Source organism: Lampetra planeri, chromosome 24 (assembly GCF_965212315.1).
Source record: "Lampetra planeri chromosome 24, kcLamPlan1.2.h2, whole genome shotgun sequence".
In the NCBI taxonomy this organism is placed as follows: domain Eukaryota; kingdom Metazoa; phylum Chordata; class Hyperoartia; order Petromyzontiformes; family Petromyzontidae; genus Lampetra; species Lampetra planeri.
Genome location: NC_136130.1, coordinates 72,359 through 144,447, shown reverse-complemented (window position 1 = coordinate 144,447; position 72,089 = coordinate 72,359). Strand labels below are relative to the sequence as shown.

Here is a 72,089-nt window from a genome sequence, read left to right as displayed (position 1 = left end):
CCGAATCCGGACGCATTGTGGCCGGCGGACCTCCACAACCTCCACGGGGCCCTGCCAACGGGGACCTGGGGACAATGCAGCCACGCTTTTTGGCCCGCTACCCACGGGAGGCCAGCTGCCTGGTGTTTGGGCAGCTGCTCATTAGCCGCCTGCCGGCTAGCGGAATTCTCAGCAGCGGCCTGTCATGCCTCGTGCAGCCGGTCAAGCGCGACCTTTAAAGGGGTCGGCCCCGCCGACCCCTTTGAAGGAGGAGCCAACGTCCATCTGGACGTGCACCGGGGGCTCCGGTTCCCTACCGTACATCAAATAAAAGGGCGAAAATCCAGTGGAGGCATGAGGGGCCAACCGATATGCCACCAAGACCCCCAGGACGAACAGGTCCCAGTTACACAATATCGCTGTTCCGTCGGGGACAGAACGCGACTGCCATAGGCTACCATCCTCTCAACCCCGTCGACCATCTGGGCCAGGACAGCCCCAATGCCCGTGTCACTGGCATCGGTGTCGAGCAGGAAGGGTTTTGAAAAATCCGGGTACCCCAAGGGCGGCGCATCCGCGAAGCACCGCAAAAGCTGCCTCCTCCTCCGCGCCCCAGTGAAACCTTTGGCCTTTGGCGGAAAGGGCATGCAGTGGCTTCGCAATTGTCGCAAAATCGCGGACAAACCGGCGATAGTACGATTCGAAGCCGACGAAGCTACGCACCTCCGCGACAGATGTAGGAGTCGGCCACGTCCGGACACAAGCCGTTTTATCCAGGTCCGTGGCGACACCTGACGTGTGTCCCACATACTTCACCGATGGTTGTAGCAAGTGGCATTTCTGGGGTTTAAATTTCAAGCCAGCAGCACGCACTTTGACGAACACCGTCTCAAGGCATTGCAAGTGCTCGCCAAACGTACGGCCAAAAACAAAAACGTCATCCAAGTAGATTGGACAAGACTCCCACTGCAGCCCCGCCAAGACCATCTCCATGAGATGCTGGAAGGTGGCCGGGGCCGAATGGAGACCCATAGGAAGCCGATTGAACTCGAACAACCCCTGGGGCGTGCGGAACGCTGTCTTGGGTGTAGAGGCCTCATCCAGTGGCAATTGCCAGAAGCCGGAGAGAAAATCTAGAGTCGAAAAGAACCACGCACCCGAGAGGGCGTCCAGGGAATCAATCATGCGAGGCAATGGATATGCATCAGCCACCGAGATCTTGTTCAATCTACGGAAATCGATGCAGAACCGGTGACTCCCGTCCCGTTTCTTGACTAGCACAATGGGGGCACCCCAAGGGTGAGTAGATGGGGAGATGATGTCCGCCGCCAACATTTCGTCGACAGCCAAGCAGACATGACCTTTTTCCGCTGGGCTAAAGCGGTGGGAATTAAGTCGAATAGGGGCCGCGTCGCCCATGTAGGGTGACCCAGATCAAACTAACTTTGGCTGAACACTTCGGTGAACCGCTCGATTAGGTCGCGGAGTTACCGATGTTCCCCGGAGGACAATGAGGCATTCTCGTCGCATAACGTGGCGATCCACGATGCGTCGAGGTCCCCCGTGCGCATTACGCCCGCCACGACCCCTCCATCCGAGGCAGCGCTCTCGGGTGGAGGAGCCGGGGTCACGTGCGCCAGGACAGCGCCGGCCGGGACTACGACCGGCGCGGGCCCCGAATTGAGGACCTGCAAAAAAAGGTCCTGGCCCCCCGACATGGCTGTCAAGGCGCCCACCAACCCCTTCGTCCTTGGAAAGTAGCTCGACGGAAACAGGAGGATACCCATCTCCGTGGAGCCCATTTCGAGCGGTCTGCGCAACCTAAGGGGTAGCAGGATTTGTGATGCCGGCGGTACGGTCACCGGCGCTTTATTCAAGGCCCGTACACTGACGACCAAGTGAGACAGGACGGTAGGCGATTGTAGGAATTGCAGCCGCCTCCCTGGCGGCATTTCCACACAGCCCTGGTCAACGAGAATTCGGATGGGCATCCTAGACAAAAAGTCGGTCCCCAAGAGGCATGGCACTGCCAAGGTCCTGGAGACCAAAATAGGCCAGGCCAACTCAATCTCGTCAACCCGAAACGACGCTACAACGTAGCCCAAGATGCCCAAACTGCCGCCGTTCGCGGCGACACAAGCCCCGCGAACCGGCCTTAACGGACCAACGCTGCGGGGTAGCAGCCCGAAAATGGCCTCAGAAATAATGGTGGCTGACGCCCCCGTATCCACCAGGAGGTGAACGTGCACCCCTTGCATGTATCCCGCCACCGCTGATGAGCCGGCAGCTGCCACCACCATCCGATGCACAAGCGCATCTCAGTGGCGGATCTATCTGGGCCATTGAGCGGGTGATGACGATGGTGCACCCGACCCTTCGAAGACAACCCCATGACAATGGGCCCTAGCCCCGCTAGATGCATGAGGTGAAGGGAGCGGCCGTGCAGGTGATGCGTCGCGACTCGCCTGGGGCCCTGGACCCGATGCCGACGAGGGTCCGGGAGAAGGTAGAGCCCCTTTTCCGAAGGCCCCCGGGGCATTCCGGCAGCCCCACTCAATGTGGCCCCGATGACCACAACGGAAACAGGCCAACATGGCCGCCTCCTGCAGACAGGAAGGTCCTGGCCTGCCCCGCTGCTCCAGACGGTGACCACCCGGCCCCCTTCCTCGACGATCGGGCATCGCCACGGCCGCGAGGGTGTCCACCCCCTGGGCGCCGGGACCCCTACGCACGCCGCGATCCGAGGCTGTTGGCGGAGGGAGAGGTGCACCTGAATGTTTTCGGCGACCGCCAAGGATGTGATCTGCCGATCATTGTTGATCGACAGAGCAATTCCTAGCTCCCTTTCCAGGTCAAGCAGCTTCCCCAAGGCCATAGAATCAAGCGCCCTGCCGTACAGGTCAGGGAATGCAGCCTGCGCCAGGGCCAGGAGCGAGCAGCGGAAGGCCAGCGGCAGTTCCCCCTCCTCCTGCCGCCGCAGCGAGAACTTCAGCTGCGCGCAGGACGGTGGCTCAAAACGTTGGCCATTTGGATATAGGCCGCGGGGAGCATAGCCCGATAGGCCGAAGGGATGGACTTGAAGGCCTGCAGAGCCCTCTCGTCCAAGCATGTCGGAAGCACCGGCAAGGCCTCCTTCATGGACCAGCCGACCGACATGTATGCCGCGTCGAACCGGTCCTGGAAGGCCGACCAGTCGCCCCCGTTCGCGACAAATGGCGCGACGTGAGGTAACCGACGCAGCCATTGGCTACGCTGCGCCGCGAGGTGTGGAAGCCCAGCGGCACCCGCAGGCCACCCGGCGGATGCGACGTGGTGCGGCGGTGGCGGCGTTGCGGCACCCGTGGGCCACGCCGGAGATGTAGCAAGTGGCGGCTGTGTTGCGGCCCCCGCGGGCCACGCCGCAGATGCGGCGAGGTGCGGGGACGCAACACCACCCCACCTTGTAGATGCGTCGGCGTGCGTGGCCACGGCGGCTCCCGTGGGCCACGCCCCGGGCGCGGCAAAATGCGGCAGAGTTGCGGCCCCCATGGGCCACGCCGTAGACGCAGCGAGGTGTGGAGGCGCCACCGCTTTCGCGGCCCACCCTGCCAGTGCGGCGAGGTGCGGAGCAACGGCTGCAGCCGCGCCGACCTCCCGCGACGCGGCAAGGGACCCCGGCGTTGCAGCCTCCACAGGCCACGCCGAAGACGCGGCGGTATAATACGGGCCTGCAGCGGCCCCCACGGCCCACCCCACCGGCGTGGTGAGGTGCGGAGCAGTGGCCATAGCTGCGGCAACTTCCCGCGACACGGCGAGGAGCAGAGCAGCCGCGGCAACCTCCCGCGACGCGGCGAGGGGCGGCGGCGTTGTGGCCTCCCCGGGCCACACCGTAGTCACGGCGGTGTAACACGGAGCCGCGGCGGCATCCGCGACAAGGGACGCAAGCACGGCGAGGTGCGGAGCCATGGCATCGCCGGTGGCCGGCCCCGTGAGCGCGACGACGGGCGGAGCTGCGGCAGCACGCGCGGCCCATTCCGGCGGTGCGGCGATGTACGGGGCAGCGGCGGCGGCCGCTGCCCACCCCGGCAGCCCGGCGAGGACGGCACGCGCGTACTTACCTGGGGCCCCCCCAGCAGGCGCAGCTCGATGAGGAGCCGCGTCGTCGCCGGCGGCTGGCCCTGCAGGCGCAGCGTGCCGAGAAACCCCGGCCGCGCCGGTGGAGAGACGCGGCGTCGCGGTAGCCATGGCAGCCATGGCGCCGACTTGCGGCGTCGCAGCAACAATGGCCGCCGCCCGCTGCGTCCTAGCTGTAGTGTCGGCCAACATGGCCGCCGCGGGCGGCCATGTTGGCTTTTTCGGCGGGGCAGTTGCTCCCGTCCCGAGTGCGGACCGGTTGGCTGCATCCGCGCCTCCATCTTGGCCAACCTGACGGTGAGCTGCCCCACCGCCTGCAGGAGCTCCTGCAGCAGGGCTGCGGGGACGCTCTGCGTCTCCGGCAGCGGCGGCGAGCTGGCGCTCCCGGCCGCCAACTCCTCCCGCTCCGGCCCACTCCTCTCCATGGGGACCGTCACCGGGGTCCCGGGCTCCGGGGTCGCTGCTGGAGCCTCTTCTCCGCCGTCGGCACCCTCCAAGTTATGTGCAGGTGGGTTCTTACGCCGTGCGCCCGATTTAGACATTGTGGCGACGGTGTAAAACTTCTGACACCAGTTGTTGAGGAGCTGGCGACGACTCACTCAGAGACGGAGGTGAGGTTAAGGGCTTTCGCCGTTTATTAAAGGGCTACACAAGACACGGGGGGGGTGAACCACTTCCCAGGGGTTAGGGGTCCCGGGCTAGGTCCCACTGGGTCCCAACACAGCCGGCTGCCCTGTGCTGTCTCCTCTGCGCCGGCCGTGGGATCAGCTAACACGGCCGACCGAGGAGCAAAGCCACATCCTGCCCTGGCGCTGTGCTATATCCACTATCCCTACCCTCTTGCCCCTGGCTCCCCGTTTCACCCTCTCTCGACCCTTGACTCCAGCTACGACCCCGCTTACGTCACGGGGTCCCCCCTTTATCCTCGAGGAGCTGTGACGCCATCGCACCGGACAGCGCACACGACGCCACTACTCTCTTCTAATCCTCTACACGTGTTTGAAGAAACGGAGGCAACTTAGTTTACTAAGCAGGGTGCTGTGGTCGACTGTATCAAAGGCTTTGAACAAGACAAGAAAAAGACTGGCAGAGTACTGCTTACTATCAAGGCTACTGTAAATGTGATTCAGAGAGTCGAATGCAGCAGATGTGGTGCTGTATTTTTTTCAGAACCCAAATTGGTTTCGATGTAAGAGATTGTTGTCGGACAGGAAACTGCTCATTTGATAGTTCAATAATTTTTCTAAATTTTTCGTCAACGGGGACAAAATTTAGATAGGTCGGTAGTTATTTGGATCATCTTTAGGGCCCCCTTTGGACGAACATAGGAATGTTTCCATTCTAGAGGTATTGATGCTTCTTTGATGGACAGGTTGAAAATATGGGCTATAGGTTTGTATATTAGGTGACCATCAGTTAGCAGAGCAAAGACGGGAATACTACCCGCTCCGGTAGAGGAGGACCCTTTGAGGTAAGAGTAGATGAGACATGCATGAGTTAATGAGGGAAAAATAAGTGAGAAAGTGAGAATGTAGTTTAGTGGTGTTGTTTAGTTGCGTGGTATTTTATTTGGTATAATGAAATTGTGCAGTCGTGTACGCAAGTGGAGTCGTGTGTACTGTAGTCAATGTCGGAACCAGGATTTTCAATTAGGGGGGGCAACCCCTCCAGCAATGAAAAATGATAGTTGTTAGTAAGGACTTGTCCCTTGCTTTTTATTTGACGCGTGTGCGGCGATGGCGCAGCCATCGATCGAGGGTCGAATTCGAACCGTGTGTGATCGGCATCGCGCTCGCTGAAGGTATGCCTGTGGTGTAGTGTACAGGTGCAAATTCCCGGGCTGGCCCGTTCAAGCCTCGGGACAGGTGGCAACCCCACATCATGCCCTGAACTCAAGCATCATTCACAGACCATGGTGGTAGTGACAGCCCAGAGTAACAGTTTGAGCCCCACGGTGTAAGAGTTTACCCCCGCCCCCTCTGTCCACCACTGGCGGTTTCCTCAGGAGTTCTTCATCCTGAGGAAGAAGTTCAACTACATTACGTTCCTGCACGTGTACCACTGTTGTATTTGTTGGATTATGAAATTTTTATAAAAATAATAAAAATTAATAATTTTCCGAAAAATGCGCGAATCGCATCAATTATGTTAATGTGGGTATTAATATGCATAAATTATGATAAGGTATGTCATTATATGCATAAATTATGATAATCACGGAGATAATCGTAGTAATTTATGCAGATGCTTGCGATTATGTTAATGTGGGCAGTTATGATAATTAGGCTTAGTTTCGTTTATCCAGAGTCATATCAATCAGGATAACACGATTATCATTGATTAAACATTTACCGATTATCTTAGTGTGTTTTATATTATTTTAGGTCTCCAGTTTCAGATCTCATCACAGGATACAGTTCTCAAGAATAAGACAGTTTTGCATAGACTTGGAAGGAACACTCGATATGCTTCTGTGATAACAATTTTATTCTAAACAACATGTGACATTCTAACATGCAGGTCAAATATGCGTCAATAAATTCACGAGCAAGATTATGCAATTGACAAAAATGGATAACTAAAAATACTTCTTCATTTGCGAGATTATGCATTTAACTAAAATGAATGACTAAAACTCTTATGCATTTGCGAGATTATGCATTTAACTAAATTGAATAACTAAAAACTCTTATGCATTTGCGAGATTATGCATTCAACTAAAATGAATAACTAAAACTCTTATGCATTTGCGAGATTATGCATTTAACTAAAATGAATAACATCAAAAACGTATGCATTTGCGAGATTATGCATTTAACTAAATTAAATAACTAAAAACTCTTATGCATTTGCGAGATTATGCATTCAACTAAAATGAATAACTAAAACTCTTATGCATTTGCGAGATTATGCATTTAACTAAAATGAATGAATAAACACTTATGCATTTGCGAGATTATGCATTTAACGAACTGAATGACTAAAAACCCTCCTAACAATCGTAACCTCTACCTTTCCACCAGGCATCTCATTAGTTCCCCCATGTATCGATCACAATCGGCGACTGGCCGAGTTTGAAAACAAGCATGACACACTTCATATGGCGGTAATAAAAGCACTTATTGTACCCCGAAAGCGAAGCATACTTCAATCGATTCGTCGGCAAGATTACATCTGTTAACGGAAGGTTTGAGACAATGGTGCGTGAGGGCGGGTGTGTTGGTGGGAGAGTGAATATGGCTCTGTTTTAATTAATGCTTCGGCGAGACTCTATGACAAAGGAAACTGGTTTGACAAGATATTCTCTCTCTGTGTACGGGTCAATTCGTAATGAGGATTTCGAGAGTTTGAGTTTGCCTCGACGAGTCTATTGATCGCCTATGTGATGAGCGGAACAAGGGGAAGGCACGGAAAACAACCTCACTCTTATAACCGACGGACTCTTAATCACTCGATGGGCCACGATTCCTCATGGCCAGCTGATGGTTCATGTAATTGATAATCAGTCTTCCGATAATTGTGTAGGGTTGATATGATGGTAAGGACGAAATAGATAGTCTCACAGGGGGGTTGGCGTCGACGCGTGCGCATGTGAGCCTATGTGAGGGAAGTTGTGGGTACGAACGACTTGGAGAAGGACCCTCTGGCTGGCGCGGCTGCGGTGATTGGCTGCTTCCGACTCCTCCCTCGGCTGAGCCCGTACGAAGATTGACGGCGCGGCCGCGCTCGTTTGCGTGGTCGGCGAGCACCTCGGCGTGGCGGCAGGCAAGGGAGCTGGCTCGTTCACTCGTGTGCGGCAGGCGAGCACCTCGGCGTGGCGGCACGGCAAGGCGATGCACGTCGCCACCCCACGAGCCTCGTCCTTCTGGATGACGAGAGCTTCTTCGTTGGCGGCGACGAGGAGAGATGGGCTGTAGCCCTGGAGATCTCTGGTGGGGGCCTTAGCCCGGAGACGAGATGAGATGGAGCCGAAGCCCGTGAAGATCTGTGGTGGGGCCGGAGCCCTGACGATCTGGTGGGGGCTGAAGCCCCGGAGACGAGATGCTTTGAATGGATTTTGTCTCTGCTTATATCGGGAAAATCCACTCAGTTTTTTTTTTTAGTTGTTCAAAAGGCTGTGTCATAAAACATTCCTGTGGGTGTGGGCGTCGACGCGTGCGCGTGTGTCCGTCCGTGTGTGTTTGTCCGTATGTTTATTAGCTCTGAAGACACAGCTGTGTAATCATTCTGGAAGAAGGGGTGGGGGGGGCCTCGCGACGGCGACACCCAAGTTATCCATTAACCAGACCGACGACTCGCGTTCGCACCGAGTTATAAATCATACTCCCTGTCTTTGTTATGAACAATATTGCCGCGAGAACCTACGCGTTAAGCGAGCTCAAGTTGTTTTGGCCTGGAAGTTTAAATGCGACTTATTTGCTGCTTGGTTCCATTATGATTTGATTGCAAGCGACTCAAGTTATGCCAAAACCGTGTTCACGGTGTTTCATCGTGACCCGATCTCCCATGGAAATGTTATTTGCTCACGTGTGCAAATCCTGCTGTCCGTGTTGCGGGGAGACAAAGACAGCCGTGTTGCTCTCTTCTCATGGGGTGTTGCGTTTGGTTAATTATGAGAGACTTCTCCGCCCGTAGCTCCTCTAGGAGATCCACTTTAAGTCCGTACTTATTATTTGACTTCTTGTGAAGTCAAATGCCATAATTATTTTTTTTTTTAATGCTTCGGCCCGGCCGTGTAGAAATTATTTAAAGGTAAATAATGTCAGTATTTAATTAACAATGATGGGTCGCGACCTTGGTGCCGACTGTAGTCTGGTTTCCAATTGGAGTGAGGATAGATATTGTTTGCTTAATCTTCATGGCTAAGTTGGTAACTTTGTTTATCTAACATGGTTCAAAACCCGTCTGTGCTTTTTGTCAATGTTGTTTCCTTTGTTAACAATATAATTATATATTTCGTGGCCTGGTTTTGTATTTATCAAAGGGGTTTTTTTGGTAAGGCTTTATAACAAAATTGTCATCCTAACCCCCCCGCCTGCAATTCCCCCCTCCCTTGTTCCTCTTGTGTGAAATTAGGGGAGTTTTTATGACCTTTATTGCCCTCTTTCATGCCCTCTAGCCCTTTGAGGTGAGGTATGCGCGCATCTGTGGAAGTGTGGGGGCGTGTTCGTTCCCAAGTTGCCCCGTGTCTATTAAAAAGAAATAATTATATATGTTGGCAGAATAATTCTTAAAAAAATTAATATTAAAAAAAATAAAAAAGGGGGTATATACACAACAATCCGCCCTTTTGAACATTATCAGGGGTCGATTTGGCCACTGGCGAATTTTCAAACAAAGTAATGCCCCCTTTTTTTTGTCATGAATCCCATCAGCCGCCCTTACTCTCAGCGGTTATTTCTTACAACGCGCGTGTATGTATTACAATCTTAACATGGTTACATTTGAAATAAGCAAAGAAAATAACAACATGTTAAACATCGATACCAGAAATTACATCGGTTCTCATACATCATAACTCCGCCGAATATTCATTTTTGTTTTTGTTAAATCCTGGGAAACGCTAGGTAGCGGTTTCGGACGCATTTCTTACGACGCGCGCGCACGTATCACGATCTTAACATGGTTACATTTTAATTGAGCAAAGAAAATAAAACAAAACGTTAAACATCGATATTACGTTACATCGGTTCTCATACATCATAACTACGGCGGATATTAATTTTTTTGTTCTTGTTAAATCCTAGGAAACGCTAGGTAGCGGTTTCGGACGCATTTCTGCGTTACCTTCCTCCTGTTACCTCCTTGAAATCTTTTTACCAAGTTATTATCATCTGGTTTGCCACTTTTAATTTTAGGTGGCAATGCTGGTCCCCATGCCCTGTCCTTCAGACTTGGTTCGTCCATAGCCTTTTCCTGTCCATTAATTATATTCTCATGGCCAGATATTTTAGAGTAACCCTGGACTCTTTCATGCAATCTCCCAACATCATTAACTTGGTTCGTAATGCTTATCGCTTTGATCTTTCGATCACGGTTTTCAGGTTCGTTTTTGTAATTTCCTCTATCACTCTCGCGTCGTGGGAATGTTTGGTGTAAAATTGTGCTGCACATAATCAGAATTCGCGCACACAACCAACTTCTGTACTCCGTTATAAATGGCATTCGCTCTCTCTGCGATTACATGCACATTTGCCGAGTCAGTGTGTCGATTTAATTCCGTGCCTCGTAATGTTGCCCTTTTGGTTTTTCCGAGTGGGTTGGATTTCAACACCATTCCCGATACGTCATGGACATTCGTCTCCATTCCATCACTCCGATCCACCTTAATTTTGGTTTCCCTTGGATATTTTTCATTCAAAGGCTCACGCCTGCACTCCTCAGGGCGTGTCTCTGTGTTCGCTCTCTCTGCCCCACCATCGCGCGCTCTTGCGACGTGCGGCACTGTTTTCCCTGTGCGCTCTGGTTGTCCTCTTTGTCTCTGCTCTCTGTTATCTACTGTCCGATCACACTTCAATTCAGCCCTGTCCTTGCATTCGATCTGCGCGTCATTTATGGGCGCACTGCTCGTGTTTCCTACCGCATCGTATGCATTTAATGTTTCCCGTCGTGGCGGTATTTGCCCGCCCTGTCACTTGCAGCCTGCTTGCATTTCCCATTGAGCTCAGGGTTTAACAAAACCTCGGCGGGTGGGGCGCGTGTGGACCGCTCGCTCGCACTCACTGTGGGTGGTTCATCATGTATTTGGACCGCATTTGGTGTTGTCTCTCTATTCCCTTCTGGTATAGCCGGTGGAGAAATTGGTCGGAATTGGACCGATTGTGTTTGACCTCCCATCCTGCGATTCTCCTGAATGTTTGCTTCCGTACCTCCGCAGTCTATGTGCCACCTTCCCGCTGGATGGTTATCTCGCCATCTTTGTGTGCAACTTTGACCTCGTGTGTGTCGTGGCATGGGGTGTTGATATGGTTCTGTTCTGAACCTCCCCCTCCTGCGATTCTCGTACATTTTTGGCCCAGTGTTACTCCCATTTGGGTGCCAAATTTTTCCTGGATTGTTGCTTTGCCATTTTTGTGGGTAATTTTGACCTTGCATATGTCGGGGCATGGGGTGTTGATATGATTCTGCCCTTGGCCTCCACATTCTGCGATTCTCCTGAATGTTCGGCTTTGTGCCGCTCTCATTCTCGTGCCAACCTCTCTCTGGTTTATTTTGCCACAGGTGCGTGCGTGTTTGCTCCTCCCTGCATTGTGGGACTGCTCGGTGATTTTTATTCCTCTCTGAGAGGCTGGGTTCCTTATCCCTCTCCGTGTGTTCTGGATCCGAATTATGATTCTTAGCTCTGTATAACCATGCCATGTACGCCTTGCTCTCTATGCGGCGTAAGGATGCGGTTTCCGGATTCAAAACCATTCTCATCCTTTCTGTAATCTCTGGGCTCAAGGATTCCAAAAACATAATTTTGAACATGTGATCACCTTTGTGGTATTGATTCACATCGCCTGCGTAATACGCTCTTTTAAATTGTAAAAGGTAGTCACGTGGGTCTTGGTCCATGCCCTGGGTCATCGATTTTACAGCATAAAACCCCTCGGTGAGTGTTGAATATTCTCCATACTTCCGAACCACTGCCAGGCTTAGTTGTTTAAAATCACGTAGGTAAAACATCAAAATTAATTAAAATAAAATAAAATAAAAACAAAAATCACGACGTTTCGGAGGCAACACAAGTCTCCGTCATCAGGTGGGACCGTCACAGCCGAATTAGCTGCATCAAGTGAGGCAACGATTCAAGAAGTAATCCCTTATAAGTAAGTTGAAGGGGGGAGGAGAGGGGGGGGGGGAGCTCATCAGAATGTGGTAGCCAATGAATGGAACGTATCGGGAGGGAGGGGGGCGGGGCTCAAAGACAGCACGGAGTGCTAAGCACAACGCATCGGTAGGGGGAGGGGGGGGGAGCGGGGCCAAAACAATGGACGACGACCTGGACGCGGCTGATGCTGCACACGCCAACACAATGGACAGAGAGGGGGGAGGGGAGGTCTGATACACATGATAGACAAAAGAACGAAAATGCCCATGTTTATACCAATGCTGGCTGAACAATGAAGAGAGCACTGCCAAAAAATAACTGGGGATGTTAACACCCGGTGAAGTAAAGTAAAATAGTGCCTGTCAGATAAGATGGTCCAAAAAAGTGTAATTAAGTCTTTTTTGCGTGGTTGATAACATCTTTCCAATGATTACTAAGTTTGTACCCATCATCACGGTTGAAATTATGTCTGTGTTTGTATATTTGTATGGCTTCGTGTACAAACCTTTGATGGTAGCCGGGAGGTTTGCAGAGAACCTTGGTCTCGGAAAAGACAATTTCATGAGAGCCCACCGAGTTGTAGCAATGATCGGCAACGGCAGAAGAATCAGTTCTGCCGTGTTTCAGATCTGACTTGTGCTCGCGGACACGATCAGAAACATGACGTTTCGTTTCTCCAATGTAGCAATCACCACAAATGCAACTCAATTTGTAGACTCCAGGATACTGTAAGTCAGGAACGACATCTACGTGACTTTACCGAAAAAACCTAAGAATATGATGGCTTGCAGTCACGAAAGCTTCAAATCTAGAATTGTTTAAAATCATTTCTAACCTGGTATGGTAGTGACTTTACCCATGGTATAGATTCTCTATGTAAGCTTCGTTTCAACAAACTCGCTTTTTCATCCCGTCTCCTCAGCCCTCTAATCATTGCCTCCTCTTCTACTGTTGCGATATGTGTGTGTATATCCATGGACTTATTGTGTGGGTCAAAATCGGGAATTCTGACTAGAGCTTTGTCCATTAATTTAAGGGTTTTACTGTTGAATAGGTATTCCGAAAGTTGATCGCCGTCAGCGTCATCATCAAACAAGTTATCATCAGGCAATCTGTCACTTTCATCTGTGCTGTGTCGGGCGTGTTTCAGCGGCGTGCATTTTTTGTGTGTGCGCTCTGTGCCGTGTCGCTCGTGTTGCCATTTCCCTTCAGTTTTTGCCTCTGCCCTTAGTGAAGCATGTCCTGACGACTTTACATTAACTTTTGTGCGATCGGTCCCTGGACTCTGTCCACGTACCCAAGAGTGTGATTTAATGTTACTTCCATATTTATTCTGTGGATCAACGTCTGTGAGTTTCGCTGGTGTCGCGAGCACTGATTTTTCCTCCCTCTCGAGGGTGTGAGGACATTTCTCCTCGTTTATTAGAGACGATTTCTCTCCCGTTTCCTTTCCAAATTTTTCCTCATTCCACAATCCCTGTCTGTATGCCTGTGTGGGAAGGCATGAGTCCTGTCCTGCCTTCTCTGCAGTTTTTGCATCGTGTTCGCCTTCGTTACATTTTATCCAGTCAATTAGTTTCCCCCGAGGTGTGTCCGTGTTATCGATACAGCTCCCTTCCCATATGTCTCTCTGACTGTACTGTTTTGTAACAGATCGATCGGTACGTTTTAATACGAGCTCCCAGTACCCCGTAATCCATTCAAAAATTATTCTTAATCCTAGCATCTCAAGTGTGGCGGGAGTTACTTTGACATTTCCTTTCAGAGTGCATATAAAACAATTATCTCACAGAGTGTAGTCAATTTGACTCGAGCTATTCTGTTATTTTACGATTCAGAGTGCGTACCTCTAACACCATTTATCACAGGATGCAATCGGTTTGATACGATATTATCTTAATTCCACTGTCTTTGTTTCAACCTGCTATTCTGGGTTTTAACCTCAGAGGGCGTTTTTTTTTTTTTACGCCCGTTTACACTCACCATGCAATGTTCGATCACGATATTCTAGTTAACACGTAGTGATTCATTCCATCATCCATGCAAAACACTGTCTGCGAGAGATCCCGGACGAGCCACCCCATTATGTTGTATTTGTTGGATTATGAAATTTTTATAAAAATAATAAAAATTAATAATTTTCCGAAAAATGCGCGAATCGCATTAATTATGTTAATGTGTGTATTAATGTGCATACATTATGATAATGTATGTGATTATATGCATAAATTATGATAATCACGGAGATAATCATAGTAATTTATGCGGATGCTTGCGATTATGTTAATGTGAGCAGTCATGATAATTAGGCTTAGTTTCGTTTATCCAGAATTATATCAATCAGGATAACACGATTATCATTGATTAAACATTTACCGATTATCTTAGTGTGTTTTATATTATATTAGGTCTCCAGTTTCAGATCTCATCACAGGATACAGTTCTCAAGAATAAGACAGTTTTGCATGGACTTGGAAGGAACACTCGATATGCTTCTGTGATAACAATTTTATTCTAAACAACATGTGACATTCTAACATGCAGGTCAAACATGCGTCAATAAATTCATGAGCAAGATTATGCAATTAACGAAAATGGATAACTAAAAATACTTCTTCATTTGCGAGATTATGCATTTAACTAAAATGAATGACTAAAACTCTTATGCATTTGCGAGATTATGCATTTAACTAAAATGAATAACTACAAAAACTTATGCATTTGCGAGATTATGCATTTAACTAAATTGAATAACTAAAAACTCTTATGCATGTGCGAGATTATGCATTTAACTAAAATGAATAACTACTAAAACTTATGCATTTGCGAGATTATGCATTTAACTAAATTGAATAACTAAAAACTCTTATGCATTTGCGAGATTATGCATTCAACTAAAATGAATAACTAAAACTCTTATGCATTTGCGAGATTATGCATTTAACTAAAATGAATGAATAAACACTTATGCATTTGCGAGATTAAGCATTTAACGAACTGAATGACTAAAAACCCTCCTAACAATCGTAACCTCTACCTTTCCACCAGGCATCTCATTAGTTCCCCCATGTATCGATCACAATCGGCGACTGGCCGAGTTTGAAAACAAGCATGACACACTTCATATGGCGGTAATAAAAGCACTTATTGTACCCCGAAAGCGAAGCATACTTCAATCGATTCGTCGGCAAGATTACATCTGTTAACGGAAGGTTTGAGACAATGGTGCGTGAGGGCGGATGTGTTGGTGGGAGAGTGAATATGGCTCTGTTTTAATTAATGCTTCGGCGAGACTCTGACAAAGGAAACTGGTTTGACAAGATATTCTCTCTCTGTGTACGGGTCGATTCGTAATGAGGATTTCGAGAGTTTGAGTTTGCCTCGACGAGTCTATTGATCGCCTATGTGATGAGCGGAACAAGGGAAAGGCACGGAAAACAACCTCACTCTTATAACCGACGGACTCTTAATCACTCGATGGGCCACGATTCCTCATGGCCAGCTGATGGTTCATGTAATTGATAATCAGTCTTCCGATAATTGTGTAGGGTTGATATGATGGTAAGGACGAAATAGATAGTCTCACAGGGGGGTGGGCGTCGACGCGTGCGCGTGTGAGCCTATGTGAGGGAAGTTGTGGGTACGAACGACTTGGAGAAGGACCCTCTGGCTGGCGCGGCTGCGGTGATCGGCTGCTTCCGACTCCTCCCTCGGCTGAGCCCGTACGAAGATTGACGGCGCGGCCGCGCTCGTTTGCGTGGTCGGCGAGCACCTCGGCGTGGCGGCAGGCAAGGGAGCTGGCTCGTTCACTCGTGTGCGGCAGGCGAGCACCTCGGCGTGGCGGCACGGCAAGGCGATGCACATCGCCACCCCACGAGCCTCGTCCTTCTGGATGACGAGAGCTTCTTCGTTGGCGGCGACGAGGAGAGATGGGCTGTAGCCCTGGAGATCTCTGGTGGGAGCCTTAACCCGGAGACGAGATGAGATGGAGCCGAAGCCCGTGAAGATCTGTGGTGGGGCCGGAGCCCTGACGATCTGGTGGGGGCTGAAGCCCCGGAGACGAGATGCTTTGAATGGATTTTGCCTCTGCTTATATCAGGAAAATCCACTCAGTTTTTTTTTTCAGTTCAAAAGGCTGTGTCATAAAACATTCCTGTGGGGGTGGGCGTCGACGCGTGCGCGTGTTTCCGTCCGTGTGTGTTTGTCCGTATGTTTATTAGCTTTGAAGACACAGCTGTGTAATCATTCTGGAAGAAGGGGTGGGGGGGGCTCGCGACGGCGACACCCAAGTTATCCATTAACCAGACCGACGACTCGCGTTTGCACCGAGTTATAAATCATACTCCCTGTCTTTGTTATGAACAATATTGCCGCGAGAACCTACGCGTTAAGCGAGCTCAAGTTGTTTTGGCCTGGAAGTTGAAATGTGACTTATTTGCTGCTTGGTTCCATTATGATTTGATTGCAAGCGACTCAAGTTATGCCGAAACCGTGTTCACGGTGTTTCATCGTGACCCGATCTCCCATGGAAATGTTATTTGCTCGCGTGTGCAAATCCTGCTGTCCGTGTTGCGGGGAAACAAAGACGGCCGTGTTGCTCGCTTCTCATGGGGTGTTGCGTTTGATTAATTATGAGAGACTTCTCCGCCCTTAGCTCCTCTAGGAGATCCACTTTAATTCCGTACTTATTATTTGACTTCTTGTGAAGTCAAATGCAATAATTGTTTTTTTTTAATGCTTCGGCCCGGCCATGTAGAAATTATTTAAAGGTAAATAATGTCAGTATTTAATTAACAATGATGGGTCGCGACCTTGGTGCCGACTGTAATCTGGTTTCCAATTGGTGTGAGGATAGATATTGTTTGCTTAATCTTCATGGCTAAGTTGGTAACTTTGTTTATCTAACATGGTTCAAAACCCGTCTGTGCTTTTTGTCGTCAATGTTGTTTCCTTTGTTAAGAATATAATTATATATTTCGTGGCCTGGTTTTGTATTTATCAAAGGGTTTTTTTTGTAAGGCTTTTTAACGAAATTGTCATCCTAACCCCCCCGCCTGCAATTCCCCCCTCCCTTGTTCCTCTTGTTTGAAATTAGGGGAGTTTTCATGACCTTTATTGCCCTCTTTCATGCCCTCTAGCCCTTTGAGGTGAGGTATGCGCGCATCTGTGGAAGTGTGGGGCCGTGTTCGTTCCCAAGTTGCCCCGTGTCTATTAAAAATAAAAAATTATATATGTTGGCAGAATAATTCTTAAAAAAATTAATATTAAAAAAAATAAAAAAGGGGGTATATACACAACACCACCACTCCTCCATGATCATCAACTGGTGGCTAGGTGTGAAGTATGTCCCTGGCGGGCAGGGTGAGTTCGCGTGAACCCCCCTGTGGCCTTTCGGTAGACATGCGTTTTGACATTCCGTGAAAAAAAGAGCTTCACAGTTCATATTCCTCCAGGATAAATTAAGTTGTCCCAATTCTCATTCAGGACAACGAGTAGCTAAAAAATTATCAGAGAGGCAGGAGAGGCCGGAGAGGCGGGAACGTGTCGGTATTCGTAGGAACGGTTGGACCAATGACTGCACAGTTTTGCAATCTTAGCGCGAGATAGCCAAGTTAATGAAACCTCAGAAAAGGCACTGGCACTCAGAATGGTGGAGTAACTGAGGGTAAATGCGAGACCATAACCGGATAACCAGGGCCTCCCATGAAAGGAGAATCCTGACGGCGTCGCTTTAATTCACAAGATGGTTAGTACCGTGCCAGCTCTAAAGGGCAAAATAAATTATCGTACATGAATGTATTGCTCAGCAACGGCATTGTCATTCAGTGAGCACACTGGCATGCAGCAGAACAGCGCGAGTGAGGCCAGCGGCAGGCGAGGCGAGAGGTGAGATCCCTGCCGCAGCAGCAGGGTGGCAGTGGCAGGCGGCAGAAAGAAGAAGGGTCACTGAAGCTTCCGGCAGCCCGCAGATCAGATATTAGATTATTCAGATATTAGTCAATGATGTTGGCCATGAGCGGGAATAGAAGTCTCCAGGTTAGTTGAGCAACCACTGTGCTACCGTTCCCCACAAACAGATCCAAAGACAAATATCCCCGTTATAGCCTCAACAGACTGTTGGGGCAAGTGCTGTTAGCGAGCACCTACGAAAGCCGGCACGGCCCACGAGGGGGGTGGATGGCCAGAACCACGCTGGGCCGCCTTTTGTCTCCCTCGTGGCAATGTGTACACTGCACCAGGTACTTATTTGAGGTTGAGTCAACCTACGGGAGGCCCAGGACTGGTTTAGATAATCGTCACTGGTGTTGGCCGTGAGCGGGAATCGAACTCGGATCACCTGGTTCGTAGCGCAACGCGCTAACCACTACACTACTGCTCCCCAAATTGAGATACACACTCACACATACGTCAATATGCTCAAGCACAGGCAGATGCATAGAGATACACAAGAGCAGACACACACTCATACATACACTTGCGTGGACACAAAGACGCACAAACCGAAAACACGTTTGTACGCATACACACACAAAGACCCTCCTATTGCCATACATGTAGTTGGGACATCTCTATATATAAAAGGGAAATCTCATCTCATCTATCTATATATATATAAAAAAGGGAAATTTGTGAATGTGTGTTCGAAATGTTTACCATACTTCCCAACATGCAACAAACATTTGAGTAGTTTCCAGACTGTACACAATGCAAAAAGTATTTTTAAAAATTGACTTTTGTATTTGGGGGGGGGGGGGGGGGGGGTGCAATAATGGATATACTATATTGCACTGCAAAACATGACTTAGTACTTGGTGGCAAAACCCTTGTTGGCAATCACAGATGTCAGACGTTTCTTGTAGTTGGCCACCAGGTTTGCACACATCTCAGGAGGGATTTTGTCCCACTCCTCTTTGCATATCTTCTCCAAATCATTAAGGTTTCGACGCTTACGTTTGGCAACTCGAACCTTCAGCTCCCTCCACAGATCTTCTATGGGATTAAGGTCTGGAGACTGGCAAGGTCACTCCAGGACCTTAATGTGCTTCTTCTTGAGCCACTCCTTTGTTGCCTTGGCCGTGTGTTTTAGGTCATTATCATGCTGGAATACCCATTCACGACCCATTTTCAATGATCTGGCTGAGGGAAGGAGGTTTTCACCCAAGATTTGACGGTACATGACCCCGTCCATCGTCCCTTTGATGCGGTGAAGTTGTCCTGTCCCCTTAGCAGAAAAACACCCCCAAAGCATAATGTTTCCACCTCCATGTTTGACGGTGGGGATGGTGTTCTTGGGGTCATAGGCAGCATTTCTCCACCTCCAAACACGGCGAGTTGAGTTGATGCCAAAGAGCTCCATTTTGGTCTCATCTGACCACAACACTTTCACCCAGTTGTCCTCTGAATCATTCAGGTGTTCATTGGCAAACTTCAGACGGGCATGTATATGTGCTTTCTTGAGCAGGGGGGCCTTGCGGGTGCTGCAGGATTTCAGTCCTTCACGGCGTAGTGTGTTACCAACTGTTTTCTTGGTACCTATGGTCCCAGCTGCCTTGAGATCATTGACAAGATCCTCCCGTGTAGTTCTGGGCTGATTCCTCACCGTTCTCATGATCATTGCAACTCCACGAGGTGAGATCTTGCATGGAGCACCATGCCGAGGGAGATTGACAGTTGTTTTGTGTTTCTTCCATTTGCGAATAATCGCACCAACTATTGTCACCATCTCACCAAGCTGCTTGGCGATAGTTTTGTAGCCCATTCCAGCCTTGTGTAGGTCTACAATCTTGTCCCTGACATCCTTGGAGAGCTCTTTGGTCTTGGCCATGGTGGAGAGTTTGGAATCTGATTGATTGATTGCTTCTGTGAACAGGTGTATTTTATACAGGTAACAAGCTGAGATTAGGAGCACTCCCTTTAAGAGTGTGCTCCTATTCTCAGCTTGTTACCTGTATAAAAGACACCTGGGAGAAATCTTTCTGATTGAGATGGGGTCAAATACTTATTTCCCTCATTAAAATGCAAATCAATTTATAACATTTTTGACATGCGTTTTTCTGGATGTTGTTGTTATTCTGTCTCTCACTGTTCAAATAAACCTACCATTAAAATTATAGACGGATCATTTATTTGTCAGTGGGCAAACGTAAAAAATCAGCAGGGGATCAAATACTTTTTTCCCTCACTGTAAATGGCTTGAGCAAAACGCGTTAAATATTGAACGAGCGAGCCTTTGATTTGTGACTCAGCATTCTTCATCGGGATTGTGAACTCGTTCGTGCACGTCTTCATGTACACCTACTACGGCCTCTCCGTGTTGGGGCCCGCGGTGCAAAAGTACCTGTGGTGGAAGAGCTACCTCACCATCCTCCAGCTCGTAAGCACCGCCCCCCAACACGACCCCCCCCCCCCCCACCGTCTCGTCGGCCAACGGGCAGGCAAAGGGCCATCGTGTAAAGTACTCCATCCCCTAATTCTAGATTTGAAGTTTTCGTGACTGCAAGGGTCCATACTCTTTGTTTTTTTCGGTAAAGTCACGTAGGTAAATAAGAAAAAATAAATTAAACCACGACGTTTCGGAAGCAACACAAGCAACCGTCATCGGGTGTTGACTGCTCCAACAAAATTACACACGCCTCAGTAATTTTGCTGGAGCAGTCAATACCTGATGATGGTTGCTTGTGTTGCTTCTGAAACGTCGTGGTTTAATTTATTTTCTCTTTTTTACTTACGTGACTTTACCGAAAAAAGAATATACTCCATCCCCACCAGTAGGTTTCTACTTCCTCGAGGAGTGGCGGGTAAAGGTGTCCAAGATATCGAGGCCCACGAGCTCGTTTACCCGGGAAACCTTAATGGACTGCAGGGGAGTGGTTCGCATGACCGGCGGGTGCTTCCTGCGCGCACAGTCCGCGCACGCCGATACCCGACGGCAGATATCGGCGGACATGCCTGGCCAGAAATAGTGAAGGCATAGAGCAGCCTTGGTCTTATGGCTACCTAGATGGAGCAACTGTCGGATGTAAACATAGGAGCATAGCTGACTCCCGCAGGGAAGGGCGCACCACCAGGACTTTACGGTTCACAGTCGCGTCCCAGTGCATCAACAAGCCTTCCCACATGAGGAAAAACATCCCTGACGTGGGGAGATCGTCAGCGCGTGCCATCTCTGCCAGCCGGCGAAGTGGTGCCAAAGCCACGTCTGCCTGCTGCTGGTCCCTCCATTCCCGCAGGGTGAGCTCCAAGTCGCTATCAAGCAATACCGGCGGCCCCGCCCGGTCCGTGTCCCCGGAGGAAACTGGCACCACGATCTCGGGTTGCGCCGCGGCCGGCCGGTCTACAGCGCACGGATTCCTCGCCGCAGGTGTACTTAACGGGGGCTGCCAGTCTGGACAAAGCATCGGCGTTCGTATGCCTGATTCCTTTCCGATGCACCACTCGATACGTGTACTCTTGCAGCCGCTCCAACCATTGGGCCTTCTGACCGGTCGCTTGGTCAATGCGGATTGAGTACTGCAATGCCGCATGATCCGTCCGAACAGTGAAGTCGCGGCCGTACAGGTAGGGCCAAAACTGCTGAACAAAGTGGACGTCGGCAAGCAGCTCGCGTCACGTAATGCAATACCGCTGCTCGGCCTGCGACAAGACGCGACTTCCGTAGGCAATAACAACCTCTCTCCCCTCCTGAATCTGGGAGAGAATGGCACGATGCCCACGTCGCTCACATCCGTGTCCAGCAGGAAGCGAATCGAGAAATCGGGGTATGCTAGGGGAGGCGCTTCTGTCAACCGCTGGCGCAGTGTCAAGAACGCGTCGGTCTCGGCCTGGCCCCAACGAAATGACTGTCCCTTCGCCGTGAGCGCATGCAAGGGCTTCGCGATGGTAGCAAAGTTCTCGACGAAACGGCAGTAATAGGATATGAACCCCACGAATCTGCGGACTTCAGGCACGGACATGGGTGTTGGTCAATGATGGAAGCACACCGTTTTGTCGGGATCTGTCGCGACCCCTGACGCATTAACGACATGACCCAAGTATTTTACGGAGGAGCGAACCAGATGGCACTTGGAGGGTTTTAACTTGAGCTTGGCGTCACGAATTTTCGAAAACACCTGTCGCAATCGGGTTAAGTGCTCCTCGAATCGCTGGAAAATGGCGGGAGCCATCTGTAAACCCATCGGCAAACAGTTGAAATCAAAGAGACCTTGAGGCGTTCTAAAAGCCGTTTTCGGTCTGGATTCGGCATCTAGTGTTAGCTGCCAAAATCCCGCCAAAAAGTCCAGTGTGGAGAAAATGTTTGCTCCTGCGAGTGCATCCAATGAGTCGTCTATGCGCGGGAGCGGGTAAGCATCTGCCAAGGTAACTTTGTTCAGCTGCCTGAAGTCTACACAAATACGCAAGGATCCATCCGATTTCTTAACCAATACCACTGGCGCCCCCCACGGACTCGTAGATGGCGATATGTCTGACTCCATCATCACCTGCACTGCCCGCCGCACATGCTCCTTCTCGCTAGGACCCATCCTATAGGCGTTCTGCCGAATGGGTGGCGCATCGCCCGTATCAATGTGGTGCTCCATCAGCGTCGTGCGACCAACATCGTAGGGACCATGACTGAACACGTCTGCAAAGTCACTCAACAAAGTCCTGAGCTCCTCCAATTCCCTTGCTGACAGATCGCTGTTCTGTGCCAGGAGCGCATCTATCCATGACATGTCCTCTGCGCCGACCGAGGGGCCATCCAATTACACATTGTTAATAGTGTGCACCTCAGGGTTCGAATGCATGGGACTGACATTTGCAAACAAGGTCCCTTCCTGAATTGTAATGGGTGTGTCAGCCGTGTTGAGGACCTGCCTGAACAGTGGCTGATTCCTGCGCACAAGCGTATCAGCTGCTGCTAGGCAATGGCGACCCACCACCAACGGTACTGCGGAGACGATGAGCAGTGTATCCGACCGAGAAGTGACGAGCGGGGTGCGATATCGGAGCGGCACAAAGGCCTGCGCACCAGGCAGGATCGAGACCATAGTCCTGACCAGTGCCTGAACTCACGGAAGCTGCTTCGGTTCCCGGTCTGGACGCAAGAAATACAAGCGACCCCCTTCCTCCTCCACCACCAGCAGCATCACTCCCACCTTCTGTGCCATGGAAAGGAGCCGCTCTGCCACCAGCGAGCCCAGACCCGACTCGTTGAGTCGCAGGAATGCGGCTTCCGCCAACGTCAACAGTTCCGTCCTGAAGACCAGGAGCAATTCGGATGCTTCACGCTGGCGGTTTTTAAACTTCTGTTGCGCCCCGGATGGAGGGCCGAACACGTCCGCCATCTCCTTGTAGACACCCTGCAGGGATCCTTTTTTTGCAGGCGGAATCCGGTCGAACACTGCCAGTGCAGGGTCGTCCAACACAGTGGACAGCATCGTCTTGATCCTCCATCCACCTCATTGCCCGGGCGGCCATCTTGAACCGGCAGACGAAAGCACGCCATTCTACCGATCTGGACGCGTACCTCTGTATCGCGCCCAGCTGGTGGCTCCATCCTGGTCCTCCCTCCGCCGGCTGCCTCGGCTGAGGTTCTGGCTGAATCTCGCCCCTGGTTGCCGCTGCTGTCGGAGGATATCGGGAGGACAGACCAGAGTGTTCTCCCAGGTCCCGCACGGGATGCACGGTCGGCGGCGGCGCTGATGCTGCTCCATCCCCTGAGAGATGCTGCGGAATGCCTGGTCGGGAAGACTGACCGTGGTCCCCGTCCCCTTGCTGGGGAGGTGGTGCGGCTGAAGTTCCCCCCGCTCGTTAGACCTCTGGACCCAGCCGGCTAAGCAGCGCGGTGACTGCCTCCAGCAGCAGATCCATCCTCCAATCCCTAGAGGATGATCTGCGGCGGCGGCGACAGCGCTGTGTCTGCACTGCCGGGTTGGTGGAGGAAGGTGCCCACATGGGACGAGCAGCTGCCACGGATCCCGACTCGTCGGTTCCGTTTCAGAGCAAATCTCGTCCCGGACACCTAGAGCGTCTTCTTGCTGTATCTCCCCCCTTGGGATCTTGCGTCGGTTGAGACGAGACATCCCACCGCTGCCACCAGATGAAGGGGAGTCGGAGACTGGTTAAGCACTTCTTTATTTCTCCAACCCACAGCAACACTCGTTCCAAAACCAACCCCAAACACGCGTCTCACAGCCCCTTTTAACCCCTCCATCTCCGCACCCAATACACATCCTCGTCTCACATGCCTGGTCCGGGTGACATCATTGCCCTTTAACCCTTGACCCCCGTCTAGTGTATTCCCGTGGGTGTGATTGGTGCGTGTTATACTGAGTGTGGAGATTTCATGTCTGCGTGGTGTGTGTCCGTGAGAGGGCTCGCAGATCTCTTACACTTGTAATAACACGTATTATCAATAATGCTGAAGCAACTGCTTGGCCAAAGGTCGCCGTAAGACTTATGGTGATGACGATGACGGTGGTAGTGGTGATATGACAGATAACGAGGTAGCAGTGATGATGATGATTGTGGCAATGACCGTGCCGATTATGCCAACGACGAATGATTATAATTCCGTTGATGATTACGACGGTGTCAATGACTTGGTAACAATACGTTGTGATTGATTTGATGACGATCTGGGGTAATGGTGAAGATCACTGTTGCCATGGCGACTGATGCTTTGATGGTGGTGATTTTTTGGGGTTAGATCGCGTAACTATAAATATGCCATTAAACCCGCCACCACCCGACAGCCAATTAGGTTTATCACGTGAACAAAACGTGCCAATTAGTTACTAGTTCAGCACACCGGTGTTTTGGAGAGTAAACCCACATTTACAATTCCGAGTACGACGTTTTTTTACGACCAACCTCATTAAATCTAATTATGGATATTGGTCGCGAAAGCCGACGTGTTAAACTAATGGTGATGGCGAGTGAGGTGTTCGTGATGCGACAAGGCTGTTGTTAATGACGATTGTCATTTCCAGATAATTCGTCGCTATCGCACTGCACACGAGCTACAACCTCTTCACCGACTGCGACTTCTCCGACGGTTTCAACACCGTGGTGTTCTTCTACATCGTCACCCTCATCATTCTCTTCCTCAACTTACACGTGCAGACATACCGCAGGGACAAGGCGAAGTCTCCGTGAGCCGTTCCCGAGCACTCGGGCCCTTGCTTAACCGATATCACTTTCATCGGCACAGGCTCGAGACACATTTAGGGGGTTTCTAATGCGCGTTACACTATAGGGAGGTTAAATGTTGTATTGTAGTCGGTGTGGGGCCAACCTGTGGTTTAATTTCACGTATAATTGCGCACTCAGCAGTCTAGAGGTGCCAAGTGATAATTTAGTTTGGCATCTTGCTGCTGCATTATCCCGTGTTTGAGGAGCGATTACGTGTGGTAACATTGTTCGCCATAGATGCTATCGTCTCGGAAAAAGAGTACACATGATGCAATGATGACTCAAGGATTGGACCCTAAGCCAGAATCAAAATACAGTCAACTCTCGATCATCCGCATGCGGTTTATCCGATTCGTGGATTAACTACGCATCTGAGATTTTGACAAATTAATAACTCATGGATTATTGTTATTAAGCCCAAATAATAAAAAAAAAGTTATACATTGTTATTTTTGGAAATGTTTATTACAAGTCACGTGCTTAAACTGAACAAATGTCCTCCGGTTAATCCAAAATCCACGTGATCGCCTCTACAGTACAGTATATTATTGCAGTAGGTGGAGTTTGATTTAGTGGCGTTGCTCTGATGTCCAGGAGCAGGAAAGTGTTATCACTGGCATAGAGATTCACGGAAAATGGATATTTTGATTATCCACGATTGAGTTATCCGCGGCCGTCCTTCCCATCATTAGCGCGAATAATCGAGTCTACTGTACCTTTATTTCCCCATGTGTTCGGTTCCTCCTACAAGCCAAACTTTCATCATTGAAATTTGCCAAACATCCCAATGTAGCAACCAGCACCTTCGTGAAAAGGTAGAGAATAAAGGTTCCTCCATAGTGCTATGCATCATTGTTGCAATTCTACTTATTGTGTTCAATCAGTATATTCAGTTGTCAACTCTTACACTATGAGATCTCTTTTACCAGTGGCAAAATATAGTAGTAGGGTTTTACCCTTTTAAACTGGTACAAAACTGACACCTTTATTCAAGGCATCATGTTTGCAATGACCACAACACAAGTAGTCAAAAAAGCAAACAAAAAGAATCAACTCTGATAATGATAATAATATGTGTAGGGGTGTTACGGAGGGGCTGTATACATAGGATCACACGGGAAACAAACACAGTGGGCGGGGCTTCGTGAGTGCACGGGGAGGTGCTCTCAACGACGTCCGCACAGGGCAGCCTGGGGGGGGCTGGCCCCACCCATCAGCGGGGGGTTTTGGTATAAAAGGGGATGAGCCGGAGAGCTCGGGGTACAATGTTAAAGCTAAACCAGTGAAGACCGAAGATCGTCTAGCTAAAGCCCTGGACTCCCCTGGGTCGCCGCCCTTGTCAGGGCCGCGCAGGACCGAGCCAGCGGCGTGGTCCCGAGAACCAGAGCTAGTGCTCTGGGACTCCGGGTACCGTAGCCCGACTTACCAGTGTCGGGCCAGACAGCCTCCCCTAGCCCGTTAGTGGAGGACTAGGAGGTAGGTCAGAGATAGCTAGCAGTGTATTCCCAGCTAGCCGGGTGAGGGGGCCGATACCCCCTCCAGTGTTGTATGTCCGGGGTTGTGACAACTGTTGCGGAATAAATATGTGTGCCTCAACCCCGGCGTCCAAGAGTCCTCAACGATATTACATCTGGTGACAGAAGTGAACGACCACGAACATGGACACGCGCCGGACAGCTCGAGCCGGGGTACCGGAGGCGGAGGACACCGCTGAAATTGTGGAGCCCGGGACGGCTGAAGAAGGCATCGAGCAGCCGGGCCCGGACGCATCCTTACCGCAGCATCGGGATGAAGGGGAGCCGTCAACAGATGGACTGAGGCTGGCTCACGCCAGACTGGCGGAGCTGCTGTACGCTGCTGCCGCCACGCTCGAACACATCACACGGCTGGGGGCTGGTGGCCCGCCACGGGGCGAGGACAGCCGACGACCGGTGCGCCTTCCCGCCATTTCAACGGAGCACAACTTTGAATCTCCCGCCATCGCCGCAGCAGCTGCTGAGGGCGTGGCCGGCCTGAACCTCGGGTCTGACATCGGCCTCACAGGTGCTGCCGCGTCATCACCAGCGGACAGCGCGTCACCACTGGTGCGACCGGCGATGCCATCCGTCGTTCGTGCCGAAGCCCAGCTGAGTAACGGGGACAGCGGAGTGCGAGCTTCCACGGCGGCCGCTGCGCTGCACCAACGGCTACCTCCACTCAAAGAGTTTGTGGGCGAGGAGGGCGACTGGGGCGGCTTCCAGCGGCGCTTCCTCGCGCACCAGGAAATGGCGCAGTGGTCGGATGCCGAGGCCCTCTGCGCGCTGCCGGCGCTCCTCGACAGCGACGCCCTCGCCGCTCTTAAATCGGCGCCGAAGGACAAACGCTCCACGCTACAGATGGCGCTGCAGTTGCTGGCTGGGGTCTACGGACCATCGTCGGAATGCAGGCAGCTCTTTTATGATCGCCAGCGGGGTGCAAAGGAGTCGCCCCTGGCGTACCGTACGAGTCTCCTGGCGCTGGCGAAGACGGCCTTCCCACGAATGGACGACGAAGGCGTGGACGCGATGGTAACGAAAAAGATCCTCCTGCTGGCGGACGACCTGGACATCGCCGTCGTTGCACAGGAAGACACCGAAATGGGTTCCCTCCAGGCTGCGCGGCTCCTCCACGCCAACCTGCTGTCGCAGCGACGGAAGGCCAGCAGGGCAGCGGCCGGGCGTACGGTGGCTGCAGCCACCCTCCCGGCGGAGGAAGTTTGCGCCATCGACCATCGACTGCAGCAGAGGGTGGGAGTACGGGCGGGCCGGGATGGATCGAGCCGCTCCGACCATCCGTCATCGCCGCCTGCGCTCCCGCGCTGTTACAACTGCGGCATCCGGGGCCATGTCGCCTCGGGGTGCCGCTCTCCTCGGCAGCGCGGGACGACGCCTCGACAGGACGCCGGCCCTCCTCCCAAGCTCCATCAACGTAACCCGGCGAGTCGCGGCACCCCTCATGTTTGGCCCACGCACACACCCGTCACACACTCGCACACCGCAACGAACGGGGGGCCGACATTGCGCACCATCGCGCCAACACGTACCACTATGGGGACTCAGATCGAACCCAGGCAGTGGTCCGTGTTGGCCCATCGCGTTGTGGCTGCATCGTCGGGGTCGTCAGCCGTGGTGGGGCACATTGACGGGGTTGAGGTGCGCATCCTGGTCGATACAGGAGCATCGGCGACCATCATTTCGGAACTCATTTACAATATTCTCCCTGTCCAGAGCCGTCCTTTACTGCCGGTTAACGTCCCATTCTATGCTGCTAACGGGGGCTCACTTGGCATCATTGGACAGATTCGAGCACAAATTTGTATCGGTGATATCAAATTGTCCGGCCCGATTTTTGTTTCCTCCTCGCTGGCGGTTCCGTGCCTGCTGGGGACGGACTTCTTGGGCAAAATGCCGATTCGTATTTTAATAGACCAGGGCTGCATTGAGCTCCCGTCGGGATGAAGCATGGCGTTTCTGCCGTCCCCTACTGCGGCTCGGACGGCGTTCGCGACGGTACCGGCGTTCGTCGTTAAAACGGTTCGCGTACCGCCGGGGGCACAAATGTTGGTGCCTCTCAAACTTCGTCGGCCCTTCGCTAAAGGCATTGGGGACCAGGGAATTCTGCTGGGGCCATCTAGTGCCGGGGTTAGCGGACCTCATTTGATTCCGGCCCAGACCATCGTAAAAGGGGACGGGGACCCTTTCATCGCGGTCCTCAATGTGGGGTCGCAGACAGTGGTGGTTCCTCAAGGGACCGTGCTTGCTCACGCAACGCCGGTGCCCTGTGAGGAACCTGTCGCGAATCACGTAGGCACTGTCCCTCTGCCGCATCCACATTCGGACACCGATGAAGGGTGGCTCGAGGCGCTTTGTGCGGGATCGACGGACCTGTCGGATTTAGAGCGTCAAAAGCTTAGGACACTGCTGCGTGAATTTTCCGACGTTTTCAGTCAGAACAAATTCGATTTGGGCTGTACCCATCTGCTACGTCACCATATTGATACAGGTGACAGCGCGCCAATACGCCAAAATCCTTTTCGGTTAAGTCCCGCCGAAAAGGACCATGTCAAATCGGCTGTTGATGACATGTTAGCCGCCGACATCATTTCTCCCTCTATCAGCCCGTGGGGAGCGCCGATCGTTTTGGTTAAGAAACAGGATGGCTCGTTGCTGTTTTGCGTCGATTTCCGCCGCCTCAACAAAATTTCTGTTGCCGACGCATACCCGCTCCCACGGATTGACGAATCGCTGGACGCTTTGGCGGGAGCGCGATTCTTCTCCACATTGGATTTGCTTTCGGGATTCTGGCAGCTTCCTCTGGACGATGATTCTAAGCCTAAAACTGCATTCCGTACACCGCACGGTCTCTTCCAATTCAACCGGTTGCCGATGGGACTCCACTCGGCGCCGGCGACTTTCCAGCGATTGATGGAATTGGTTTTGGCTGGATTGCAATGGGACTCGTGCTTAATTTATTTGGATGACGTTATCGTCTTTAGCAGAACATTTGACGAGCATCTCCAGAGGTTGCGGGCGGTTTTCCTCAAAATGCGGGCTGCTAATTTGAAATTTAAACCCCAAAAATGTCATCTGTTACGCGAATCTGTGCGTTATTTGGGACACATCGTTGGACGCTCGGGTATTGCTACCGATCCCGCCAAAACGCAGTGCGTCAGCTCCTGGCCGACTCCCACCTCTGTGGGGGAGGTCAGGAGTTTCATTGGATTCGCGTCGTATTACCGACGCTTTGTCGCGGATTTTGCGACAATTGCAAAGCCCCTACACGCTTTGACGTCAAAGGGGGTCCGCTTTCATTGGGGACAGGAGGAGGAGGCTGCTTTCCGCTCCCTTCGGGACGCTCTGGTTAAAGCTCCTCCCTTGGTTTACCCCGATTTTTCTAAACCCTTTGTGCTCGACACCGATGCGAGCAACACAGGTATTGGGGGCGTGCTTTCCCAGGTGGTTGACGGCGTGGAACGGGTAGTCGCGTACTGTAGTCGGGTGTTGTCTCCAGCGGAGCAAAGATATTGTGTCACCCGTCGGGAACTGTTGGCAATTGTCTATTTCATCCAACAGTACCGCCCATATCTGTACGGTCAGCGTTTCACCGTCCGTACAGATCATGCGGCACTACAGTACGCCCTGCGAGTTCAACAACCATCAGGACAATTGTCTCGATGGTTGGAGGTTCTCCAGGACTTTGATTTTGAAACCACGTACCGTAAGGGCGTCCGCCACACCAATGCGTACGCTCTGTCGCGCATGCCAACCACCCCCGAATGCGCATTCCTCCTGGGGTCGGGTCGTTGCAGGCATCCGGGTGAAATATCTGTTCCGGTCTTGGCGGCCGCAGACGACGCAGCGTCAATGACGAATTCGATCGCACAACAGGGATCAGATTCCCTGTTGGGGTTGCCTGTCACTGAATGGGGGCGCCTACAGATGGAGGATACCTCCCTCCTCGCGTTGCGTCGTCGCGTCGGGGATGCTGGGCGGGGGAGGGGTGATGCCGACGCATGGGAAATGGTAACGGGTCTGCTGATGCATTGGGACGGGAAATCCCATCGACACCGGCTGGTGGTCCCTTCTGGGTTACGGGGTAAGGTGGTGTGGGCCGCTCATGAGCGCCTCCTCCACCTGGGGACCCAAAAGACCCTCGCCTTGTTCCAGCTTGATTTTTTTTGGCCGGGCATGACAAGGGATGTCGCAGATCTGTTGGGGTCATGCCCTCGGTGTGCGCAACGGAAACCACCAGCACGGGAGTCTAACCCGCCTTTGCAGTCTATCAGAGTCTCCAGAGTCAACGAACTTGTCGCGCTGGATATTCTGGGCCCATTCCCCGCCACCCCCAGGGGCAATAGATATTTGTTGACCGGGGTGGAGTACTTTACGCGCTGGCCTATGGCCTGGCCCCTGGCCAACCAGTCGGCAGCAGCCATCGTGGAGGCCTTTGTCCAGGGATATGTCCTGGACAAAGGTGCTCCCGAGCGGCTGCTGACCGACCAGGGCAAACATTTTTCCGGCAAACTGCTCCAACAAGTCTGTGAGCTCCTGGGCACGAAAAAAATTCGTACCTCTCCCTATCACCCGCAAACTGACGGGATGGTCGAGCGTCTGCACCGAACCATCACGTCCATGTTGTCACAGCAGGTTTCGGACTCACAGACCGATTGGGACCTGCAAATTCAAGGGGTCCTGGCAGCATACAGATTGGCCCCCCATGCGGCAACGGGATTTTCCCCCTTCTTCCTCATGTATGGCCGCGAACCTGACCCACCTGTTCGGGCCCAGCTGCAGATCCCCGCGCCGCAGGGTAAAACTAAATTGGCCGACCATGTTAAATTTAATCTTGCGAAATTAACAGAGGCACGGGATGCTGCCATGCAAAATTCCGACCTGCGTCAGAAAGCTAATGAGCGGCTCAGACTGGGTCGCGCGCACGTGCTACAGTGGAAGCCGGGGGACAAGGCATGGCTGCACTGTCCCCAGGTACCACTCGCGACCTCCTCTAAACTGGTGCGGCCGTGGCGGGGCCCTGTCGAGGTGGTTGAGGTTTTGCGGCCTCAGTGCGTACGCATCAAATTGGGGAAGCGCCGGTGGTTTGTGCACCCCTCCAGATTGAAACCCTTCATTGCGGTGCGAAGTCACACTACACACGCGCGTGGCCAAACATGTGGGGGATCGACCGACTCAAAGGGTCCGTCTCCGCTGCTCTCGCCTGACGTGTTGCCGGCTGTCCCGCCCCCAGGTGCACCAGGAATGACGGGCTCACGCCCGACAACCCCTACGGGGGATGCCGAGGGTCTCGCGACATCGAAAGGAGACTCACTTGGAAATGGACAGTTGCCACCCGACGGCCCGCCATCCGGGGTTGCCCCGTGTGACGGGCCTGCTGCAAGGACGCACGCAAGAATGCGCAGACTCTTGTGATGCACAAAAAGAAAAAAAATTATTTTTCACATGTTATGTTCACTGTGTGCGGCGTCGGTGGTGTGTTCCTGGCACATTGGATTGTACGTATGTTGTGTTCACTGTGTGTTGTGTGTGTGCTGGGGTTCCCTGCAAATTGTATATACGTTGGTTTTACGGATTTCGTATTTATTCGGGGGTGGGGTGCGTCGGGTTATTTTCCCTTCTTGCTTTTCTGGTTCTTGTTGTTGTTCTCGTTCGCGTTATTGTTGAAAAAAATTGTGAGGCACACGCGGGGTCGAGGGGTAAATAAACTTTTATTGTCGTTTGTTGCAGCCGGGACGGCTGCGAGCTGTACAGGGGGGGTGATGTAGGGGTGTTACGGAGGGGCTGTATACATAGGATCACACGGGAAACAAACACAGTGGGCGGGGCTTCGTGAGTGCACGGGGAGGTGCTCTCAACGACGTCTGCACAGGGCAGCCTGGGGGGGGCTGGCCCCACCCATCAGCGGGGGGTTTTGGTATAAAAGGGGATGAGCCGGAGAGCTCGGGGTACAATGTTAAAGCTAAACCAGTGAAGACCAAAGATCGTCTAGCTAGAGCCCTGGACTCCCCTGGGTCGCCGCCCTTGTCAGGGCTGCGCAGGACCGAGCCAGCGGCGTGGTCCCGAGAACCAGAGCTAGTGCTCTGGGACTCCGGGTACCGTAGCCCGACTTACCAGTGTCGGACCAGACAGCCTCCCCTAGCCCGTTAGTGGAGGACTAGGAGGTAGGTCAGAGATAGCTAGCAGTGTATTCCCAGCTAGCCGGGTGAGGGGGCCGATACCCCCTCCAGTGTTGTATGTCCGGGGTTGTGACAACTGTTGCGGAATAAATACGTGTGCCTCAACCCCGGCGTCCAAGAGTCCTCAACGATATTACATATGCACTGTCCTTGAAGTTGATTGGTCCACACCCGAGACGGCTTTCTTTAGAGCCTAGTCCCCATTGGTGTTGGACCAGATGACACCAGAAGGCGTACAACTCAAACACAGTGAAATATCAGAGTATTGAGAGCTCGGGGTAAGCATTCTACGTGACTTTACCGAAAGAACCAAGAAGATGACTATGAGATCTCTTTTACCAGTGGCAAAATATAGTAGGTTTTTACCCTTTTAAACTGGTACAAAACTGACACCTTTATTCAAAGCATCATGTTTGCAAATGGTTTGATTTATTCAAGGCATCATGTTTGCAATGACCACTTGTGGTCATTGCAAACATGATGCCTTGAATAAAGGTGTCATTGCAAAGGTGTCACATTGGTGGTGCGTCGCCCAATCGCCCTAATGAAGAAACCGCCCCTGCTTGACGGCATTCTTGAAGCCGGAGAACTAGTTGTGTGCGAGGGACTGGTGCTTAAATATATTATCCACCATTTATAAGAGATCGATATCCAAAGGATAAAAAAAATACCACGTATCTCATACTTTCTGAACAAATTCAACATGTGCGTAATATCCCATGGCAGGATCTCGCTTCTGAATGGCGCCGATGTGGTAGTTAAATAGGGAAATATGGCCTCCAAACGTTGAATCACATTGACGAGAGGGTTGGGTTGATGATCGCCACATTTAGTAGAAGCAGCAGCAGCACCGGCTAAACATCACATGGTGTGTGAAGGGACGTGGATGTGAATGAAGGGTTGGAGGGGCGATTCCTCGGTTTGCTGCCTCTAAGAGGTACCAAGTGCCAAGTGAAATGTCACCAATCCCGGTTCCACCACCTTGCACCGTCAACGTTCACGTTGGTTGAAATTGAAGCATCGCATTCCGTGAAAGTTACTTGTGAGGTGACGTTAAAAATGTGTCCATCCTCCCCCCCGGTGTCCCCATTGCAGTACAGTCACTGCGTGAGGATAAGGGAGCCAGAGTTATACAATCATCATCATGATCGACAAGTAATATAGTTCATACCCACCCCTTGCAATAAAAACGTAACCATTCAGTAGGATCACAATTTGATTCAAGAAAACAGCATCTTTAAACTGTGAATTATATTGCCCTTTTAAAAGTGTGAGGGGGTCCTGTGAACCACTTACATTAAAACATGTGAATCAAATTAATGTATTGAGCCTAAATATATATTTATGAACTGCTGCATCATTACGTCCATACTCACCCACTGGTATTGTTAAATAAATCCACATTACAATAAATGTGACACGTCGAGTTGGCAATGATCGTGTTTTAACATAGATGTGCACCTGTCTGCATAGCCAAGCCATCATTGAAGACCCCAGCTGAGGTATGTACGTGTGTATGTTGGTCGCACTGTACGTAGCCAACCGTGCTAATCGGAATTGCGGGGAAAGGACAACAGTGTAATAGCGAAATTGTATGACCCCACCCCAGTCCTATTGGCTTTGCTACTCAACGAACAGGAAGCTACTGTCAAACTTGTGTGGATCAATATGTAACAAGCTACTCTGTACTCCTTCACATAACACGTAAATACTGAAGGATATGGACTAAGTTGCTGCTGGCTTCGTGCTCTGCTGCTCAATAAACCGGAACCAGTTAAACTCTACCCATTAAGGCAGCTTTCAGATCAAGACATTGCACCTACACCCACTTGGACAATAACGAGAACAAGAAAAAAACACTCCCAGTATAAGTTACTCACGTCTTAGTAAAAGCAAAAAAGTTATCACACTTTTTAATGTGCTATGATAAGACGCCATTATTCGACTCCATCGTCACATGGTATAAAAGTGTAAACCCACCGTTATCTTATTACATAAAAAAAAAATTTGTACAACTGGACGCAGAGAAAAAATTATGCAGTAAAAATAGGCATACATGTGTTGTCATCATCGTCATCATCAGCTGGTGGTCCCCGTCCAACTTAATCTTCATCGCTACTGCTCCAGGAATCCTGGAAGCCACTGCGCTGCTTGCTTCCAGACTTCTGCATTGTGCACGAAAACAAAACACATTATTATTCAGCTCAAATACATTTGTTATCAACACAAAAAGGAATTTTTATTACAAAAAATACCAAGTTCAAATGTTTTTATACGGCCCCATTTATGTGCGATAATCGTACGTAATAAAATGTTTAATCGGTAGTTTTTAAGTAATGGCTTTTATATGTTTCGTGGTTTATTACATTCTGTAATCCCAAAATGACTCAATTGTGTCTCCACATAGGAATCATCAACCCCTCCTGGCAGACTAACATTTGCAGGTCAGGTACCAAGTCACCACCTTGTGATGCACAGGGACAGCTGCCACTGGGAGTGCCCTTACAAATGTGCTGAGATAGGATGTGATGTAAGTCACTTCATATGACGCAAGTAAAGTGCTCCGAGAGGCCTCGGCAATAATGGCACTCTCATCAAGCATACATTCTAATTATTGTTTTGCAGTTCCAATGACCCTAGAGGTGTCTCACCTTGTCTGATTCTTCCTCCTCCGGTTGAGTCCTGCCCATGTTGGGCACCCAGACCAGGATGTTACTGTCATTACCGCCACTATACAGCTCCTGTGAAGTGCCAGACATGAGCCATTGAGCATCTATACCTCTCGTCTGGGTTTCCATTCAGAAGCTGAAGAAATAACTCAGCTTATTTGAATCAAAATGTCGTTATACAGGTTGAGTAGATTGTAATTCCAATAACGGAATTGTTTCTCTTAGAACAGCGAATACTGGTGTTGAGCAGTATGATGTATGTATTGTATTTACACTTGTGTCCTAATTACAAGTGTGAATGGGCATAATCAGTCACATGTGGCCTGATTTTGACTTAAAACTTTCCCTGCATTCTAGATGCATTAATTTGACAAAATAAAAAAAGTAACTTTTACACTGTTTACGAGTAAAACGTGTGTTTTTAGAAGGCCATACATATTTTTATTTATTCTCTGTTCCGAAAAAGTTCTAACTGGTATATAGCACTTAATTACAGTAACAAATACATAAATTGTAATCCTAGCCAGTGGCACAAATCACTCAGCTCTTGTAAAGATATTGACAATGAGTGAAAACAGAATAAGTCCCTAAAAAACACCATGTGACGGGGGTTTGTGACCTGTTGCCTTGTGCGACTTCGCATCGGAGCAGTGATAAACGGATGGGTACACATAGTTGAAGAGGCTTTTCTCACCTGGAAGTCTGAATAATATTCACAGCAGTTGACCTTGTTGTAGTGGCCACTGAGCTGGGTGTGTGCCCGCCCAGAGTAGATCTCAAACGCAGTTACATGACTGCCCATCGGAATAAACACGAGGTCCGGCGAGCAGTCTGCCGACACGGCAAACTTCACCCCTTTGCGGGAACCGTTGCTGACCCGGCCGTAGTTCACCTGTGGGAAAGTGACGGTACGGGGCCAAGTTGTGAAGCCATAATGGGCCGACTGTGAAGAAGCAACCACCATTGCGACCATATGAAAATGTGCTCCAACATTCTACTTTGCTCCGGCGCTATTCCAGCTCGCCTGTCAAGTCTGGCAATGGCAGCATCTCCACACCCAATTCTTGTTTCAGTATAAGCACTGGACATCCGTGGTTCGTTTCAAGAGGAATACTAAACGACACCAATTGCTCGAGATGAAACATGTCGCCTGTGCAAAAAAGTGTTGCATTACCAGAAGGTTTGTGCCCGTGTCGGTCCTCCAGAGCTTGAGGCGGTCGTCCGTGCCCAGGGTGAGGAGGTGGAGCCCATCCTTGGTGAAGCAGAGCCCGTTGACGTGTCCGCCGTGTGATGTCTGTGCTGCAGATGTTCACAACGGCACCACACTTAGCAGAAAAACGGCCTCGCTTGTTCGTTTATTAATCCGCTTGTCCTGGTGTGGGTCACGGAATCGTTAGTGCGAAAATTGTCCTAGTTATATGGCTCTCTGACAGTAATTCCTTGTTAGATTGTTACAAAAGGGATAAGCTATGTGTGCGGGCATGGGGTTGCCACGACGCTGGGTCTAACATCCAATGTGGAGAAGACAGTGGGGGGCTTGCGTTCCTACTTCCGCTGCGGTCTCTGCTGCTCGAGGACTTGGAGCCTCCCCAGGCCTCACCCTTGTGCTGATCCAGGGTGAGCAAACAGCCAGTGGCCTTCCTTACGTCCCACAACTTCGCACTGTTATCACGACTTGTGTTAAGCAGAACAAGCGTGAGAGAAATGCACACACACACGACCACACAGAGTAATGGGACTTGTGTAACGACAATGATTAAAATCGATTATGCCCATAATACATGTAAATGTGCACGTAAGATTTTTGTTAAGAGTATTTTGTATCCACATTTGTTGCATGTAATTAGTTCACTTTATCCTTGCAGCCACCGCACGGCACATTTCAATTTAAGTGGTTAACGGCAGCCATCATAAGAGATGTAGTTGTAACTAAATGCTGTACATGCAAATTGCATTATATATAGTCCATGGGCCATAGCAGAAATTGGTATCAAATAAGCAGCAAAACTTTAGTCTTACCTACTTATTTACATGGCATATAGGGGTGAATTATTTGCTAACCCCCACTCCATTCAAGTGGTTACCACATAATTATTTACTATTATTGACCACGTAAAGAAATTGGAACCAGTAAAGTTATGTGACCCCAAGTAGTATCGACAAGTGAAATATCCGCTCTGGGCTCATGGACTAATAAGGCACCAGTGGCAGGGCCCCCATCGGTCACTGCATAATACATTCAAAAAGACATGCATACGCACACAGGGCTGGAGCTTTATATATGTGTGAAACCGATAATTGCTTTGCAAATGTTTTTTTGCATGCGATTATCTAGAATCCAGAAGAGGTTTTTTTTTGGGTTAAATCGCGTAAATATAAATGTGTCATTAAACCCGCCACCACGTAAAAGCCTATGTGTTAAACTGATTATCCATAATGCAATAAAACGAAATTAACCACCCTGTGACAATTTATCAAAATGCGAAGGGAGCTAATTGAGACATGCTTAGTTGAGTATGCATTTGAAATCAAACACATAAGTGATGCACTTGGCAGATTATTTTCAAACCCACATTGAGGTTAAGCTTCTCCTACTCGCGTTGTAGGCTTTAAATGAGCTTGCTCCATCACATATCATCCAGGAGTTGATTCAGCCACACACTCCACTGAGATCTCTCAGATCTATCGTTTGTGCCCTAGTCAGCATAACTGCCACTCCAGGCTTAGAAATTCCTCGCGGTCGATGGAGACGTTTAAGCCCTGGCTGAAGACGCATATTTAAAACTGCCTCCTCTATTTCTCTTATCTTGTCTCTTTAGTCTTTCTACCTGGTTACTTTTCTCTCATTTTCTAATACATGCGTGGGGGTTTCCAGGATTCATTGTGCAAGGGCGCTGAATGTAAACAATTTTTATTTCAGTATGGTGCGGCATGCGCTCACTTGGCTGGTACCTTCCAGTAGCCAGGACAAACTCGTGCCGCGTCGACCAGCGAGCTGCGAGCACCGCGTTCCGGTGGCCTGCAGGGGGAGCTGCAGTCAGCACCTGTGCCACTCCGCTACACTCCATGTTGTTACAGCAGGGATTAGGAACCCTTTTCTTTACTGAGAGCCAGAGGACTTTCCATTGCCTTTGGCATGCAACCACGTATTAACGCACACCACCAAGTCGCTTCTGTCACTACAAGAGGCCCTTACAGTGGCATTAGAAACATGGTGTTGCCAGGTTGAATTTATTGCCCTCCAGTAACCAATTAGTATGGCTAAGATCCTAACGGTGATGGATAAATATTGTTTGGCGGCCATTTTGAAGAGGTAGGTCTCGTGAAGCCGCGGACCGTACGAAGTAATGACATAGGCTGTGGCCGGCCCGTGGGCTATAAGAAACCTCACCCCTGCTCTATAGTGGTGAAGCCAACCATTATGGGTGCTCTCAAGACAGCAAAAACAGCTCTCACCGTTCAGGATGTGAGTGCTCGAGCCCGTTCTCAGGTCACACAGCTGCACTTTGCTGCCACTGGTTCCAACTTGAGTCATCAGGGAGCAAAACGAGAGCAGAATTTAAATACAAGCATTTAAAAAAAAACTTTAATTATTACAGTTATCAGGGTTTATTAAAACATGGTTGGGATCATATTATTTAAAAAAAAGTAAAACTTGTAAAATTATTTTGCATAAACCCAAGTTATACTACATTTAAATCTTACCTGCAATTAGGGAGTGCTGCGTTGCAATTGGAGACATATGGTGACAATAAACCTTTTCCGAAAATGTGTAAATTTCTGCCGGCTGTATGAAGAAACCCACCAGCGGCAGTATGTAAAACAAAACAAATGATTAAAATACATCCTTGTTCACGTCAGCGGTATAATTTTACACTCGATATATCTCATTAAACACGTGCTACAAATTCCGAGTAAAGCACATCATTCTTCTCGCAATAGTCCAGCGAAGAGCCAATGAGATGTTGCAGGAGTAGTCGACTACATGGGTCACACTATTTAAGCTATTGTAGGGGTGTTAGAGAGAGAGCCCGTTATGCATGGCAGCTTATGGCAAACAAACACAGTGGGCGGGGCTACGTGAGTGCACGGGGAGGTGCTCTCTACGACGTCCGCGCCAGGCACCCCGGGGGGGCCCCACCCCTCAGCGGGGGGTTGGGTATAAAAGGGGATGTATCGGAGGGCTCGGGGTTCTTGTTAAGCTAACCAGTGAAGACTGAAGACGTCTTAGCTAGAGCCCTGGACTCCCCTGGTTCGCCGTCCTTATCAGGGCCGAACAGGACCGAGCCAGCGGCGTGGTCCCGAGATCCAGAGCCGGTGCTCTTGTCAGCGCTGGTCTGGGACTCAGGGTACCGGGCCCGACTTACCAGTGTCGGGCCAGATAGCCTCCCCTAGCCCGTTAGAGGAGGACTAGGAGGCAGGCTAGGAAGTAGCTAGCGCGTGTATCCCCAGCTAGCCGGGTGAGGCGGCCGACACCCCCTCTAGTGTTGTATGCCACAACTGTGCTGTGTGAATAAACCCGTGTGCCTCCAACTCCGGCGTCCAAGAGTCGTGAACTCTATTACACTATTTTTAATTTTACCAGGTAAAGTCCACTGGGCTATATAGCTCTTTTTCAGAAGCAAACTGGCCACAGATGATAGCTCAACGAAGTGGCGTATCACTTGGAAATCTATAGCAGCCAAATACTCTAAACGCATGTTTCTAAATGTGGAGAGAAAAACTAAAGGACCCGGAGAAAAATTCACGCGACCATGGGGACATAATGGAAACTCCAAATACACAGGCGTCAGGGTTGAGATCAAACCCACGACCTCCTGTATGCCAGGCAAGGTAGTTAACATCTTTCCACAGTGACGCCCACAGCGGCGAGATGTGTTCTCACCTCCAGAGCATTGGTGTCCCATGCCTTGAGCGTCTTGTCAAAGGAGCTCGACAGAAACATTCCTGTGTCGTGGGTGTACCACTGCACCGTCTCCACACTGTACTGGTGCACATGTGCATGGGACCTGCAATGCCAGGTACAAGTGCTCTTGACAACAATACAATTTGTGATTGTAAATGCATCTAAAGATGCTGCACAGAAAAGCATATGCACATTCATAGTTCTAAGGCCAAGTAGGAAGTTATAGAGAAGGGGAATGTATGTATGTATGTACAACTTATTTCGCACCGTATGTAGCCAACCGTGGAAGGAATAGGACTTAAATGCAGAACATTATTGAAGGAAATTATCACTCTGGGAGAGGAGAACAGGGACGCCTTAATTAACGGGGAGATATCAGCAACGTGTAGTGCAGCCAACGACTATCCTACCACCCGACGAATAGATAATTATGAATCTATTTATCAATAAAAATTGATTCAAAATGCTCACAATTATAGACAATTTATGCAACTTGCATAAACATGATATGCAGTTTCATTTAGGCTAATGTAATACATTCTGTGCAAATGACAAAAAAAAGAGAAAACAAAGAAGTTCAAGTGAGACGTTTTTTTATCGTGACCCAGAATTGTGACAATTCATCAAATTACTGGGGGGGGGGGGGGGGTGAAGCAAAGAACGGTAAGATGCCTACTGAGAAATACAAGAAAATAATTTAGTCACCTGCCCACTGTGCAGATGGCCTTGCATGTGTACTGAGGTTTCTGGGAGACATTCTCCAGGTTGTAGATGGCAATCACTCCATCAGCTCCTCCAGAGAGCATACTGTTGTGCACAAAAATTCATCCACAGCCACTTCATTCACACAGATAGCAACACGCAGGCACTACCACCGGCTTTCATTATTCTCTGGAAAGCATTGCATATATGCATGTATGTTGAACTTCTTTCGCACCGTACGTTGCCAACCATGCTAATTGGAGGTGTGGCGGAAGGAGAACTAAGCACAAAAATCAGTTCTAAAGAAATGGGTTTTCAACCTTGATTTAAAAGTGCATAGCTCCAGTGGCTTCCTAATCTCGGACGGAAGTGTTCCAAACGGCCGCAGAAGCGCATCCGAAAGCACGCGATGCAGTGACCGCCTTTGTTCGATGGCTAGCCATGGCTAGCCATCGAACAGGCTACTACCAGGCTACTAATACCGTCCGCTAGCTCAACCACCAAACCTCGATGTGAAAATAACAAAAAATTGCTGATCAACTCCTTTATACCTGGGGCAGTGCTGACGCTACACCTGTTATACATCACTTTGGAGAAAAGGGTTGGTGGATCGCACAGATGATGTGAGACTCACTTCCCGTGGGCGTTGAGGTGCCATACTGTGGCTTTCCAAACTAAACTAAAAACTGAGAAATGTTTTTATTTTACCAGGTGAAGCCCACTGAGCTATAGCTCTTTTTCAGAAGCGACCTGGTCACAAATGATAGCTCAACAAAGTGGCTTATCACGTGGAAATTTATAGCAGCCAAATACTCTAAAGACAGTACAACAAACCCACACTTAACACGTTACTATATACGACCGCAGAGCTTGGGCAATTATTGGTGCTGGCTCACTGCGCGGCTGCCTTCCTGCTTGTCTGTGGTTCCTCATGCCTCCGACTAGTTTTCTGTCTTTGAGAGTGTGTGTAATACTGATTGGCGTGTTACAAGATGGACTTATTATTATACAAAAGAAGAACACGCATGTTAGGCGACAATTTATATGCTGCTGGTGTAGCCACGCACTACTTATTTTCTGCTTGGTCGATGTCGAGGACATTGACGCCACTGCTGTGCACGCACTCTACGTCCCGCTCACTGCTCAGCTCCAGGTTGAACACCCTGCACAGCTCACAAACAAAGACAAAAGACAAAGATCCCCGTATAGCCTAAACAAACTGTTGGGGCAAGTGCTGTTAGTGAACACCTATGAAGGCCGACACGGCACACGAGGTGGGTGGCCAGCACCACGCACTGTGGCCTTTATCTCCCCAGTGGCGATGTTTACACATCACACCAGGTACTCATTTAAGACTGAGTTAACCTCGGGGAGGCCCAGGACCGGTTCAGATAATCGTCACTGGTGTTGGCCGTTAGCGGGAATCTAAATCGTGTTGCCGAGTTCGTATTGCGGCGTGTGGACCGCTACACTACCGCTCGCCATCATGCACACACAAAAGGACACCTGGCACTCACGGGAGAAATCTCAAGCAGTACAAAAACCCTTGCATGCATTATGCTGAGGATCTCTCTCGTTCTCATTTGCCATGTTGTTCTCAAAGATGTCTGCAATCATGGCCTTACATTTAGCTCTTTCCGTGATATTTACTGAAGATACTCCCATTTACTGTATATCCAATTGCTTCTGTACTTAATTCACCATCATTTCCCTAGTCAAAACATTATATTTAGTCTGTCGTTCTCTCATTATTTATTCTTATTCTCTTTCTGCTATCTGAAATACATGTATTTATCATGTTGTCTATTCCAGATGATTTTTTACAGCCTTCTGAAATAACACATTTTTGCTGCTTCTAGTTTGCTTCAGGGCTTTGTAACTGTCCAGCTTTCACATCCACATAGGAAAACTATAGTAGACTCTCGATTACCCATGCTAATGACGGGGAGGACAACCGTGGATAATTCAAAATCGCGGATGACAAAAACTAACGATCAATGATGCGCGTGCAGTGATTACTTTGCTGCTCCCGCCCACTAAGTGGATAGCAGAGCCACGGCAATCAACATCAAACTCTGCCCACTGTTGTAAAGATGTACGACTGTACTGTAGAGGCGATCACGTGGATTTCGGACTAACCGGAGCACATATTTGTTTGGTTTAAGTATTTTACTTGAAATAAGCATCTCCAAGAATAACAAGGTATACCTTTTTTAGATTATTTATTTGGGCTTATGGGAACATCCATGAGTTATTACTTTGTAAAAATTTCAGGTGCGTGGTTACTCCGCAAATTAGATAAACGTCACGTGGATAATCGAGTCTACTTCACATCGAGGTTTGGTGGTTGAGCTAGCGGACGGTGTTCGTAGCCTGTTCGATGGCCATCCATCGAGCCATGGCCAGCCATCGAACTAAGGTGGTCACTGCATCGCGTGCTTTCGGATGCGCTTCTGCGGCCGTTTGGAACACTTCTGTCCGAGATTAGGAAGCCACTGGAGCTATGCACTTTTAAATAAAGGTTGAAAACCCATTTCCTTAGAGCTGCTTTTGTGTTTAGTTGGCCCATGAAACCCCAATGGACCCTATAGTAAAACTACTCTACTGTAGTCCGCGCTCTTTCAACAAAAAGCAAAAACGACACCAAACTCTCTACCGCTCGTCATGTCTAGCAGAGCCTTAACGATTGACATCTGCTGGACACACTGCTGATGCTGCTGCTGCCGCAAGCAAGAAAACAGAGCGCCCCCCCCCACTCCAGTGCCGCACCTTCGCGTGGACTCGGCGACGCGCAGCCTGGGCGGCTCGTCCGCTCCGTTGCGCCGCGACGACAGGAGACCCAACATGACTCATAGCATCAAGGCAACTATAATAACGAGGCCACTGTTGTTGTCGCAGCAGTGGTAATAATAAAGACAGTGGTAACGATATCGCGCTACTTCGGCCTACTTCAGGCTTCTCCCCCCGCTCAGGCCGCACCGAGGCCCAGGTCGCGTAGGCCCGGCCCATGAATGAGGCGGCTCGGCATCGCCGACCGACCAACCTCCATGCAATCGATTAAATAAATGACCACCCCCACTCTCAACGATTGATCAATCGAAAACTCGCGCATCCGTCTGTTGAGCGTGGTAATCGAGGATTCTACCCACAGAGGGTAAACCCGTATGCACCAGACCGTGCGTTGCTACGTGGGGCGAAAGTTGTGCGCGGTGCCAATAAAGTTATACAATTGTGGATCTCTCTCTCCCACAAACAAACCGGATTGTAAGACGCAGCTAATAAAGTTTAAACATTGCGGTCACACAAAACTACCGGATTATGAGACGCGCCTAACAAAGTTATACGATTCCAGTCACACGATTACCGGATTATAAGACGCACCCAACAAAGTTGTACATTTCTGGTCACACACGTGCCTATTCTTTGCTTCTTTCTATAATGAAAATAATCAAAGTGAGCGTACTGACAGTCTATAATGTAGACTGTAGCCTGCTAGACTGGTTGCCTGGTTTTTATGCTGGTGAGCGTATTGGCAGTCTAAAATGTAGACTGTAGCAATGGTTATAAAACTGAACCTGAGTGAGCATACTGGCAGTCTATAATGGAGACTTATTCGGGTTCTTTCAGTAACAAAAATTAAATAGAAATACATTTTTTTTTATCTACGTGACTTTACCGAAAGAACAAAAGAATATTAATTCCTGCAGTCACGAAAGTTTTAAGTCAAAATTTGCACACATGTCTGTTTTTAAGACACATCGAATAAAATTATACTGTACAAACATGCTCTTTGGTTCTTTCGGTAAAGTCACGTAGGTATAAAATAAAATAAATCACGACGTTTGTTGCGCAACACAAGCGTCCGTCTTCAGGTGAGAAATCATGATCTGTTGCTGAGGCAGACTTTTAAAAAGGTTTGAAATGGTTGTAGCCCAAGGGTCATAAAGAAGTGGACGGGGCTACTGATGTTAACGTGAGAAATTAGCATGTAAATGTAAGATCGGAGAGCGGCCTCGACGAGGGCACGGAAGTGGCTATGTTAATGTGAGAGATTAGCATGCTAATGTAAGATCGAAGAATCGCCTCCACGAGGAAAGAGTGTCAACGCAAGAGAACCACCGCAACAGTGGCCATGCCAATGAGACACACAGCCCCATAACACAGTAAGAACCAACGTTACATCGAGGCTAAGGGAGCAGTGGCCATGTTAGTGAGACCCCAATGCAACTCAGAGAGTCAGAGATAACAGCCAAATGGCAGGAAGGATGGAAGCATCACAGTGAGTTATGACTTTACCTGGTTAATAACGTCCTGCGATTGTGAGAGATGGACTGTAGGGCATGTGAGCACGAGAGTGTAATCCAAAGGCATGAGAGTGCAAACCAAAGGGCACGTGAGCATGAGAGTGCAATCCAAAGGCATGAGAGTGCAATCAAAAGGACATGTGAGCATGAGAATGCAATCCAAAGGACATGTGAGCATGAGAGTGCAATACAAAGGACATGTGAGCATATGAGATCTAAGTGTAATAATTCTCCGGAGACGGATTCGGAATCGGTCTTCTTTATTTTCACTTCACGGTACACTTGTTCCCACACGCTCCGTTGCTGGCAGACAACGGAGAGCGGCAGACCCACAACTCCCACCGCGCACGTGGCACCCGGAGCCCCGTTCGCGCGTGGCTCTCACCCCGTTCAGTTCCCCGTCTCCCCCCGATCATCCCTCTCTCCTCCCTCTTAATCCCTTCGTCACGTGGTCCCCCCAGCCAATCCTCCATGGGCAATCTCGACCGTTCTCGATGGTTCCCTGTCACTCCCGGGACCACGCCTCTTATCCGGATCCCCATTAGCTGGGGCCCCAATGGCTGGGCCAATCACCCCTGATGACATGCCGTGATCACGCCGGCCCCACGCTCCCTATCTCGACCCTTATTGGCTACAAGCAGGACCGGCAAGCCAATCCCCCACGTGAACCCACTATAGCTGTTATTACATCACCCCCCCCCCCGGTGAAAAAAAGTAGCCGTCTCGGCTGGGAAAGGGTGATAAACCAATTCCGAACACATTATTAGGGCACCAAGGTGCATTTAACGATACGAGGGTGAACCGGCGTCCCTGCGCCCAACAACATTTAAAAAAAGTCACCCATACAACAAGAATCACCACATACATTAGGGCGCCCCTGCAGCGCAGTAACAACAGGGAAATAAACGAACGATCAAACGTTAACGAAACGGAAGAGATTTCGACCGCGTACGCGACGCGGGACCCCCTCCGCTTCCAGCGCATGATCCCCTTGCTTCCGGATGGACAGGAGGTGGTAGGCTCGAAGAAGAAGTAGGTTGTTGATGCTCGGTCACGTCCAGGGCAGGTCTCATTGGAGGGGGGGCGGCTGGGGCCCCCTCAGCCCTCAGAACCTGTTCATCTGTAGGAGGCACAACACAGTCCCCCTTGGGATCAATGGATGTGACAATCGGCGTGGTCAGCTCGACGGAACCCGGCAGGTCAACTAGTGGGGATGAAGGGCCGACACGCGCGTCAACATAGGGTTTAAGCCGTGAGGAGTGGACATACCACCGCCGATTTTCGTACTGAACACGGATACTCTGCAAGTTCCGAACATCCACTAGTGTCACAGGCCCTCGCCACGGCCTGTGCAGCTTGGGGGATGTGCCCGCCGGTACCTGGGGGCAGTGGAGCCACGCCCGGTCCCCCACTGACCAAGACATGTGAGTATGCGATTGACGCGCATAACGTTCGTTCCTTGCCTGAGCACGGGCCGTCGCACACCGGGCAGCCTCTCGCGCCTCCGTCACTCGTTCAAGCGAGTCACGCACGTGGTCAGGCAAGGAACAGGACGGTCGCTTACTCGGCTCACCCAATTGCACATCGATGGGTGGAACATTTTCACGGCCATACATCAAAAAGAATGGTGAGTATCCCGTGGACGTGTGTGGAACCATGCGGTAAGCCGCTAAGACGCCTGGTATGTGCAGGTCCCAATCGGTTTGCTTTTCACTGACCGTGTGACAAAGCATAGCTGAGAGGGTGCGGTTGCATCGTTCCACCATACCATCTGTTTGTGGGTGGTAAGGAGAAGTGCGAATTTTCTTCGTACCCAACGCGTCACAAACTTCCTTAAGCAATTTGGAAGAGAAATTCCGCCCTTGATCTGTGAGCAGCCTCTCAGGTGCCCCCTTGTCCATGACATACCCGTTCAAGAAAGCGTCGGTAATGGATGCTGCCGTCTGGTCGGGCAGAGGCCAGGCCATCGGCCACCGAGAAAAATATTCCACCCCGACGAGAAGGTATTTATTGCCCCTCGCCGACGGGGGAAACGGGCCCAGAATATCGAGAGCAACCAATTCGTTAATGCGGGACACCTCAATGGAACGTAACGGTGGTACATAGGGGTTCCGAGGCGGCTTCCTCTTTGCACAGTCCTGGCATGAGCGAATAAAGTCCTTGACGTCTGCCGTCATACCGGCCCAAAAGAAATCCTTCTGCAGCGCGGCCAAAGTCTTTTGGACACCGAGGTGCATCAACTTATCAGCGTGCAGAGCACGAAGCAGGTCGTAGCGAAGCGAAGTAGGCACCACCAAGCGTGGTCGGTCAGACAACCCGTCAGTACACATTAACAATCCCGACTTGCCTCGGAACATCTGCCATTTCCAACCCGCCAATTGAGATTTTTGTTTCCCTATCAATTTCCGTAGCGGAGACAGCGAGGCATCAGCCTCCTGCTCACGTAGCCAGACCGCGTGTGGTAGCCGTAAGATATCATCCGTGTCCACCGACCCTTGCTGGTCGTCCTCCTTCGCTTTCGCCCCTGCATCCTCATCCGCTATCGCCCCCATAACCGGACAAGGCGAGGTGGCTGGTGCCGCACAGCGGTGCGTGCCCGTCAGGCAAGTGCACTGAGGAAGGGGCGGCAGCCATGAGAGCGCGTCAGCGTTCGTGTGACGGGTCCCCTTCCTGTATGTAATATCAAAGGAAAATTCCTGTAGCGATTCCAACCACCTAGCCAATTGGCCTGACGGTTGATCTAATTTCAAGGAGTATTGTAAAGCCGTATGATCTGAGCGAACTAGGAATTTCCGTCCATACAGGTACGGCCGGTACAATCGGACAAAGTGAACAATTGCCAAAAGTTCCCGTCTTGTCACACAATAGCGTGTTTCCGCAGGGGACAAAACCCGGCTGCCGTACGCCACTACTCGCTCTACCCCATCCTTACGTTGCGACAAAACGGCCCCAATGCCGATATCACTAGCATCCGTATCGAGGATGAACGGCTGTGAGAAATCTGGGTAATCCAGCGTTGGCGCCGTGGCGAGGTGGTCCCGAAGTGCCATAAAAGATTTTTCCTCTTCCGCTCCCCATTTAAACCTTTGATTTTTGCCAGTCAGAACGTGTAATGGCTTTGCCAACGTCGCAAAATTTTTAACGAAGCGGCGATAATAGGAAGCGAACCCAATAAACCGCCGAACATCTCCCACCGAAGTGGGTGTGGGCCACTCTCGTACACATTTCGTTTTCAGAGGGTCAGTGGATACGCCGTCCGAACTGACAATATGACCCAAGTAACGGACAGAGTGTTGCAGAAGGTGGCATTTTTTAGGTTTAAATTTAAGGTCAGCCGTACGCATTCTTTGAAAAACCGCCTCTAGACGTTGGAGGTGTTCTTCGAACGTGCGGCTGAAAACAATTATATCGTCAAGATATATGAGGCACGCTTCCCACTGCAGTCCCGTCAACACCAATTCCATGAGCCGCTGAAACGTCGCCGGTGCCGCATTCAAGCCCATAGGCAACTGATTAAATTCAAAGAGACCTTGCGGCGTGCGGAACGCCGTTTTCACCTTCGACTCATCGTCGAGGGGAAGCTGCCAGAACCCCGAGGACAGGTCAAGGGTGGAAAAAAACTTAGCACCCGATAAAGCGTCCAACGAATCATCCATCCTCGGTAAGGGGTATGCATCTGCCACCGAAACTTTGTTTAACCGGCGGAAATCAACACAAAATCTTGTACCACCATCTTTCTTCTTTACCAGAACGACGGGCGCGGCCCAAGGGCTGTTGGACGGCGAAATGATGTCCGCCGCCAACAATTCATTTACCGCTCCGCGCACGTGATCCCTTTTTGCCGGGCTCATGCGATGAGGGTGCATACAGATGGGAGGCGTCGCACCGGTGTCAATATGGTGCGACAAAAGCGACGTGCGGCCGAGGTCCAAATCATTTTTACTGAAAACATCAGTGTACTGTATCAATAATGAACGCAGGGCGTTCCTTTGTTCGTTCGACAAGGAAGAATTTTCTCCGCACAAATCAGCGATCCAACGTTCTTGAGAGCGATCGTGTGGGGGCCTACCAGCGGGCATTCGTGCGCGCGGCGCTGCGTTGCAAGAGGCGAAGTCGGTAGTGGCGTGAGCCAACACCGACCCCTCCGGAACAATAACGCGGTCAGGTCCCCCATTTAACACCTGTATAAAAGGTGCTTGACCCGGTCGCACGATCATTTGTGCCGCCACTAAAGAAAAGGATTTAGATGCCTAATTCGATGGGGATAGCAGCACGCCTTCTGCACCCTTCCCCATTCGAAGGGGTTTACGATAACGCAACGGTATTAGCATCTGTGCTCCCGGTGGTACTTCTACCGTAGCAGCAACAACGGCAGTAACTGCGTTACTTGCAGGCGCGCTGGCCAGCAAGGAAGGCAGGAACGCCATTCGACGACCCCCCGGCATTTCCAAACAGTCCTGGTCGACTCGTATTTTCAGCGGCATCCGACGCAGGAAATCAGTACCGAGTAAGCATGGAACAGCTAGCGAGCGAGAGATCAATACAGGTCCTGCGGCGGTAATATTCCCGATAGTGATGCTCACATCTGCCTGGCCACAGATACCCATGCTTCCCCCATTCGCGGCGACACACGCATCATTAACCTTACGTATCTGCGACGCAGGGATGGACAACAAATGAAAAATAACATCAGAAATGATGGTGGCCGACGCGCCCGTGTCCACCAAGATGCGCACATCAACGCCGTCGATGGTACCGCGTACCGTCGACGAGCCCGAAGCCGCAGCTACAACCCTGCGAGCCAATTTTTTCCACTGCGTAGCAGAGCGCGTAACTGTAGCGGGGAAAGTAAATTTTTCCTGAGGAGTGTGAGAATGAGTGCGAATGGATGGGTGATGTGACAGGACCTGCCGGGTGTCCGATGTGTGCCGACTCGCCCGAGGTTGTTGCGGCTCCGCAATAGGTGGAGGAGATGGAGGTCCCCTCGTCGGAGGAGGCGACAGTAGAGGTCGACAGCGGCAGTCACGGGCGAAATGGCCCCGTCTGCCGCACTTGAAGCACGCCGCCGACGTCGGCCGGCGGTCGGACGACCCGGCCCTTGCACGCGGACGGCCCATGTAGTTGCCACGCTGGTCGCGCAGCCGCCGTCCCGGAATCCCGTGCGAAACAGCAGCAGCCAGCATGTCGTCGTCGCCCGAGTCGTCGGAGCAGTGGACCACCAGTCGTGGAGACCACCCCAAAGGTGGCCCGTCGATCTCTGGTTTCCCCGTCCACGCCGCCATCTGGTCCCAACGCCTGATATTAAATTTAGCGTCCAGGCAGCGCGCCACCCATCGCGATGTAAGTGGTTCGTGGCCGCAAACTGGCAGCGAAATCTTGAGTTCCTGAGCCAACTCCAGCATACGGGAGAGGATGAGAGGATCCAAATGGTCGGCCGTCGCGTCGGGGTAGGCAGCCATGGCCAGCGCCATCAACGCCCCACGATAGGCCAACGGCGATTCCTCCGATGCTCGGCGACGTAACATAAATTTTCTGGTGGCCGACGTCGGTGGGTCATAGAATTCCGCCATCTCCGCGAACGCGTCCCGCAGTGTCTTCTTCTTGGCCGCCGGGATGGAACGGAAGACCCCCAGAGAAACATCGTCGAGCAGTGTAGGTAGCGCTCCCAGCGCTTCATCCTCCGTCCAATTGACGGATCTAAAAGCCGATTCAAAGCGCCATGTGAAAGCACTCCAATCACCCCCGGCGATGAATTCTTTGATTTGTGGAAGGCGATGCCCGCGGTGGCAAGCGCGCGCCGCGGGCGTCTCCGACTGACGTTCCCGCTCTCCACCCGTATCAGGCAAAATGGCGGCCGGCGGCCGCGTGGCGGTAGGCGCGCCCAAAATGGCGGCCGACGGCTCCGGCGCAGCCGCTCCACCCAGAATGACGGCATCCTCCCGCGTAGCAGAAGGAATGGCGGACGCAGGTTCTTTCACCGGACTCCTTCCCGCGGCGTCCAGTTGATCGGCAATCTGGCGGCCCGCGGCTGGTGAGGATGCCACCGCGGTCACCAGACTAAGCAGAATGGCGCGTAATGACTCGATCTGCTCCGCCATCAGCCGCCACTCGCCTTTTGTTCCTGCAGCGGTCGCATCTTCCGTCGGTCGACGCTGAGAGACGTCGAGAAGTACATTTTCAGCAGGCGGCATAGGGGCTGTAGCTCCCAACAGCTCATCTTCATCCGTCTCGACCTCCTCCTCCGATAGAGGCACAGGTAGGTTCTTTTTTCTGGGGTGCTTGGACATCTTGACGATCGTCCAAACAGTCGCAGAAGTACTTCTGACACCAATGTAATAATTCTCCGGAGACGGATTCGGAATCGGTCTTCTTTATTTTCACTTCACGGTACACTTGTTCCCACACGCTCCGTTGCTGGCAGACAACGGAGAGCGGCAGACTCCCACAACTCCCACCGCGCACGTGGCACCCGGAGCCCCGTTCGCGCGTGGCTCTCACCCCGTTCAGTTCCCCGTCTCCCCCCGATCATCCCTCTCTCCTCCCTCTTAATCCCTTCGTCACGTGGTCCCCCCAGCCAATCCTCCATGGGCAATCTCGACCGTTCTCGATGGTTCCCTGTCACTCCCGGGACCACGCCTCTTATCCGGATCCCCATTAGCTGGGGCCCCAATGGCTGGGCCAATCACCCCTGATGACATGCCGTGATCACGCCGCCCCACGCTCCCTATCTCGACCCTTATTGGCTACAAGCAGGACCGGCAAGCCAATCCCCCACGTGAACCCACTATAGCTGTTATTACATAAGAGAGAGGCATAGAGAGAGAGACACACAGAGAGAGTCGGAAATAACAGCTGACATAGGCAGGTAGGATGGAAACATCACAGTCAGTTAAGACTACCTGGTTAATAACGTCCTTCCAATGATTGCTCAGTTTGTACCCATCTTCTCGGTTGAAGTTGTGTCTGTGTTTATATTTCTGGATGGCTTCATGAACAAATCTCTGATAATAGCCGGTGGGTTTGCAGAGTACCTTCGTCTTGGAAAAGTCAATTTCATGTGAGCCCACTGCGTTAAAACAATGATCAGCAACGGCAGAGGTATTGGTCCTACCGTGTTTCAGATCTGCCTTGTGTTCACGAACGCAGTCCGAGACATGTCGTTACGTTTCCCCAATGTAACTAATGCCGCAACCACAACTCAGTTTGTCGACACCAGGGTATTGCATGTCAGAAATCACATCCTTTACAGATGGGATTAATCTTCTTGGTTCTTTCGGTAAAGTCACGTAGAAGGGAAGTAATAATATAATAAAAATAAAACAAAATAAAATAATTCTCACGACGTTTCGGCCACAACGCAAGCAGCCGTTCTCAGGTGAAGAACATGTCTGTCGATAAGACAGAGTCTGAATGACACGTCCTAGGCTTGGAGCGTCTATTTAAGCTGGGAGGGAGGAGGAAGAGCGCCTTGACAAAATAAGTTGCATATGAAGAGGAATTTAGCATATTTATGGGAAATGCAGGAATGCGACTAGTGCTACTTGTGAAATGCGTAGGAGGTGGGCAGGGGGTTTTCAAAGTCATATTATGCCCATGCATTATGCAGGATTAGCAGCATCAAAGAAAGGAGGTAGGGGTAGCATTAATAAAGGGAAGAAATGTTAATAGTATGTAGCTGCAGTAACTAAACAACCACGTAAAAAACTAAAGTATAAACTACATAGTATCATCAGTATGCTAAATATACTCTCAATAAGCTGAGCTACTAACCGTAAGTAATACATTACAATTCTAGGTCGCAAAAAATATAATATGCTTCCAGCTAAACTTTTTAAACTTTTTCCTTACATCACACGGGTCTATCCCGTACTATATGCTGCCATAGACAACACTCAAAGATAAGTGTGATTTGTAGAATGTCTTGTCTAACTGATCTAGATCGGTGCGCGTAAGTCTTATTTTCTCTGAGATAAGAAATAAGCTAGTTCTAGACAGAATTCGTTTAGCATTAGAAGAAGTTACAGCAGCAGATGTTAGTGTAAATGCGCTTGGTATTACCTTAGAGTCGCGGCATCTCTTCAGAAAGGTGAGAGACTCGATTATTTTATTATGTTTTATTTTTATTATTTCATTATTTCCCTTCTACGTGCCTTTACCGAAAGCACCAAGAAGATGAATCCCTGCATTCTAGATTTGAAGCTTTCGTGACTGCAATGATTCATATTCTTAGGTTTTTTCGGTAAAGTCACGTAGGTAAAAACATTAAAAAGTAAAATAAAATAAAAATAAAAATCACGACGTTTCGGAGGCAACACAAGCTTCCGTCTTCAGGTGGTACCGTCACAGCCACGACAGCTGTATCAAGTAAATGAGAGATTGCAGCAGTTACCACTGCGTTTATATAATGGTTGGAGAAGGTGGTGGGGCAAAAAAAAAAACAAAGATTTAACTACACTTATTTGCCAATCTTATTTGACAGACAACCATTACTGTTTTACCATGTTTAGTGGTGGTCTCCCTGTTACAGGTTGAGTCACAAACCGCACCTCTCCATAACAAAGGCTCAGCCTTTGTTATGCAGTCTATTCTTAGTCTCAAGCCTCACCTTACCATATTAATAATAAGTATGCGGCCCTTGCACCACCACCTTCTCCAACCATTATATAAACGCAGTGGTAACTCCTGCAATCTCTCATTTACTTGATACAGCTGTCGTGGCTGTGACGGTACCACCTGAAGATGGAAGCTTGTGTTGCCTCCGAAACGTCGTGATTTTTATTTTTATTTTACATTTTAATGTTTTTACCTACGTGACTTTTTCCGAAAAAACCTAAGAATATGAATCCCTGCAGTCACGAAAGCTTTAAATCGAGATGGGATTAAATCACGGATTTGTGTACTGTGTTGAAATGTTTGTTTAAGATTTTGGAAATATTTTTGGTAACCCCTGCTATGTATGGTAAAGTGATGGTTTTGGTTGGATCCTCAGAAGGTTGGCTCCCCATGGCTGGGGAGACAGCTTTGCGGATTGAATGGTCCGAGTATCCGTTCATCCTGAGGGCTTGGTGTACGTGCTCCAACTCACTGGTTAGGTGGTTCTGGTCAGAGATGCAACTATGGTGTAGTGTTTTGATGAGGAAATTATTCTGGGCTGGATGGTGGTGGGAGTCAGGCTTTAGATAAGCAGCCGTGTGGGTGGCTTTCCTGTAGACCGAATGTCCCAACGAGCCATCAGGTCTCTTCTCGATCAAAACATCCAGGAATGGTAGCTTGCCATCCTTTTCCACTTCCATGGTGAATTCGTAAGACGGGTGTATGGAATTGATGTGGTTGAGAAATTGGTTCAGTGCTGGCAGGCCATGTGGCCAGATGATGAACGTGTCATCTATGTATCTCTTCCACAAATAAGAACGTAGGGTGGATGTCTGGATGGCATCTGTCTCAAATTTTTACATGAAAACATTGGCTACCACTGGCGATAAGGGAGAACCCATTGGGGTACCCTCATTTTGTTTGTATAAAGTACCATTCCAGGTGAAGTATGTGTTGGTAAGGCAGTTCCTTACCAAAGTTGGTACATCTGGATTCAGTCCTTGTTGGACCAAGTCTTCAATGATTGCAATGGTGTCAGGTACAGGTACATTGGTGAACAGAGAGACTACATCGAAACTGACAAGCAAATCATCTGTAGACAGTGAAATGTCCTTGATTATAGAAACCAAGTAAGCTGAGTTAAGTACAGCTGATGTGTTATTAACCAGTTGAAGTCATCATTTGCTGTGATGCTTTCATCCTTCCTGCCGTTTGGCTGTTATCTCCGACTCTCTGAGTTGCATTGCCCTGTGGGATGCCTTTGCATTAACGGGCTGGGGTCTCATTAACATGGCCACTTCTGCTCCCTTAGCCTCGATGTATCGTTGGTTCTTACTGTGTTATGAGCTGTGTGTCTCACTGGCATGGCCACTGTTGCGGTGGTTCTCTTGCATTGACGCTCTTGCCTCGTGGAGGCCACTCTTCGATATTACATTAACATGCTAATCTCTCGCATTAACATATCCACTTCCACTTCAGCAATTGTTTCTTGCTGTGGTTGTCCCACCTGATGATGGACGCTTGTGTTGCGCCCGAAACGTCCTGATTTATTTTATTTCTGTTATTATTTATATTATTTTCATTATTATTTTTTACCTACGTGACTTTACAGAAAAAACCTAAGAGTATGAATCCTTGCAGTCACGAAAGCTTCAAATCTAGAAAGAATAGTACCTGTCAAATAAGATGGTACAAATATGTGAAGTTAAATCTTTTTTACATGGTTAATAACATCTTTCCAATGATTACTCAGTTTGTACCCATCATCACGGTTTAAGTTATGTCTGTGTTTGTATATCTGGATGGCTTCGTGTACAAACCTTTGATGGTAGCCAGAAGGTTTGCAGAGCACCTTGGTCTCGGAAAAGGCAATATCATGAGAGCCCACAGCGTTGCAGCAATGATCAGCAACGGCAGAAGACTCAATTCTAAACAAACATAAGATCCAAGTCCGATTCAGTACAGTATATAAAATCAGTGATCTAATCCCATGTGTAAAAGATGTCATTCCTGACTTGCAATACTCTGGAGTCTATAAATGATGTTGCATCTGTGGTGATTGTTACATTGGGGAAACAAAACGTCATGTCTCCGATCGTGTCCGCGAGCACAAGTCAGATCTGAAACACGGCAAAATTATACCATCTTATTTGACAGGTACTATTCTATTTTACCGAGTGTTGACATCCCCAGCGTTTAACAGTACTGCTTTCTTGTATTTGGATTATCAGCTAACACCGGCCACAACCCCGATTCGATGTGCACCAATTGTTCTCTTTTAGCCCCCCCCCCCCACCGTTCAATTCCCTGGATACCATATTCAGATAAGCCCCTCCCCTCCACCCCCCTTAACTTGTATTTAAGAGCTTGTCTCTTGGATTTTTCCTCACTTGATACAGTAAATTTAGCTGTGACGGTCCCACCTGATGACGGAGACTTGTGTTCCCTCCGAAACGTCGTGATTTATTATTTTATTTCTATTATTATTTCTATTACTTTTATTACTTATTTTTATTTTTACCAATGTGATTTTACCGAAAAAACCTAAGAGTATGAATCCTTGCAGTCACGAAAGCTTCAAATCTAGAACCTACGAGACTTTACCGAAAGAACCAAAGAGTATGGATTCCTGCAGTCACGAATGCTTCAAATGAAGATTGTACAAATGTAGGGCTGTTACGGAGGGGCTGTATGTGTAGGGCTGTATGCATGGGATCACACGGGAAACAAGCACAGGGGGCGGGGCTCCGTGAGTGCTAACGGGGAGGTGCCCGCAACGACGTCCGCACCGGGCAGCCTGGGGGGTTGCCCGGAGTTGTGATCCTCTGAGGGGTATAAAGGGGGATGAGCCGGAGAGATCGGGGCTCAGTATTAGGATGAAGGAGGAAGACTGAAGATCGTCTAGCTAGAAGCCCTGGACTCCCCTGGGACGCCGCCCTTGTCAGGGCCGCGCAGGACCGAGCCAGCGGCGTGGTCCCGTGAACCAGAGTTAGTCTCTGGGACTCCGGGTACCGTAGCCCGACTAACCAGTGTCGGGCCAGACAGCCTCCCCTAGCCCATTAGTGGAGGATTCAGAGGCAGGTCAGGGGTAGCTAGCGGAGTATCCCCAGCTATCCGGGTGAGGGGGCCGATACCCCCTCTAGTGCTGTCCTGTTGTGACCACTTGTACAAATAAATATACGTGTGCCTCAACCTCGGTGTCAAGCGTCCTCAACGGTACTTCATCTGGTGTCAGAACAACTTCGAACATGGAGACGCGCCGGACAGCTCGAGCCGGAGTACCACAGGAGGAGGACACCGCTGAAATTGTCGAGCCCGAGACGGCTCAACCAGAGGTGGGACAAAGTCATTGTTATGCAAGTCCAAGTCGAGTCGCAAGTCATCAAATTCATGACTCGAGTCTGACTCGAGTCCAAGTCACATGACTCGAGTCCACATCTCATAGGTGGGACAAAGTCATTGTTATGCAAGTCCAAGTCGAGTCGCAAGTCATCAAATTCATGACTCGAGTCTGACTCGAGTCCAAGTCACATGACTCGAGTCCACACCTCTGGGCTCAACAAGACATCGTGCAGCCGGGGCCGGACGAATTCTTACCGGGACATCTGCATGAAGAGGAGCCGCTATCAGAAGGGCTGAGGATGGCTCACGCGAGGCTGGCGGAGCTGCTTTATGCCGCTGCCGCCACACTCGAAACCATCACGCGGCTGGGGGCTGGTGGACCACCACGGGGCGAGGACAACTGACGTCCGGTGCGCCTTCCCGCCATTTCTACAGATTCGAAATTTGAATCTCCCGCCATCGCCGTGGCAGCTGCAGAGGGCGTGGCCGGGCTCAACCTTGGGTCCGACATCGCTCTCGCTGGGGCAGCCGTGTCATCGCCAGCGGAGGGAGCGTCATCACGGCTGCGACAGGCGATTCCATCTGCCGTCCGCGCCGAAGCACAGCCGAGTTCCGGGGACAGCAGCCTGCAGGCTTCCACGGCGAACGCTGTGCTGCAACAACGGCTGCCTCCGCTTAAAGAGTTTGTTGGTGCGGAGGGCGACTTGGGCGGCTTCTAGCGATGCTTCATCGCCCACCAAGAAATGGCAAGGTGGTCGGACGCTGAAGCTCTCTGCGCGCTGCCAGCGCTCCTCGACGGCGAGGTACTCGCCGCTTTTACGTCGGCGCCGAGGGAGAAGCACTCCACCTTACAGAAGGCGCTGCAGTTGCTGGCCGGGGTCTACGGACCTTCAGCGGAATGCCGGCAGCAGTTTTACGATCGCCAGCGGGGTGAGAAGGAGTCGCCCTTGGCGTACAGGACGAGTCTCCTGGCGCTGGCAAAGACGGCCTTCCCTCGAATGGACGACGACGGCGTGGACGCCATGGTCACGGAAAAAATCCTCCTGCTGGCAGACGACCTGGACATCGCCGTCGTTGCACAGGAGGACACGGAGATGACTTCTCTCCAGGCTGCGCGGCTCCTCCACGCCAACCTGCTGTCGCTGCGTCGGAAAGCCAGCAGGGCAGCGGCCGGGCGCGCGATGGCAGCAGCCACCCTCCCGGTGGAGGAGGTGTACGCCGTCGACCGTCGACGGCAGCAGGGGACGGGAGCACGGTCGGGCCGAGAGGGGTCGGGCCGCGTCGACCGACCGTCATCGCCGCCGGCGCTCCCGCGGTGCTTCAACTGCGGCGTCCGGGGCCACGTTGCCTCGGGGTGCCGCTCTCCTCGGCAGCGCGGGGCGACGCCTCGGCAGGACGCCGGCCCTCCTCCTCCCAAGCTCCATCAACAAAATCCGGCGAGTCGCGGCACCCCCCATGTTTGGCCCAAGCACACACTCGGCACACACTCACACACCGCAACGAAAGGGGGGCCGACATTGCGCTGCGACGGGCCAACACGCACCACTATGGGGACTCACATCGAACCCAGGCAGTGGTCCGTCTTGGCCCATCACGTTGTGGCCGCGTCGTCGGGGTCGTCGGCCGTGGTGGGACACATTGACGGGGTGGAGGTACGCATCCTGGTAGATACGGGGGCATCGGCGACCATCATTTCAGAACTAATTTATATTATTCTACCTGTCCAGAGCCGTCCTTTACTGCCGGTTGTTGTGTCTATACCCTTTTTTTATTAAGAACAATTCAAAAAAAAAAATATATATATATAAAAAAATTTAATCTATATATATATACCTTTTTTTTTAATTAATTAATGAAAACAACTCACTTCTCCTCACAAGAACACCAGGAATCCATGAAACATGGAGGGCGGTTAAAATGTTGAGAGTTCGGTCACAAAGAGGTCATGGACATCCAGATGGACAAAAGATGTATGGACTAGCCTCCCAAGACATCTGGAGATGTACAGATAAGGGCAGAATAAATAACGGTTGAAACTTCGCGTTTTCTTAACGTCTTCCTTACCGAAAAGTAGAAACTTAACATAGATAATTAACCAACAAACAATAATTTTATTATTAGTAATTCCCTTATATTCACCGCATACATATTATTTAGAAGTATATGTTTCCTATCTACACGACCTTCCGAAAAACTAAAGAGTACGAATTCCAGAAAGCTTAAGTGGAAACATAATTACGCTTAACCTCAGGACATTAAAATATAACTCAGAATAAACACCAATCTCTGGAGAACTAAACTTGGCGAAGCCAAAATAATAATGTGACGAGAATCATTACGAATATTCATTAAACATAGACGAATGATTACCACGATACTAAGACCGAAGGAACTCGTAAAATATAATTAAAGAATAAATGTAACACACAGGACCACATAAATGTATTACAAACATCTCCTCAGCCACCTTTGTCTTCCAGCGGGGTCTGACGGGCAAGGAGGGAGCAAAAGGTCACAAGGGGGGGGGGGTGTCTGCTTCTTCTCACTCTGTCTTGTTTGTTTTCTCTCGCAAGAGACGCGGAGAGAGGGGAGTCACGTTTTGAGTTAGGCACGGGCGCACACCGCGAAAGGACAGTCTGGGTTGAGTCAGTCCGAGTCGAGCTCAGCGTTGCGACGGGGCACGCAAGGGAGCTGTGGCAGTCGTGCCTCGAGAAGAGATGGGACGACGAGACTTCGTTAAAGTGACAGTCTGAGAGCAGTCTGTCCGAGGCGCTCAGTCTCGCAACTCGGCGTGCGACGCGGTGTTGCGACGGGGCTCGCAAGAGAGCGGAGGCGCGTCGTGCCTCGAGGAGAGATGGAACGACGAGACTTCGTTAAAGTGACAGTCTGAGAGCAGTCTGTCCGAGTCACGCTCAGTCTCACAACTCGGCTTGCGACGCAGTGTTGCGACGGGGCTCGCAAGAGAGCTGGGGCGGTTGTGCCTCGAGAAGTGATGGAACGAGGAGGGGTCGTTCGAGTCGCAGAAGTCTGAGTTCAACCTGAGTTGGGGCTGGGTTTCAGCCGTGCTCCGGCTGGCGGAGCGTCGTGAGGAAACGAAACACCGATGCCGATAGCAGGTGTCGCTTCTCGCAGAACGAAGTTAAGTGCGAGTGAAGCTGGCAGCTGCACGAACAAAGGAAGCACGGAGCAGAGAGAGTGACGAGTGACGACAAGCAATCAACCTGTAAAAGGGCGGAGATCGCCAAGCGTCGACCAAGCGAGCAAAGCAGAGAGCGCGAAGCAGTGGAGAAAGCCTGGTCAAACGGCTGTGAGGAGAAGGACAGCGCTGTTGAATGCGCCGTGTGTCTAATACACACCCAGATCAACCAGCATCAACCAAAACCGACTCGTCATCCAGCAGTGGGGAGAGAGAGAGCGCAAGAGCAGCACGACTCGGACGTCACCGGGCGTCACCGAGCGTCGTGCCAACTCGTCATCCAGCAGTGGAGAGAGAGAGAGCGCAAGAGCAGCACGACTCGGACGTCACCGGGCGTCACCGAGCGTCGTGCCAACTCGTCATCCAGCAGTGGAGAGAGAGAGAGCGCAAGAGCAGCACGACTCGGACGTCACCGGGCGTCAACGAGCGTCGTGCCAACTCGTCATCTAGCAGTGGAGGGAGAGAGAGCGCACAAGCAGAGACACGCAGGGGCTCGCGGCGGCCACGCCCAACCCAGAGAAAACTTCTGGCCGCTGTTTGTATCCTCCTACACCACACAAGCTAACGACACAATTAATATTACGAGGGGACAACGTACACACAGCACGCACACGAATAAGACTAAAAAAAAAAATTATCTTTGCGTTTCAAAAAGGGTTGCCATTTCGAGGTGGTGCGTTCAATATCAACTGATCGTGCAAAGCAGTTGCTGTCGTCGAGTTACATGAAAAAGAAATGTTTTAGTCATTCATTTTCGTTAACTGCATAATTTCGCCAATGAATAAAAAAATGTTTAGTCATTCATATTAGGTAATTGCATAACCTCGTAATTGCATAAGGATTTTAGTTATTCATATTAATCGAATGCATAGTATCGCAAATGCATAAGAGTTTGGTTATTCATGAATTATTGACGCATGTTTGACCTGCATGATAGAATGTCACATGCTTGTTAGAATAAAATTGCTTAACACCAACTGTTCGAGTGCTTATTTCCAAGTCCATGCAAAACTATCTTATTCATAAGAGCTGTTGCCTGTGATGAGATCTGAACTGGTGACCTTAAATATCATAACACACACTAGGATAATCGGTAAACGTTTAATCGATGATAATCGTGTTATCCTGATTGACAACTCTGGATAAACGAAGCTGAGCCTAATTATCACAACTGCACACATTAACATCGTCGCAAGCATCCGCATAAATTACTACGATTATCTCAGCGATTATCATAATTTATGCATATAATTACACGCATCATCATAATTTATGCATATTAATACACACATTAACATAATTAATGCGATTTGCGCATTTTTCGGAAAATTATTATTATTTTTTTTATTTTCATCAAAATTTCATAACCCGACACATACAACATAATGGGTGGCGTCGTCCGGGATCTCTCGCAGACAGTGTTTTGCATGGATGAAGGAATGAATCACTTCGTGTTAACCAGAATATCGTGACCAAACATTGCATTGTGATTGTAAACGGGCGTAACACAAAAACAAAAAACGCCCTCTGAGGTTAAAACCCAGAATAGCAGGTTGAAACAAAGAGTGGAATTAAGATAATATCGTATCGAACCAATTGCATCCTGTGATAAATGGTGTTAAAGGTACGCACACTGAATCGGAAAATTACAGAATAGCTCGAGTCAAACTGACCACACTCTGTGAGATAATTGTTTTATATGCACTCTGAAAGGAAAGGTCAAAGTAACTCCTGCCACTTGAGATGATAGGATTAAGAATAATTTTTGAATGGATTACGGGATACTGCGAGCTCGTATTAAAACGTACCGACCAATCTGTTATAAAGCAGTACAGTCAGAGGGACATATGGGAAGGGAGCTGTATCGATAACACGAACACACCTCGAGGGAAACTAAGTGACTGGATAAAATGTAACAAAGGCGAACACGATGCAAAAACTGCAGAGAAGGCAGGACAGGACTCATGCCTTCTCACACAGGCATACAGACAGGGATTGTGGAATGAGGAAAATTTTGGAAAGGAAACGGGAGAGAAATCGTCTCTAATAAACGAGGAAAAATGTCCTCACACCATCGTAAGGGAGGAGAAATCAGTGCTCACGACACCAGCGAAACTCACAGACGTTGATCCACAGAATAAATATGAAAGTAACAGTAAATCACACTCTTGGGTACGGGGACAGAGTCAAGGGACTGATCGCAAAAAAATTATGAATATCGAGCAAAAAATCCTTGACAAAGGGAAACCCTCACAATTCGAGAGAAGGGATGGAGAGATACATATGCAAACAAAAACATGTGAGATTGACAACTTCACAGATAGAGGGAGGCAAAATGTTAAAGTAAAGTCGACAGGACATGCTCCACTAAGGGCAGAGGCAAAAACTGAAGGGAAATGGCAACACGAGCGACACAGCACTGGGCGCGCACACAAAAAATGCACGCCACTTAAACACAAGCGACACAGCACAGACCAAAGTGACAGATTGCCTGATGATAACTTGTTTGATGATGACGCTGTCGGCAATCAACTTTCGGAATACCTATTCACCAGTAAAACCCTTAAGTTGATGGACAAGGCTCTAGTCAGAATTCCCGATTTTGACCCCCACAATAAGTCCATGGATATACATACACATCGCGACAGTGGAAGAGGAGGCAATGATTAGAGGGCTGATGAGACGGGATGAAAAAGCGAGTTTGTTGAAACGAAGCTTACATAAAGATTCTATTCCATGGGTAAAGTCACTACCACACAAGGTTAGGAATGATTTTAAACAACTGAGCCTGGCAGTGAATCGGAAGTTTGGAGAATATTCGACACTCACTGAGGGGTTTTATGCTGCAAAATCGATGACCCAGGGCATGGACCAAGATCCACGTGACTACCTCTTACAATCTTAATTTTAGAACTTTCGTGACTGCAGGAATTATTATTTGTTTCTTTCGGTTAAGTCACGTCTAAAGATAAAATAATAAATTAAATTAAATAATAGAATACGACGTTTCGATTGCAACACAAGCAATCATCATCAGGTATAATGAAATAGCGACATAAAATCTAACCAGAAAACTATAGACAGACATATTAGCAGACAGATATCACCAAGATACATAGCGAGAGCAACACAGGTAACAGAGAGGGGTGATCGTCTCTGTGTGGTGGCCTTAAATAGACAGAGGGGGGGGCGGAGGCAGAGAGAGGGAGGAGGGTTAGAGAAAAAAATTGCATATCAATGGGTGGTCAACAGACGTGGTGCTGCGAATGCAATGGCACGGCAAGCAAGCCTGAAAATCAGGAGAAGGACACACTAAAATTAAATAACCTAGTAAAATATCGAAATGTAATGTAATACAACACGGAGGGTCGGTCAACACACAATTAACGCATAGCCTGGTTGATTACGTATTTCAAAGATTGCTAAGTTAGAATTTAAGTGTGAACAATCTAAAGAGAGGACACAGGCAGAGAAAACAAGTCGCCAGAGAGAGAGAAAAAAGATAAGCTTAAAACTTCCCCGTAGAAGTGGTTCAATCTTAATTTTAGAACTTTCGTGACTGCAGGAATTATTATTTGTTTCTTTCGGTTAAGTCACGTCTAAAGATAAAATAATAAATTAAATTAAATAATAGAATACGACGTTTCGATTGCAACACAAGCAATCATCATCAGGTATAATGAAATAGCGACATAAAATCTAACCAGAAAACTATAGACAGACATATTAGCAGACAGATATCACCAAGATACATAGCGAGAGCAACACAGGTAACAGAGAGGGGTGATCGTCTCTGTGTGGTGGCCTTAAATAGACAGAGGGGGGGGGCGGAGGCAGAGAGAGGGAGGAGGGTTAGAGAAAAAATTTGCATATCAATGGGTGGTCAACAGACGTGGTGCTGCGAATGCGATGGCACGGCAAGCAAGCCTGAAAATCAGGAGAAGGACACACTAAAATTAAATAACCTAGTAAAATATCGAAATGTAATGTAATACAACACAGAGGGCCGGTCAACACACAATTAACGCATAGCCTGGTTGATTACGTATTTCAAAGATTGCTAAGTTAGAATTTAAGTGTGAACAATCTAAAGAGAGGACACAGGCAGAGAAAAAAGGTATTCTATTATTTAATTTAATTTATTATTTTATCTTTAGACGTGACTTAACCGAAAGAAACAAATAATAATTCCTGCAGTCACGAAAGTTCTAAAATTAAGATTGAACCACTTCTACGGGGAAGTTTTAAGCTTATCTTTTTTCTCTCTCTCTGGCGACTTGTTTTCTCTGCCTGTGTCCTCTCTTTAGATTGTTCACACTTAAATTCTAACTTAGCAATCTTTGAAATACGTAATCAACCAGGCTATGCGTTAATTGTGTGTTGACCGGCCCTCTGTGTTGTATTACATTACATTTCGATATTTTACTAGGTTATTTAATTTTAGTGTGTCCTTCTCCTGATTTTCAGGCTTGCTTGCCGTGCCATCGCATTCGCAGCACCACGTCTGTTGACCACCCATTGATATGCAAATTTTTTCTCTAACCCTCCTCCCTCTCTCTCCCTCCGCCCCCCCCTCTGTCTATTTAAGGCCACCACACAGCGACGATCACCCCTCTCTGTTACCTGTGTTGCTCTCGCTATGTATCTTGGTGATATCTGTCTGCTAATATGTCTGTCTATAGTTTTCTGGTTAGATTTTATGTCGCTATTTCATTATACCTGATAATGATTGCTTGTGTTGCAATCGAAACGTCGTATTCTATTATTTAATTTAATTTATTATTTTATCTTTAGACGTGACTTAACCGAAAGAAACAAATAATAATACCTCGTACAATTTAAAAGAGCGTATTATGCAGGCGATGTGAATCAATACCACGAAGGAGATAAAATGTTCAAAATTATGTTTTTTTGAATCCTTGAGCCCAGAGATCACAGAAAGGGTGAGAATGGTTTTGAATCCAGAAACCGCATCCTTACGCCGCATAGAGAGCAAGGCGTACATGGCATGGTTATACAGAGCTAAGAATCATAATTCGGATCCAGAACACAGGGAGAGGGATAAAGAACCCAGCCTCTCAGAGAGGAATCTCAATCACCGAGTAGTCCCACAATGCAGGACGGAGCAAAAACGCACGCACACATGGCAAAATAACCCAGAGAGAGGTTGGCACGAGAATGAGAGCGACACAAAGCCGAACATTCAGAGGAATCGCAGGAGGGGGAGGTTCAGAACAGAACCATATCAACACCCCATGCCACGACACACGCAAGGTCAAAATTACCCACAAAAATGGCAAGGTAACAATCCAGGAAAAATTTGGCACCCAAATGGGAGAAACACTGGGCCAAAATTGTACGAGAATCGCAGGAGGGAGAGGTTCAGAGCAGAACCATATCAACACCCCATCCCACGACACACGCAAGGTTCAAATTACGCACAGAGATGGCAAGATAACCACCTAGCGGGAAGGTGTTACACAGACCGCGGAGGTATGGATGCGAACATTCAGAGGAATCGCAGGATGGGAGGTCAAACACAATCGATCCAATTCCGACCAATTCCTCCACCGGCTATACCAGGAGGGAATAGAGGAATAACACAGAATGCGGTCCAAATACATGATAAACAACCCACAGTGAGCGCGAGCGAGCGGCCAACACGCGCCCCACCCGCCGAGGTGTTAAACCCGGAGCTCAATGGGAAACACAAGCAGGCTGCAAGTGACAGGGCGGGCAAAAACGTGGACAGTGCTCCCGTAAATGATGCGCGGATCGAATACAAGGACAGGGTTGCATTGAAGCGTGATCGGACAGTACAAAAACAGACAGCAGGGACACGCCCTGAGGAGCGCAGGCATGAGCCTTTGAATGGAAAATATCCAAGGGAAACCAAAATTTATGTGGATCGGAGTGCTAAAATGGAGACGAATGTCCATGACGTATCGGGAATGGTGTTGAAATCCAACACACTCGTAAAAACAAAGAGGGCAACATTACGAGGGACAGAATTAAATCGACACACTGACTCGGCAAATGTGCATGTAATCGCAGAGAGAGCGAATGCCAGTGATGACGGAGTACAGAAGTTGGTTGTGTGCACGAATTCTGATTATGTGCAGCACAATTTTACACCACACACTCCCACGACGCGAGAGAGTGAGAGGGGAAATTACAAAAACGAACCGGAAAACCGTGATCGAATGATCAAAGTGATAAGTGGTAAACCAGACACTCGGAACTTGGTAAAAAGATTGCAAGGATGTAACAGGAGGAAAATAACGCAAAAATGCATTCGAAACCGCTACCTAGCGTTTCCCAGGATTTAACAAAAACAAAAAAATTAATATCCGTCGGAGTTATGATGTATGAGAACCATGTAACTGGTGATATCGATGTTAAAGTTTTGTTGTATTTTCCTTGCTTATTTCAAATGTAACCTTGTTAAGATTGTGATACATATGCGCGCGCTTTGGAAGGAATGCGTTATGGATTAGTACCGATGTTTAACGTTGTGTTTTATTTCTTTTGCTTATTTCAAATGTAACCATGTTACGATTGTGATACATATGCGCGCGTCGTAAGAAATAACCGCCGAGAGTGAGGGCGGCTTATAGATTCATAACACAAAAAAAGGGCATTTACTTGGTTTGAAAATTCGCCAGTGGCCAAATCGACCCCTGATAATTTTCAAACGGGCGGATTGTTGTGTCTATACCCTTTTTTTTTATTAAGAACAATTAAAAAAATATATATATAATAATTTTTTTAAATCTATATAAATATACCTTTTTTAAATTAATTAATGAAAACAACTCACTTCTCCTCACAAGAACACCAGGAATCCATGAAACATGGAGGGCGGTTAAAATGTTGAGAGTTCGGTCACAAAGAGGTCATGGACATCCAGATGGACAAAAGATGTATGGACTAGCCTCCCAAGACATCTGGAGATGTACAGATAAGGGCAGAATAAATAACGGTTGAAACTTCGCGTTTTCTTAACGTCTTCCTTACCGAAAAGTAGAAACTTAACATAGATAATTAACCAACAAACAATAATTTTATTATTAGTAATTCCCTTATATTCACCGCATACATATTATTTAGAAGTATATGTTTCCTATCTACACGACCTTCCGAAAAACTAAAGAGTACGAATTCCAGAAAGCTTAAGTGGAAACATAATTACGCTTAACCTCAGGACATTAAAATATAACTCAGAATAAACACCAATCTCTGGAGAACTAAACTTGGCGAAGCCAAAATAATAATGTGACGAGAATCATTACGAATATTCATTAAACATAGACGAATGATTACCACGATACTAAGACCGAAGGAACTCATAAAATATAATTAAAGAATAAATGTAACACACAGGACCACATAAATGTATTACAAACATCTCCTCAGCCACCTTTGTCTTCCAGCGGGGTCTGACGGGCAAGGAGGGAGCAAAAGGTCACAAGGGGGGGGTGGTGTCTGCTTCTTCTCACTCTGTCTTGTTTGTTTTCTCTCGCAAGAGACGCGGAGAGAGGGGAGTCACGTTTTGAGTTAGGCACGGGCGCACACCGCGAAAGGACAGTCTGGGTTGAGTCAGTCCGAGTCGAGCTCAGCGTTGCGACGGGGCACGCAAGGGAGCTGTGGCAGTCGTGCCTCGAGAAGAGATGGGACGACGAGACTTCGTTAAAGTGACAGTCTGAGAGCAGTCTGTCCGAGGCGCTCAGTCTCGCAACTCGGCGTGCAACGCGGTGTTGCGACGGGGCTCGCAAGAGAGCGGAGGCGCGTCGTGCCTCGAGGAGAGATGGAACGACGAGACTTCGTTAAAGTGACAGTCTGAGAGCAGTCTGTCCGAGTCGCGCTCAGTCTCACAACTCGGCTTGCGACGCAGTGTTGCGACGGGGCTCGCAAGAGACCTGGGGCGGTTGTGCCTCGAGAAGTGATGGAACGAGGAGGGGTCGTTCGAGTCGCAGAAGTCTGAGTTCAACCTGAGTTGGGGCTGGGTTTCAGCCGTGCTCCGGCTGGCGGAGCGTCGTGAGGAAACGAAACACCGATGCCGATAGCAGGTGTCGCTTCTCGCAGAACGAAGTTAAGTGCGAGTGAAGCTGGCAGCTGCACGAACAAAGGAAGCACGGAGCAGAGAGAGTGACGAGTGACGACAAGCAATCAACCTGTAAAAGGGCGGAGATCGCCAAGCGTCGACCAAGCGAGCAAAGCAGAGAGCGCGAAGCAGTGGAGAAAGCCTGGTCAAACGGCTGTGAGGAGAAGGACAGCGCTGTTGAATGCGCCGTGTGTCTAATACACACCCAGATCAACCAGCATCAACCAAAACCGACTCGTCATCCAGCAGTGGGGAGAGAGAGAGCGCAAGAGCAGCACGACTTGGACGTCACCGGGCGTCACCGAGCGTCGTGCCAACTCGTCATCCAGCAGTGGAGAGAGAGAGAGCGCAAGAGCAGCACGACTCGGACGTCACTGGGCGTCACCGAGCGTCGTGCCAACTCGTCATCCAGCAGTGGAGAGAGAGAGAGCGCAAGAGCAGCACGACTCGGACGTCACCGGGCGTCACCGAGCGTCGTGCCAACTCGTCATCTAGCAGTGGAGGGAGAGAGAGCGCACAAGCAGAGACACGCAGGGGCTCGCGGCGGCCACGCCCAACCCAGAGAAAACTTCTGGCCGCTGTTTGTATCCTCCTACACCACACAAGCTAACGACACAATTAATATTACGAGGGGACAACGTACACACGTTGTATCGCAAATGCATAAGAGTTTGGTTATTCATGAATTATTGACGCATGTTTGACCTGCATGATAGAATGTCACATGCTTGTTAGAATAAAATTGCTTAACACCAACTGTTCGAGTGCTTATTTCCAAGTCCATGCAAAACTATCTTATTCATAAGAGCTGTTGCCTGTGATGAGATCTGAACTGGTGACCTTAAATATCATAACACACACTAGGATAATCGGTAAACGTTTAATCGATGATAATCGTGTTATCCTGATTGACAACTCTGGATAAACGAAGCTGAGCCTAATTATCACAACTGCACACATTAACATCGTCGCAAGCATCCGCATAAATTACTACAATTATCTCAGCGATTATCATAATTTATGCATATAATTACACGCATCATCATAATTTATGCATATTAATACACACATTAACATAATTAATGCGATTTGCGCATTTTTCGGAAAATTATTATTTTTTTTTTCATCAAAATTTCATAACCCGACACATACAACACGGTTAATGTCCCATTCTATGCTGCTAGCGGGGGCTCTCTTGGCATTATCGGACAGATTCGAGCGCAAATTTGTATCGGGGATATTAAATTGTCGGGCCCGATTTTTGTTTCCTCTTCGCTGGCGGTTTCGTGCCTGCTGGGGACGGACTTCTTGGGCAAAATATCGATCCGTATTTTGATAGACCAGGGATGCATTGAGCTACCGTCGGGACGTCGCATGGCGTTCCTGCCTTCCCCTACTGCGGCTAGGACGGCGTTCGTAACAGTATCAGCGTCCATCGTTAAAACAGTTCGTGTGCCGCCGGGAGCTCAAATGTTGGTGCCGCTGAAGCTTCGGCGGCCCTTCGCTGAGGGCATTGGGGACCAGGGTATTCTGCTGGGACCTTCTAGGGCCGGGGTTAGTGGACCTTATTTGATTCCGGCCCAGACCGTCGTAAGAGGGGACGGGGACCCTTTCATCGCGGTCCTTAATGTGGGGTCGCAACCAGTGGTAGTTCCTCAAGGGACGGTACTTGCTCACGCGACGCCGGTGCCCTACGAGGAACCGGTTGCGAATCACGCCGGCACTGTTCCCCGGCCGCCCCCACATTCGGACAGCGATGGAGGGTGGCTCGATGCGCTTTGTGCGGGATCGACAGACCTATAAAATTCAGAGCGCCAACAACTTAGAACGCTATTGCGGGAATTTTCTGACGTTTTTAGTCGGGATAAGTACGATTTGGGTTGCACTCATCTGCTGCGTCACCATATTGACACTGATGACAGCGCGCCAATTCGCCAGAACCCGTTTCGGTTAAGTCCCGCCGAAAAGGACCATGTCAAATCGGCTGTTGATGACATGTTAGCCGCCGACATCATTTCTCCCTCTACCAGCCCTTGGGGAGCGCCGATCGTCCTGGTTAAAAAGCAGGACGGCTCGTTGCGGTTTTGCGTTGATTTTCGGCGCCTTAACAAAATTTTGGTGGCCGACGCATACCCGCTCCCACGGATGGACGAATCGCTGGACGCCTTGGCGGGAGCGCGATTTTTCTCCACACTAGATTTAATTTCGGGATTCTGGCAGCTTCCTCTGGATGATGAGTCAAAGCCTAAAACTGCTTTCCGTACACCGCACGGCCTGTTCCAATTCAACCGGTTGCCGATGGGCTTACACTCGGCGCCGGCAACTTTCCAGCGGTTGATGGAATTGGTTTTGGCTGGATTGCAATGGGAGTCGTGCCTGATTTATTTGGATGACGTTATCGTCTTTAGTAAAACTTTTGACGAGCATCTCCAGAGGTTGCGGGCGGTTTTCCTAAAGATGCGGGCTGCTAATTTGAAATTCAAGCCCCAAAAATGTCATTTATTACGCGAGTCGGTGCGTTATTTGGGGCACATCGTGGGGCGCTCAGGTATTGCTACCGATCCCGCCAAAACGCAGTGTGTCAGCTCCTGGCCGACTCCCACCTCGGTGGGAGAGGTCAGGAGTTTCATTGGCTTCGCGTCGTATTACCGACGCTTTGTCGCTGATTTTGCGACTATCGCCAAACCCCTGCACGCTTTAACTGCGAATGGGGTTCGGTTCCACTGGGGTCAGGAGGAGGAGGCTGCTTTCTGCTCCCTTCGGGACGCCCTGGTAAAAGCTCCTCCCTTGATTTACCCCGATTTTTCGGTACCATTTTTGCTCGACACCGATGCGAGCAACACAGGTATTGGGGGCGTGCTTTCCCAGGTGGTTGACGGCGTGGAACGGGTGGTTGCGTACGGCAGTCGGGTGTTGTCTCCAGCGGAGCAAAGATATTGTGTCACCCGTAGGGAACTGTTGGCAATTGTCTATTTCATCCAACAGTATCGCCCATATCTGTACGGTCGGCATTTCACCGTCCGCACAGATAATGCGGCACTGCAGTACGCCCTGCGAGTTCAACAACCATCGGGTCAATTGTCCCGATGGTTGGAGATCCTCCAGGATTTTGATTTCGAAACCACCTACCGAAAGGGCGTTCGCCACACTAACGCGGACGCTCTGTCGCGCATGTCAACCGCCTCCGAATGTGCATGCCTCCTGGGGTCGGGACGTTGCAAGCCGGCAGGGGACATGCCGGTTCCGGTCCTGGCGGCCGCCGCCGACGACGAAGCATTGCTTACTGACTCTGTCGCACAGCAGGGGAAAGATTCCCTGCTGGGTTTGCCCGTTAATGAATGGGGGCGCCTCCAGATGGAGGATACCTCCCTCCTCGCGTCGCGTCGTCGCGCCGGGCAGGCGGGGCGAGGGACGGGCGATGCCGACGCATGGGAAATGCACGCGGGGTTGCTAATGCATTGGGACGCAAGGTCCCGTCGCCACCGGTT

At 49.7% G+C, this 72,089-nt stretch overlaps 2 protein-coding genes across 3 annotated transcripts; one reads left to right on the top strand and one right to left on the bottom strand.

Annotated features, from left to right (window-relative positions):
* Window positions 1–17,208: 17,208 nt before the first annotated feature.
* On the top strand, window positions 17,209–25,457 carry LOC144726621 (very long chain fatty acid elongase 4-like; the record flags this gene model as incomplete). Its single annotated transcript, XM_078605350.1, has 3 exons — window positions 17,209–17,266; window positions 20,152–20,283; window positions 24,879–25,457. Coding segments are annotated over 3 exons (354 nt in total), but the record flags the coding sequence as incomplete, so codon positions are not given.
* Window positions 25,458–32,299: 6,842 nt separating this feature from the next.
* Window positions 32,300–44,293, bottom strand: LOC144726620 (DNA excision repair protein ERCC-8-like). 2 transcript variants are annotated; one of them, XM_078605349.1, is made up of 13 exons: window positions 43,833–44,293; window positions 42,131–42,226; window positions 41,067–41,168; window positions 40,341–40,464; window positions 39,161–39,242; window positions 38,912–38,980; window positions 38,408–38,474; window positions 37,005–37,129; window positions 36,630–36,754; window positions 36,150–36,347; window positions 35,438–35,527; window positions 34,843–34,951; window positions 32,300–33,889 (listed from the first exon to the last, which is right to left on the bottom strand). In XM_078605349.1, exons 1-12 carry the CDS (start codon window positions 43,907–43,909, stop codon window positions 34,889–34,891), a joined length of 1,218 nt encoding a protein of 405 aa, XP_078461475.1. In that variant the 5' UTR covers window positions 43,910–44,293; the 3' UTR covers window positions 32,300–33,889; window positions 34,843–34,888. The 2 variants fall into 2 exon arrangements, with proteins under 2 accessions (XP_078461475.1, XP_078461473.1); XM_078605347.1 differs by having other exon boundaries at window positions 32,300–34,951.
* Window positions 44,294–72,089: the final 27,796 nt, after the last annotated feature.

What these genes read in the sequence shown, in the direction of transcription:
- LOC144726620 (XM_078605347.1), bottom strand. Translation starts at nt 43,909, where the DNA reads ATGTTGGGTCTCCTGTCGTCGCGGCGCAACGGAGCGGACGAGCCGCCC. An exon ending in GCAGCACTCCCTAATTGCAG is followed by an intron (nt 38,981 to 39,160) that starts GTAAGATTTAAA and finishes TGATGACTCAAG; the next exon opens with TTGGAACCAGTGGCAGCAAA. An exon ending in TTTGTCCTGGCTACTGGAAG is followed by an intron (nt 37,130 to 38,407) that starts GTACCAGCCAAG and finishes GCTTAACACAAG; the next exon opens with TCGTGATAACAGTGCGAAGT.